General features: G+C 35.9%; 1 long non-coding RNA gene and 1 pseudogene across 1 annotated transcript; both read left to right on the forward strand.

Moving 5' to 3' along the window:
• Positions 1-11,528: 11,528 nt before the first annotated feature.
• On the forward strand, positions 11,529-12,040 carry LOC105471080 (large ribosomal subunit protein uL23 pseudogene; annotated as a pseudogene).
• A 602-nt stretch (positions 12,041-12,642) lies between these two features.
• LOC139363587 (uncharacterized) lies at positions 12,643-44,396 on the forward strand. The gene is made up of 3 exons (XR_011624252.1): positions 12,643-12,787; positions 34,109-34,206; positions 44,154-44,396. It is a non-coding gene; the product is annotated as an uncharacterized lncRNA (long non-coding RNA).
• The last annotated feature ends 27,693 nt before the right edge of the window (positions 44,397-72,089 follow it).

A 72,089-nucleotide genomic window follows, 5' to 3' on the forward strand; every position in this document is an offset into this window, starting at 1 on the left:
ATTCTCCACTAAGTTACTCTAGATTAACACACCATAAGCAGTCTCTGAGTGCCTGGCATATAGATGAGGATTTATAAAATAATAAATTGTAGTCATGGGACAAAACACTTATTTGGTCCATTTCCCTCATTAAACATAAGGAGAAATTAAAATCTAGAGATGTTAAAAGTCTTTCTCAGAGTTACAAAATCTATCGTAGAACTAACTGACTTTTCTCACACTCTTCTTTGTTCTCAACTCTCCTAAAAATAGTTACATATATTCAATGCATAAAAAGATTACTATCTACATACCACTGTATTCTAATCTAGGAACATATATTATCAAAGCTGGAAGACTAGGTAGGGAAGGAAAATGTTTCAAATCAGGAAATGAAGAGCACAGTGGTAAAATAAAAGTTGGTGAGTTACAATTAAAGAGCAGCAATTGCACCCATAAGTTGTAGAAAACAACATCACAAGAATAAGCCATATACAGTGGAGATGCATAATTGCTTGGATCAGCCACTCAAAATTGTAACCATTTGTTAAATTCAAACTGCTTTTATATCAGTCAAATTCATAGCAGAATAAAAAGATATTACATCAAAAGGGGTAACTGATGAGAGGTATCAAAGGGACTATTTATAAACATGGGTAGTGTCAAGGTAAACCAGTAAGAGATGGTGCAGAATATCAGCGCTTGCGACATGGGAATCCGTTACACTTTTAGGACTGAAGGGGCAGCTGCTGTAAAGGAATGCAGTAGGTAGGAGCTGTGGGAGTGAACGCCCACTACCTCACTCTCCTTTCACCCTCTAATCTCCTGCCCACGCCTAACTTGATCAAACCAGAAGCCAGACGGCAGGTATACCTATTGATGCATTTCACAATAACAACACCTCTATGACTGAACAAAGTGGAGAATGATGGATCCGGAGGGATAGATACCTGGAAAACCCTGAAGCACAGTGTTGGATCCTCTCAAGCTGTAGAAAACTCAGAGCCATTCCTTGAAACCCACCAAGTTCTGTGCACAATCCCTTATACTTCCTTTAAGGAAAGGCACTGAATAGAGGGAACAACTTGACTCCGTATTCAATGTACACTAATGCAGTGTTAGAAATCACCTTAAGCTAATGGGCTGTGGAAGGAATACAAGGATCTCATGCTGTGTTTCAAAATCTAACATTACCAGGCAATCATAGGAGATCAAATAGTGCTTCCTAAAGGAGTTGCTGCATGAAAGAATAATGTTCAGCATTCTAGTGTCCTAATAGACACTCTAGATTGTAGAACTTTTGAATAAAGTATGTGATTGAGGAGGGAGGGGAAGAGTCCACCCCCAAGATTATTGCTTGCTACTTCTCCAAAAGAATCATATTGATAGTGATCAGTAGTCTCTTAGAATTGCTTTCTCCTAAGGCTATTGGGAGTTCAAGACTGATAAGGGAAAGTCGGTGGAAACAGCTGACAGAACTACAACACCTAGCTCTCACATTAGCAAAAAGTTGTGTTTTGTTTGTTTGTTTGTTTGTTTTTGTTTTTCTGAAAGTTATCCAAAAGCCTAAGGCAGCTGATAATGCCTGGGATGAAAGATCCAATGCAAGGGGACATCTGACTCTGCTGGGACTAAGAAAGGCCCATAGGGCATTGCTCACATATCTACTTCCCACCCCTTGCCCATTCTTGAAGACCACAATAAAGAGAAATAGGGCTGTAATCCTTACTGTTTTAGTATCTCTGGCATGAGGACAAAAGTTATCCAAATGTCTCATGGGACAAAGAGGAACAGTACTAGCCTGTTGGAAATTTGGAATCCCAAATGAATACTGAAGTCAACCTTCAGATTACCAGTAGTGAGAGGTGCATGAAAGAGGTTTAGATGTCATTTTACTTTGTAGTTCTGACCTTAGTCAAAATAGATTTTGATATTCAAACTGAAGTATAATCCTTCACTGCTATTCTTACTTAAAACTTCAATAACTTCAGCAAATTGTGCAGACAGGTGCCTAAAGAAGCTGATATTTATAAATTAGTATTTTTCTTCACAGGACTATGGACCCCAATACATCTCTTCTAACTGGAATTAAGTTTCCTGATCGGGACTCCTGTGTCCTTTTCTAAGCCATATGTTCAGAGTACATGGAGTCAGTCCACTATGCCAGCTGTGTTCTTATTATGTGAAATGCACTATAGTTTGGAAAGCATACTTGATACAGGTTAGCAGAGGTATGCCAACAAACGTGTGTGTAAACAAGCGCGGTGAACTTAATAACTGGGAGAGCAGGTGTTGGATGGGATATTCTAACAAGTGAATTTTCAGAACAAAGACTATTTCTAATGGTAAATAGAGTTACCTTCAAGAAAATGTAGAAGGGAATGTTGTTTTTTACATAAGTTGAAAGTCAGCGGAAGTCATTGATGATCTTAGAGAGTTATATAAGCACAACATAATCTACCTAGCTGTGTTTCAGATGCAGCAAAAATGGAGGGAAAATACTCTCATATTAGTGTGAGATAAAAAACAATTTAAAAATTCTGTGAGTCAAATTTGAAAAGAAAATTTAAGTCAGTCTTATTACTGTGTAAAATTATTCATTTCATCTCCCTGGAAAAATATGCATCCCCCTCCCCATTGTCATCTGGTTGTGGTATGTGACTCACGGTGCCCCTCCTTGCCTTGTTAAACTCAGGGACAGACAAGTGATGTGTCAATGAAATGTCACTGCTGAGCAGAAGCTGTAAGAGCTAGCATGTGAGTCGCTACATCTCTTTCCTCTCTTTGGAACAAGTGGTAATGTTCTAGATAGAGGCAGATCTCAGCCAAAGTCCTGGAGTGAATATGCTGAACAGTAGCTTACCAGCAATGGATGCATACCACAAAGAAGAAATACATTTTGTTATTGTAAACCACTTAGATTTTTCAGGTTGTTACCTCCGCATAATCTAACCTATTCTGTCAAACGTAATGATGTCTTGGAAAATTCATGTTAAGAAAAATGATTTTAATCTTTTTCCCCCCACTACTGATGAAACTTTAAATAGCTTGTATTCTTTATTGTGCTTCTAAATGAGGGGATGCATCCAATCAAAAAGTCTAAAATAAATTATACAGTCACTCTAAAGGTACTTAAGACAATTCACCCAGATAAAATTACATTAAATTGGTTATGATTATTGTTGTGTATGCTCCTTACACTTTCAAGCAACTTCTTACAAAGTAGCTACAAAATATTTACCAAATAGCTAAGTACGAAAATAAGATGCTAGGTCAGGCTTGGTGGCTCACGCCTGTAATCCCAGCACATTGTGAGTCCGAGGCAGGTGGATCATCTGAGGTCAGGAGTTTGAGAGCAGCCTGGCCAACACGGTGAAACTCCGTCTCTACTAAAAATACAAAAATTAGCCAGGCGTGGTGGCGGGTGCCTGTAATTGCAGCTACTCAGGAGGCTGAGGCGGGAGAATCACTTGAACCCGGGAGTCAAAGGTTGCAGTGAGCTGAGATCACATCATTGCACTCCAGCTTGGGTGACAAGAGCGAAACTCCGTCTGAAAAAAAAAAAAAAGAAAAAAGAAAAGAAGAGAAATAAAAGCAAAAAGAAAGAAAATAAGATGTCAGTCATCTTTGGTGTCACTTATTACCAGAAGTCTAAGGATTATATATAAGTCTGTCAAATAAATGCAAAGAAGCCAGGAGATGTAAATTCAGCCTGAATTTTGGCCAGTGAATAGACTCCACTTTTTTTTAGGATAACTGAGCTATACAAAGTTGGATATTATTTACTATAGATGAATTCAAATACCCAAAGAAAATACAGATTTAAAAAAGCAAGTTTCTAATCAACACGAATCCATTTGGAATTCAACGTTTCACCACATTAATATGATTACATGTGTTTTTCAAGGCATTCTCTTAGACCTTTCAAAGATAAATAAAGCACTATGGACAGTATAAAGAATATGCCCATGGGAGTCAGATAGAAATGGACATAAACTCCCTCCTGAGGCTGGGCACGATGGCTCATGCCTGTAATCCCTGTACTTTGGGAGGCCAAGGCAGGTGGATCATCTGAGGTCAGGAGTTCGAGACCAGCCTAACCAATATGATGAAACCCCATCTCTACCAAAAATACAACAATTAGCTGGGTGTGGTGGTGGGTGCCTGTAATTCCAGCTACCAGGAAGGCTGAGGCAGGAGAATCACTTGAACCTGGGATGCGGAGGTTGCAGCGAGCAGAGATTGCGCTGTTGCACTCCAGCCTGGGCGACAAGAGGGAAATTCCATCTCAATAAATAAATAAATAAATAATTCCCTCTTGACCTCTTACAAGCTCCATGACCTTGAATAAATTCTGTTTCCTCATGAGTAAAATGGGAATAATAGCCACTGTACCTCTCCAATTTTTCATTGCTATAAAGAAATACCCGAGGCTGGGTAATTTATAAAGAAAAGAAGTTTAATTGGCTCATGGTTCTGCAGGCTGTACACAAAGCATAGTACCAGCATCTGTTTCTAGTGAGGCTTCAGGAAGCTTCCAATCATGGGAGGAGGAGGAGTGAATGAGGGAGGCGTGGATCCCAGACTTTTAAACAACCATATCTCACGTGAACTGAGAGAGAATTCGTTTAACACCAAGGGAATGGTGTTAAACCAATCATGAAGGGTTCACCTCCCATGATCCAATCATCTCTTTCCAGACCCCACTTCCAACATCGGGGATTACCTGTCAACATGGGATTTGAAGGGAACGAACATCCAAACCATATCAGCTATTCATAGGGTTGGTGTAAATATTAAATAAATTTATAAAATTCAGCTATAAAAGTGAATGCAATTATTACATGAGTTAACTTCATATTAATGTATCCAAAACTATATTTTTATTAATAATAATTATTGAATAAACTTACAGAATGTAACATTTGTTTGACACCCTCTCTGTGCCAGACTGTTGTAGGTACTTGGGATGCATAAGTAATCAAAATACACAACTCCCTACCCACATGCAGCATGCATTACAATAGGGAAAGACAGAACTACTAAGAAAAGTATATATTGTGTCAGGTGGTGAAATGCCATGAGAAAACTGAGCACAGATGAAAAAGAGTGGGGTGTGGTACGTTTTTGTTTTTTTTTTTTTGAGACAGAGTCTCCCACTGTCACCCAGACTGCAGTGGAGTGGTGTGATCTTGGCTCACTGCAAGCTCTGCCTCCTGGGATCCTGCCATTCTCCTGCCTCAGCCTCCCAAGTAGCTGGTGCTACAGGTGCCTACCACCACGCATGGCTAAGTTTTGTATTTTTAGTAGAGATGGGGTTTTCACCATATTGGCCAGGCTGGTCTCGAACTGCTGACCTTGTGATCTGCCTGCCTTGGCCTCCCAAAGTGCTGGGATTATAGATGTGAGCCATCGCGCCCAGCCAGGGTGTGGTACTTTTAAACAGGGTTATCATGTGGATCTTTTTGAGAAGATGAGCTTTAAGTAATGATTTGAAAAGATAATAGGTAAAAAATTGTAATAAAATATCTTCTAGAACAAAAGCTCAATACTGTACATTATTTATCATGAATCAAAAGCTAAATATTTATTCATAGGCAGAAGGAAGGACATATACTCATCCAGCCTCAAAACTTCTCTTTCACAGGGACACACTGCAAAAACACTGAGCAGCAGTCTGCAGGCTTACTTCATGGCAGCTTAGAGAGAGGAAATGATATGCTCAGTTAATCTTTAATATATAATTTCCTTACTGCTGGGACATAGCAGAATGTAGTAAATAGTCCCAGAGAAGTACACTCTGGAGCATAATGCCCTTTTAGTAGGATGCCTCGTGTCAGTTTATTTGAGGAAATATGTGAAGAAGAAGCAATTGTGCAACCTGTGTAGTGAGGAATCCTACATCTCCAAGCTTGTAAGAGTCTAAAAATCCCTTAAACAGCATATATATGAGAGAAAATTAAAAGTAAACATGGGCTCCGGACTTCACTGTATGTCACTAGGGAGCTTTCTTTCATATTTCGGTTGTCACATTAAACCACAGTGGGTACCAGGCTGAATCCTCAACTTACTATACACCAGGAACTGACCTAGGCCCAAGGGAGAAAAAACAAAATTCACTAAGCATATCCCAGGCTTCCCAAGCCTTCCATAGCCCACTTTAAACTTCACACCTCTCTTAGTATTGAAATAGCCAACCACTTTGTTCTACCCATTCCATCCCTCTCACCACTTGAAAAAATAAAATGGCTGAAGGATTTGGTGACCCCTGGGTGAGAGAGAAATTCACAGGCTGTATATTTGCATTCTTTCATCCTGAATATCTGGCTCAACATAACCACTGAAAAGTCAGCTAAGGTGGTACTTCAGAGGCTAAAAGGAACAGGCAGTGCAACACTCAAAATTGATTTGCCCCCTGGGGATCTAACTCTTCTGCAATGCTCATTAAAACTTAACTTAAAATTTTAAAGGGTTTAGAAAACCCTTTTAAAAACATTTTCCAGTGTGACCTCACTCCAACTGACTGTCCTGCTTGGTTAAGCTTACTGTGGAGGGAATGGAATTTTTCTGCTGGGTTGCAAATGACTGTATAGACAAAGGGAATAGTTAAAATGCTTTTACTTGTGATAAAATTGATTGAACAGGCATAGAGGTTCCAAATCTCCCTAATTAAGCTCTGAAATGGCTTCTGCATTCTTTTTTGAAACCAGGGGGAATTCCCTTGAAATGAACAAATATTTCATATGCTTAAGTATTCATTAAAATGAGCAATAGGGAATGAGCACAGTATCTGATGTCAAGAGAAAAACTGTAAAATGAAAAAGGATAGATAAATAAGAAATTAATAATCTAGGATTTTGGCAGCTGGACCAAATTGTCACCTGTTGTTCTGTTTTTCTAATTATTCTCCCTGTAATTTACTCAGCTGTGCCTATAATTCTCAAGCATGTATGAAGTTAACACAGGAGTTAAAGTTGTTAAGGTCAAGCTAACTGTTTATTTTACTTACAACTATTTGAGTAAAAGATAATACTCATTTTTGTAAGAAATTTCAAAGAATAAGAGATTTAGTGCTTTCTAAAATGAAAAAGTAAATACTCATGTAACAGATTTGTACATTAGGTGAGGTACAATTTAGTAGTTAACCGTATTTTATTCTTGATCCCAAAGTGTTGAATTCAGTATAGTAGTTCAATTCAAATTCTGGATTTTTATTTGCTAATATTAATCCATAGCTTTAAAAAGTGATACTTAAAGCAAATGAAAACAAAGCTTCATCTAAAAGAAAGTTTCACATACAATTTGCTCTAAATGGAAATTTACTGGTTCTTCATTTATCATAAAATTATTTTGAAATGTAAAATTCAAATATAGCCATTGAATATTGAAAAACTACACAAAAATATCTCCCCAAAATATCATTGATGTATCTGATTTAATTCAAAGAACTAAACAGCCATTTCTTCCTCATCAAACACACACACTCATACACACACATTTACGTACAATTATATACTATGTATGTGTGTGATCTTTAAAACAATAAACATGTGACATTCTAGCATTGAACAAGGTGCAATTTAATTTTTATTTTAAATGCCTAACAGCTATAGAATATCTCAACTTGAGCAGTAGTTGTTTAACCCAGATACCTATACTTTGTCTTAATTTTGAAAATGAATAGTGCTCAGACAAAAAAAAAAACAAACAAAAAAACTGTGTAGTGAGGCCCTACTTTTGATAAGATAGACATTAAAGTTTTCCTAATTTCTGTCATAGGACAAAAATTACTTTAGCAGACTAAAACTTATGCTGAAATGAGATGATATAATTTTCTGTCTCTGAAATAAGAAAGTTAAGTTAAACACACATTTATGCAAAAGAGAGATCATATTTAGTAAGTATTCTTAACACAATAAAAATGGAGGTATCCTATTTATATCTGATTTAGTTTTTTGGGATGAAAATTACCTAAAACTGCAAATTAGAGCAATAACTTTGTGGTGAACACTTCTTATTAACTATACACCATTTTCTAGAACTTCCTTTATATTTCAAAATTTTCTACTTTCTATTTCACCAAGTTTGTTCCCTGCGGTCTTGGTAATGCCTGACAGCTGTCATTAACTAAGCACTGATCATTTAAAACTCAGAAGATTAAAGGTAGAATAGTTTTTCTTTCAGGGAGGGGATACAGTTTTGAACAAGATGGCAGACAGAAACAACTTGTGGAAGCTGTGTTTCGCAAAAAACACACAGCTTTTGAAAATTTCTGTCAAAACACTTGTTGGAAGCAAAACTGTGTGTAGTTCCAGTTTTCTCAACCAGAGTAGAGAAAACTACAGAAGATAAAAACCTATGTGAAATAAAAGCGGATTGGCCAGCAGGAAGTGTTTAAGCTATAACAAAACTATATTCTTAGCAATTTTCTCTTATTTACATATTTTAAGGACACACAAAATGTCAACTATAGGAAGAAAAGACCACATTTCAATTCCTCATATAATTGAACAAAACATCAGTAAGCACTAGCTTCAAAAACATGTTAATTGTTTCTCTAGCTTTTGTGCCTTTACAGCTACATAGGAATAAGGAAAAATTCAATTCCAATGTATTTGAACTTCTTGACAGGTATAGACTATTTGAACATGAGCTGTATTTGTTTAGCCCAGATGTATGATACTGAAATGTACTACATTAGAAGGCAGATGAATGTGGAAACTTGCAGCACACGGAGATTTGACCATTAGGTAACCTTATAACAATACAAAAGTTCACCGTTTGTCCCACGAATGAGGCACTAATTTTATATGCAGGATTTGTGGGAAAGACTGTCTTTCTGGATCATGACTAAAGACAAGTAACACTTGCTGGGTCAGTGAGAAAATTGTTAGTACTATTGGTGCCAATTCAGAGAATATTAATGTATGGAAATTAAAGAAGTTGGTCTGTCTGAGTCATTTGAATACTGGGTTAGAATGTCAATGGATATAAAAAAATGACCTTCAAACTCAGGAGATAGCTTTAGAAAATGAGAGCAGGGCAGTGGGAGCAGTGAAATGATTATTTACAAGTATTTACTATCACAACAAGAAAACACAATAGACAATCATTCTAAGAAATCATCTTTAGATAGAAATAGAAAACTTTTATATCCAATTTTAGCTTTTCATTTGTTGCAAGAAAAAAGCAACTATTGTGTTTCTCATTACGGAGTTTGACAAAGCCCACAGTCAATTATATCTTTAAAAAGTTATTAAAATGCCTTTGACCATACATCTTATTGTTGTATATATTACCTATTGCGTTCTAAATTTTTAAAACTAAGATTAATGATTCTTTATTAGTAATTATACTTTTTTTGTTTATGAAATGACTCACAAGATGTAAGTATAATTCTTAAGAGAAAAAATATTAATGGCACAACACAATAATTGCATACAATTTATCAGAAAAATGTAAATACCACACAAGTAATGAACTCTCTGCCATGTGTTTTATGTGGTATTCATCCTCAGTGGAGAAAATACCTGCCTCCATGTTAATATGATAAAAGACATGCCAACAAAGGCCCCATATGAAAGGGTTGAAGTGCATCATGACAATATGCTAGGACAACGTAAGGCTGTGTTATAACTTGGTGCTAATATGTGTATGAAATCAAATGCATATAGACAATTCTATCTCTTGTGCCCTTAGTCAAACTTTAGCTTCGATTGTTCTAATAGTTCTATTTTGGAAGGAGTGACTGCAAGTCATAGAATGACTTGCCTCAATCTGCATTCATTTCAAACAAACTAAGCCACAGATATTAACAGAAAAATAATGATAATAAATTAAAATTTACTACTGCTTGTGCATTTTTATCCATGACTTACGAATGAAGGGATTCCAGCGTGGGCAGGGAATGGGAATAAAGCGATGGATAGTTTAATATTAGATTTAAACAAAAAGAAAATAAGTGTGCTCAGGCTTAATTTTCCATATGATTAAAAAATAAAGTTATAAAATACATGTATCTCTACTAACCTTTGTGAGTATTCTTTCTGTCCAATTCAGCACTATCATTATCAGGTACAATATCCTCCAAGTGCCAGGGCAGTCTGCTAACTTGGAGTTCTTCAATTAAGCTTCCTAATTGGACCTACAAGGTCATTGGAATTTAGAATACCAAAGGAATGGACCATTTGGGAATAAAATCTTGAAATAACGTTTTACCTAATTATTAATCATATTTCATTGTGAAAGTTACATTTGGGATACTATTACATCAATCTGCATGGTTTAGTAAAACACACTTTAGAGGTGCCTGAAAGGCTCTTTATCCTTTAAAGCATCAGTTCAGGGTTTTCCATTTCCCCAGAGATAACTGATGCCAATCCAATGTCACAGAGGAAACAATTTCTTTTTTACATCAGGTCATGGGTGAATCTAAATGTCATAAGCTGATTTCCCCATTGATCAATTAAGGTGCTGTACTTGACCCACTTTCAAATATATATACGCATAATGCTAACTTTCCAATATAATTTACATAACAAATATATTGTAATACTTTAAATTCTCTCTACCTTTAATATTTTACCTCAATGGCATTGTTGAACAGACGGCTTCAGAGCAAATATTTTGTAAAAGTATTTATCGGACTAATATACTTTAATTCTTGAGAAACTCCTGTCTGTATGCTTATGTATCAATGAATGATTGCTAAAGTATATTTTTATTTCACTATAATCTACCTTTTCTCCAAAATTAATAAAATACAAATGTTTAATATGTTCAAAATTATATTTTCTAAGTTTATTTAAAACCTTTTACATTTACAGCATTTCTTATTTTATTTTTGACATTCATAGAAAAGGCATTGCAAATCACTACTTAGCTCATAATTGAATAAGATCTATTTCATAAAAAGTGGCATTCTAAAGTCAACTGGAATTTTTGGAATTAATTATGCACACAGATACGGGCTATGTTGATAATATAATTTATAGTCTGACCCAGGATATTTTAGAGTGAAAACATGTGCTAATAATATGTACACAGTCATAAAAGTTGTAAACCAGGGGAGAAATATGGTCACATTGGGATGAACAAATGGTTGTGAGGCAAAATATTTGTTTGGTATGTGCACAAACATTTAGAGTAGAATCAGCTTTTCAAGAAAACATGAATTGAGAAAAATGAAAAAGTGACAGACTATTGCTTTTTCCAGCTTTCAGGGTTTATGACAGAAACACAAAATCAAGACTTTGTATAAATTATATTGGCTATGATACCATCTCTTCCCACTCAGTCAATTCATAATATATTCTCATTTTGAAACTATTTTAAAGTAGGAAGGAAATTTTTATTCAATTGTCTCATCCTTCCATTTTTATAACTTTATGGGTGACACTGACAGATAAATGAAATTGATCATCAACATTTTAAACAAGGTAGTCACTATTATGTGTAGATAATAGAAAATTATGTTCATGGGAATCACAATTGTCATAGCATAAATTAATTATTTAACCCATCCTTCTCTTGAGAAAATGATGGGTCACAGCTTTTTCACAAGATGGCGCCGAAAGCGAAGAAGGAAGCTCCTGCCCCTCCTAAAGCCGAAGCCAAAGCGAAGGCTTTAAAGGCCAAGAAGGCAGTGTTGAAAGGTGTCCACAGAAAAAAAAGATCCGCACGTTACCCACCTTCCGGCGGCCCAAGACACTGCGACTCCGGAGGCAGCCCAAATATCCTCGGAAGAGCGCCCCCAGGAGAAACAAGCTTGACCACTATGCTATCATCAAGTTTCCGCTGACTACTGAGTCTGCCATGAAGAAGATAGAAGACAACAACATACTTGTGTTCATTGTGGATGTTAAAGCCAACAAGCACCAGATTAAACAGGCTGTGAAGAAGCTCTATGACATTGATGTGGCCAAGGTCAACACCCTGATTCGGCCTGATGGAGAGAAAAAGGCGTATGTTCGACTGGCTCCTGATTAGGATGCTTTGGATGTTGCCAACAAAATTGGGATCATCTAAACTGAGTCCAGCTGCCTAATTCTAAATATATATATATATATATATATATATATATCTTTTCAACATAAAAAAAAAAAAGAAAGAAAGAAAATGATGGGTCACAATTAATAGAAAAGTAATTTTGTATTCAAAGCAAACAACAGTAATTCATAAAAATTCACATTGTCTCCTTAAGATAGACCACATAAAACAGTTCCCAAAACATTGTAAACAAAATGCATTGTTTTTAAACAGCATACTTTTAAAAATCCTTTACATAATCTGATACGATGACATTTCCTAGAAATTCATATATCTTTTGGCAAAAAGACTTTGGTCTGTATCTCATCATGAACATCTAAAAAACAAGTAGAATATTTAATTTAAACTATTACAGGCAATGAGGCAGCTTCAGTAATTTCCTGAAACAGAATTTCACTAACATTTTTTTGTCAAAAAAAAGAAAAGAGAAAACAGGGTTTGTGGTAATGCACAAAATCTAATGAAATAACTGATGTAAAGCAATTCGGTGCTATAGATTTGCAACTTACTCCACCATGGTTGGCTGCAGCAAAGCTGCCTCATGCAATGCAGCAGACATATTGTCAGGCACGTGCTTTAGTCTGAATCTGTTTTCTCTTTCCTGCAGGGTGTTGAGTGAAAATGAAAACTCATAATTTATATCAGAGAAAACAGAGATCAATAAGAGATCAAGAGTTGTACACCTCTCAATGTGTTCACTCTGTTGAGTGCTGATAACTTATAGTGGAGAAGTGAAACTGAAGTCAAATGCAGCTTTGAGGTACTCCGCTTAACTACACTCAAATGTGATAAATGAGTAGTTCTCATAAGCATAGTACACTGTAGATGTATGTGTGTGTGCGAGTGTATATATATACATATGTGTGTGTGTGTATATATATGTGTGTGTGTGTGTGTGTGTGTATATATATGGCTCTGGCCCCATAAATTCATAATGATTTCTTTTAGAGTATCCAAAGGCCAGAATATGATTTGTGACAGATTATATATTTAGGAACTCTTACATTGAATAGTTAATTTTAAGAACAGATATTTCTGTCATTTATGGAGGAAGTACATCTAATAACTACTAGGGTAAGGTTTTTCCAAAGCATATAGTTATGCTTGCTTAAAAGAAGCCAGACATGCATTACCAGCAAAAGTTAACACCCTTGTTATAGCTGATCCTATTCCCATTTGTGGCATTTCTAACCCTCATTATTATACCAAACTTTTTTTGAGTCAAGGATTGTTTTTCATAGGCAGTTTGTCTTCCAGTATGTATAGAAAAAAATTAAGAAAAATATGGTCTTTGCTACATGTTTCATGTTCTAAGCACCAATGAAATATGTGATGAAAGCAGAGTTAGTGCATGCCACTATAATGGAAACATAAGATTAGTTTGTGAAAGGTAAAGCATAGATGTAGTGCAGTGTTCCATGTTTCCTAAATATATTCTAGTCTGTCTACTGAAGTGGGTGCTTCAGGTACATCCTGACTATAATTTAATCACTTTTGGTAAATGAGTACCACTTATACTAAATCTGATCATACTCTGCTCTGAAAGATTTTTCCAATCTTTTTATTTGCTGTCAGATCCCTTTTGAAAATAAATTTTCCCACTAAAGACTAACTCTTAAAGTCACCATGATGCTGTACAAGGTTCTCTGTGAAAGAAATATACACTAATTCAAATAGGAGAATTGGCAGTTTATAACATAAAACCATTAGCATTTGAAACCTTTGGCTTCTATGTAGTAACTAATTTTATAAATTGTTATAAATCACTTTTTTCAAATGATTGCAGGAACTGCCATTAATTATTATTTTTGTTTTAGTTCAATTTTCTTTGCTTTTAATTTTGGAAAATTTCAAACATACAAAAAGCGATAAAAAATAGGACAAACCTACATATCCCTATTACATAATATCATTATTTTCAACACATGACCAATACATATTTTTGATACCCTTACCCACTTATCACATCCTTGATTTTATATATATATATATTTATTATTATTATTATTATTATTATTTTTAATACGGAGTGTCACTCTGTCGCCCAGGCAGGAGTGCAGTGGCGTGATCTCGGCTCACTGCAAGCTCTGCCTCCCGGGTTCACGCCATTCTCCTGCCTCAGCCTCCAGAATAGCTGGGACTACAGGCACCCGCCACCACATGGCACTAATTTTTTGTATTTTTAATAGAGACACGGTTTTACTGTGTTAGTCAGGATGGTCTCGATCTCCTGACTTCGTGATCCATCTGCCTCGGCCTCCCAAAGTGCTGGGATTACAGGCATGAGCCACTGCAGCTCGTCCTGATTATATTTCTGATCATATTATATTTCTAAGGAAATCCTGAACATATAATTTTATTCATATCTATCTAGATACATACATATATATATAAAATGTATGGGCAAATATGTGTATATAGAGTTTGTATATAAATGTATGGACTGAATATATATATATGGACTAAAAGGCTCAGATATATGGGTCTCTTTTTTTAAAAACATTACCAAAACATGATTACTTTTTAAAATTTTTACAATGATTTCTTAATACTAACAAGTCTCTAGCGCTCGTTTTTAAATTTTTTACTACATATTGACAAATTACAGTTATATATACTTATGGGATACAAGTAGTGTTATGATTTTTTAATATGTGGAAAAATTAAATTAAACTAACGTATACATAACCTCAAGTATTTAACATTTTTTGCGATGACATTAGACATGTACTCTCTTCGTGATATTATTTACAAAATGTATAGAACTTAAATTTATTCTCATAATGTCTTAATTTTAAGGTTTTTTTTTTTTTCTTGGATAGAGGTCCAGATAAGGTGCACGCGTTGTTATTGGTTAATATGTGCTTCTTAAGTCTCTTTTAATCTATAGGCTTCCTCTCTCTCTCTCTCTCTTTTCCTTGCAATTTATTTGTTGAAGAAACCAGATTCCTTATGTATCCAGTTTCCCATAGTATGGATTTTGCTGACAGCATCGCTGCGGTTCCTTAACACATTCCTCTGTCCTCTGTATTTCCTGTAAATTTGAAATTGGATCTAGAGGCTTGATCAAATTCATGTTTAATATTTTTGGCAAGAATACTCCATACATGCTGCTGTAAAGTGTTCTTTAATAATAAAAATATTCACATTTTCACTATAATAAAATTGTGGTTAAAAGCATGGTCTCTGGAGACCAAGAATAAGGAGTCTAATCCTGGTTTTGCCACACTCTAGAGGTGAAAACTTAGGCAAATGACTCAATCAGTGCTTTACTTTCTTCACCTGTAAAATGGGCCAATAAGTACATCTAATAAACAAGATTTCTGTGAAACTAAACTATTTCAGATAAAGCACTTTAAATAGTGTTTGGTACATAGTGAGTACTCAATTGATATTAGCTGTTATTACCAAATAGCTGAAATTAATTATCAGGAGGAATATGCAGAAAAGGTTTGCAACAATTTTAATCCATATAGCAGCTAAATTGGCAAGTCTAGTAAAGATTGCTTTTCAATACCTAATATAAAAGTTGAACTGTGAGTGGACAAAAAGTTTCCAATATATCAAAGAACTGGTAATGAAAGATGCAACCTTTTGCTGCTAGGTCAATGACTGAAAACCCCACAGGTTACTACTGATTGAAAGAAATTGCTGCTGAACAGTTCTGTAAAATGCCTTGTTTCTTTCCATATATACTATTCTTGGCTCAATCTCAGAGAATAACCACAAGCATGCTCACTTTACATTTTATTCTTTCTTAAAAACTCTGACAGCATCAAGTGAAGCAGAACAATTCTCTTAGCTAGGCAAAATAAATGGGTTCATCTCTCGCTTTCCAGAGCATTTGTTTACAAAGAAAGTTTTCACTCTTTTCGAGATAGGGCATAAATGATTCAGGCATTCAATCGTTAGTTTACAGAATTTCTGAGGGAACAAAATCACTTAATATGCATTGTTTTAAAATTACAATCTTGAGAATGTCTAATAACTAAGGATTTAGCAAACATTAAGTTATAAAATCCATACGACTGGAAAATGGTGAAGATTTGAAGTCAGATGAGCAATGGAAAATTTAGGCTGGGTATTTAAGGAAACTGCCTATTAGCAAGAACTGTTAGATAATGGAATGGTACTTTTCTTAAACTCCATAAATTTCAAAGGTAAATTGGAAAACATATTGGAAGAAAATGTTCCATCCCACCAGGGGAATAAATGAAATGGTCTTTTCATCTTCTTTTTCTAGAAGTTGGCCTGCAAATCAGATGTTTAAAATGTACCTACCCAAACTATGAACAGGGTAAGTCCAGTATGAAGCTTAGTCTGAGTTTCATTGGGAAAAGTTCCATTTCCCGATCCTGGGCCAAAAGCTGAATAATACCAATATGGAAATTTGGAGCAAAACCAATTGTTAAAGGCAGATTATGAGATTTTAACTGCCATTCCAAAACTACTTATACAACCCTTCTATGTTATTTCCACTTGCCAGATCAACACCCAAGAGTCATTTTGACATTTAAAAAAAAAAAAAAAAAAGTCCCAGTTACACATCCAACTGCTGATTTACAAAGCAAAAGGCAACCTGCGAGTTTGGCTTTAAAACCCAGTTTGCCTGAGGGATCTATGGATGAAAGAAATTTTAGCCTACTGTTTAAGGGCTAATATTCCCACATTTCCATATCCCATTTAGGGCGGGTAGACTTCAGCACTTCAGCTTAAGCGGTATCACTTTATATAAGGTGCTTGAGTGGAGTAGGCAGCAAGCTGGAATGGGATAATAAATGACAGAGAGGCAAAGAGGCTGCTGCTACAGGTAGCCCCCTATGCCAGTTGCCAAAGGAAAATGGCTGTGAAAAGTGAGCACATTTATTTCCATGAGCAAAGGATGAGAATTTAATAGTAAAACAGTAAATTGAGTATCTGTCCTTTTACCTCTTCCTAGAATTTCTTTGTTGTCCTTTGCATGGGGAAGGTTAACAGCTCAACCTAATTCTTCGCGCCAAGGAACTTTACAGGCTGTCATTTGGTTAAGGTCTAATGGGCCTTCAGGGATTTGATAACTGAATGCTGTGCTCACTGAAGCAGACTGCCCCATAGAGGGCCTGGAAAAGAATGTTTGAGTTGGAGAGAAGGTGCCGCTGCTCCGACTGCTTTTCCACCTGCAAAAACAGAACCTTTGGGGACAGTAGCACTGTAGTTAACGGGAGGCCAGATTCAATCACCCGGGATCCTAGGAATGAGAAAGGTGTTAAAGTAGCCAGCTCTTCTGTTTTGCCAAGGATTTTCCGGCCTTGCTGTTTTTGGCAAAATTTTGAAATATCCCACTTCTCTCACTCTGAGCTTTTCCCTTTCCATTTCTCAGAGATGGTTTTGTATATTGGGATGACTAGTCCAAACAGAAAGAAAGAATTTTAAGAGGATGTGAGATTCACACTTTTTGGTTCCCCACATGCCTCTGAACAGCATTTGGCTGCTGTAGAGAGTTGAGGGAGGGACCCAGAAGCAATAAAAGGATCAAGTTGCCAACCACCTCAACCTCAATATTGGAAAGGGAACTCCTAAAATCCCTAGCTGACTAAATCAGATGGAAAATTTCAAGACATTACCAACTGAAAATGCTGCAGTTTTCACTCAACAGACTTTGAAAGCCCAGTTCATATTTAACCAAGGAGAATTGGTACAAAGTTCCTGATAAGAAGAACTATTTCTTTTCCAAAATTTCCAGTAAAAACCTATCATCTTCACTAACCTGTTGTGATATCGTGACATAAATCCTTTGACCCCCCAAATCTAAAGTTTCAAAAATGTTAGTTGTGATTATAAAGCAAACACACAATTTAATTTCTTTTTTCTTGTTTCTTTTTAAAGGTTTTCATTGTAATAAAATATATATAGTATAAAATGAAATTTTAACAGTTTTAAGTATCCAGTGGCATTTGTTACATTTACTATGTTACACAGCCATTACTATTATTTCTAAAAGTTTTTTTTAATCATCCCAAAGCTAACCTCTGAAAAAAAAAATATTTTTTAAAAGAAGATATTTTGCTCATAGCTGCTGTAAGTCATGGTGCACACACCTGAAATTAATCATGATTAGTACTCATGTATGTATTTTTAGAAGGGAAATGAATTGGCTTAAAATAATTATTGGAAAAATATATGACAACTAATCACTAAACCTGCTCGGTCTATACAGTAGTTTTAATTTTATTTAATTAATCAGGCATTTTGTATAATACGAAATTTCAGTGACAAAGTAAGATTTATGACCTAGATAATCAACCTAATGCTTGAAAAAATAGCTGAAGCAATGTAAAATAAACAAAGGCTAAAAATGTAAAACCTGAACATAAATTCACAAGGACAGAAAAATCAAGGCATGATTAAAATGTATAATTCTAAATATTGTTTTTTAAAGAAACATTTCTAAATTAATAATTATATTATTAAACAAATTTAGGTGTGATTTTGAACCAGCCTTAGGTAAAGGCCCAGAATAAAAGTTTAGGGTTCATATATAATGCTGTCTCAGCCACCGATCAAAATCGCCCTGTCTTTCAACAAGCAAAAGTAAAATATGAATTATAGATTTACTAGTTTTAGGCACAGCTTCTCATTTCATTCAATTTTTGCTCATTGATTAGTAAATCCAGTCAATGCCAATGACAATTTGAGAAGTAAATCCCTCCATCAAATCTGAAATCTTGCACATTGAGTCTTTGAAGTTCACCCTTTCTTTTCATCACCATGCATTTCAATGCTGTGTGAGGTAAGTGCACCATTTATTTTAATCCTGTTGAAATGAATGGATGAACTTAAATAACAATGCAAGCCTTTTCCCATATAGTGCTGTAATTCACTTTGAAGTGATAGCACTTTTAGGATTAAGATATATACATTTTGGTTCTTTGACTAGTTGTCCTTTCTTTGTGTACTATATTAATAAGAATTTAAAGCAAGACTAAGACACAGCTGCCTTCTAATACAAGTCTTAGAGTCTTAAACAAAATTCCACTAGAGCAGACAACCAAGATGAATAACTATTTTGCAGGGAATAAAACTATCATTTAGTAACTACAGACTATGGTATTCTCTTTAATCACTTGAGTTAGAGTGACTATCGATAAAATCAGTCTTGAAAATATTTTCATTTATTATCACATTGCCCACATTCAAATAAAAGCAGTTTGAAGTACTGCTGCAGAATAAATGAATAAACATTACATTATTAACTTAATGCTTACTGCATCAGGCAATTAATTATGCCAACATTTCAGAGAATGTTCTGAGGGATTTTAAAAATAGGCATTGTCAAAAAGACACGCATAAAAGGAAATATGATAGTTATTTAGAACATATGGTAAGTATTAATGTGATATAGCATTCTAAAAAAGACTGTTCTAGAAAGAGTTATATACCATACTAATTATGGTATATAATTAATTATGCTATATATGGTATATAACTTTTTAGTTCTATATTCATACTAATTATGGTATATAACTCTTTATCTAAGTATTGCATGCTAATTATGCAATATTTAGATACCAACTTGTTGAGTTACTTTAGATAAAGCTTAACATCTAATAGTTTCCATTATAGCAACCGATCCAAAGAAAGTATCTACAGAAGGAAATCTCCTAAAGTACCACCATCTCAAGATAACCATTCTTAATATTTCAGATTATTTCTTCCCATATTTTTAATCTATACTGTTACTCATATTTCTCTGATTAAAAATAATATATGCCAGGAGATGAAAAGTTGGATAAGTTAATAGATACAAAGTAAAACAATAAATAAGTAAATAAAATTTAAAATGCATATATTTCAACCATCCAAAGATAGACTTTGTAAATAAGGTGGCATATGACTTTGAGTCTATTTTTTAATGTTTGTGTTTATATTCTTTCTCCAAATATTTTTTAACATTAATAGTTTTGCTTTTCTGTAAAAGACAACAAAATTCTTAATGCAGAAAAATTTGGTTGAGTGAGAGAACCAAAGATGTAATAAAATCATCTGTAGCCTCACCAACAGAAATGTACTGATCATGTTATCCATGTATTAACAGTATAACTTCAAATCCTACATGTTGTCATTATCCATAAATAGCTACAAACCTTTTTAATATGATTCAGAATATTTCAAAGCAATACATAAGGGTCCGCTTAAGGAAGAACAATTAGAACTATTCGTCAATGTTGTCAGGGATCATATTCCATGGTATAAATATATATATATAACACAGAATATATTCCATTGATTCCATGTCTTTGCTATCATGAATAGTGCTTCAATGAACATGCTTGTGCATGTGTCTTTGTAGTAGAATGATTTATATTCCTTTGGGTATATACTCAATAATGGGATTGCTGGGTCAAATGGTAGCTTTGTTTTAAGTTCTTTGAGATATCTCCAAACTGCTTTCTATAGTGACTGAACTAATTTACATTCCCACTAGCCATGTATAAGTGTTCCCTTTTACTTGTACCCTTACCAGCATCTGTTTTTTGTTTTGTTTTGTTTTTTAGCTTTTTACTAATAGCCATTCTGACTGGTATGAGATTGTATCTCATTGTGGTTTTGATTTGCATTTCTCTAATGCAAATTAAAGAAACTAAATACAGGGATGTTGAGAAACTTTTCATATGCCTGTTGGCCTCATGTATGTTTTCTTTTTTTTTTTTTTTTTTTTTTGAGACGGAGTCTCGCTCTGTCACCCAAGCTGGAGTGCAGTGGCCTGATCTCAGCTCACTGCAAGCTCCACCGCCCGAGTTTACGCCATTCTCCTGCCTCAGCCTCCCGAGTAGCTGGGACTACAGGCGCCCGCCACCTCGCCCGGCTAGTTTTTTGTATTTTTTAGTAGAGACGGGGTTTCACCGTGTTAGCCAGGATGGTCTTGATCTCCTGACCTCATGATCCGCCCATCTCGGCCTCCCAAAGTGCTGGGATTACAGGCTTGAGCCACCGCGCCCGGCCATGTATGTTTTCTTTGAGAAGTGTCTGTTCGTGTCCTTTGCCCATTTTTTAATGGAGTTGTTTGGTTTTTGCTTTGATTTGCATAAGTTCCATATAGATTCTGGATATTAGACCTCTGTTGGATACATAGTTTGTGAATATTTGCTTCCATTCTCTAGGTTGTCTGTTTACTCTGTTGATAGTTTGCTTTGCTCTGCAAAAGCTTTTTTAGTTTAATTAGGTCGGACTTGTCAATTTTTGCTCTTGTTGCAATTACTTTTGGAGACTTCATCATGAAATGTTTGCCAGGGCCGATGTCCTGAATGGTATTTCCTAGATTTTCTTCTAGGGTTTTTATACTTTTAGGTTTTACTTTTAAGTGTTCAGTCCATTGATATGGTTTGGTTCTGTGTCCCCACCCAAATATCATCTTTAATTGTACTCCTATAATTCCCATCTGTTGTGGGAGGGACCCAGTGGGAGATAATTTGAATCATGGAAGCAGTTTCCCCCATACTCTCCTGTGGTAGTGAATAAGTCTCACGAGATCTGATGGTTTTATCAGGAGTTTCAACTTTTGCATCTTCTTCATTTTCTCTTGTCACTGCCATGTAAGAAGTGCCTTTCACCTCCAGTCATGATTCTGAGGCCTCCCCAGCCACGTGGAAGTGTGAGTTCAATTAAACCCGTTTTTCCTCCCAGTCTCAGATATGTCTTTATCAGCAGCATGAAAACAGACTAATACTGTAAATTGGTACCAGTAGAGTGGGGCATTGCTGAAAAGATACCCCAAAATGTGGAAATGACTTTGGAACTGAGTAACAGGCAGAGGTTGGAACAGTTTGGAGGGCTCAGAAGAAGACAAAAAAATGTGGGAAAGTTTGGAATCTCCTAGAGATTTGTTGAATGGCTTTGACAAATATGCTGATAGTGATATGAACAATAAGGTCCAGCCTGAGAAGGTCTCAGATGGAGATGAAGAGCTTGTTGGGAACTGGAGCAAAGGTGACTCTTGCTATGTTTTAGCAAAGAGACTGGCAGCATTTTGCTCCTGCCCTCAAGATTTGTGTAACTTTGAACTTGAGAGAGACGATTTAGGGTATCTAGCAGAAGAAGTTTCTTTCTGTTTTGTTTGTTTGTTTGTTTGTTTTTTCTGAGACAAAGTCTTGCTCTGTCACCAGGCTGGAGTGCAGTGGCGCAATCTCGACTCACTGCAACCTCTGCCTCCTGGGTACAAGCAATTCCCCTGCCTCAGGCTCCCAAGTAACTGGGACTACAGGCACACGCCACCACACCTGGCTACCTGGCTAATTTTTTGTATTTGTAGAGATGGGGTTTCACCATGTTGGCCAGGATGGTCTCAATCTCCTGACCTCGTGATCCACTTACCTTGGCCTCCCAAAGTGCTGGGATTACAGGTGTGAGCCACCATGCCTGACCCAAGAAATTTCTAAGCAGCAAAGCATTGAAGAGGTGACTTGGGTGCTGTTCAAAGCATTTCATTTTAAAAGGGAAACATACCATAAATGTTTGGAAAATTTGCAGACTGATGATGCAGTAGAAAAAAAAAACCATTTTTGAGGAGAAATTAAAGCTGGCTGCAGAAATTTGCATAAGTAACAAGGAGCCAAAGGTCAATCCCCAAAACAATGGGAAAAATGTCTCCAGGGCATGTCAGAGGTCTTCATGGCAGCCCAAACCATCACAGACCCAGAAGCCTAGGAGGAAAAATGGCTTTGTGGGCTGGGACCATGGTCCCCATGCTGTGTGCAGTCTAGGGACTTGGTGCCTTGCATCCCAGCCATGTGGACCTGTAAGTCCCATTAAACCTCTTTTCTTTTTTTTTTTTTTTTTTTTTTTTGCCCAGTCTCGGGTGTATCTTTATCAGCAGCATTAAATGGACTCATACATCCATCTTAAGTATATTTTTGTATATGGTGAAATGAAGGGGTGCAGTTTCAATCGTCTGCTAATGACTAGCCAATTCTCCCAGTATCATTTATTGAATAGGGAGTTCTTTCTCCATTGCTTGTTATTGTCAGCTTTATTGAAGATCAGATGATTTTAGGTGTGTGGCTCTGTTTCTGTATTATCTAACCTTTTTCATTGGTCTATCTATGTGTCTGTTTTTGTACCAGTACCATGTTGTTTCAGTTCCTGTAGCCTCGTAGTATAGTTTGAAGTCCAGTAGTTTGATGCCTCCAGATTCCAGCTTTGTTTAGAGTTGTTTAGGCTATTTTGGCTCTTTTTAGGTTCCATATACATTTTAGAATAGTTGATTATAAGTCTGTAAAAAATGTTATTGTTAGTTTGATAGGAATAGGATTGAATACATAAATTGCTTTCAGTAGTAGGGCTATTTTAACAATATTGATTATTCCTATCCATGAGCATGGAATGTTTTTCCATTTGTTTGTCTTATCTCTGATTTCTTTCAGCAGTGATTTGTATTTCTCTGAAGAGACATTTCACCTTGCTGGTTAGCTGTATTCCTAGGCATTTTATTCTTTTTGCCTTTCATCCATCTCTTAGCAAGTCAGCCCCCTTATTATTCTCCTTTTTCACTTTGTCAGTTGTGCTCATGTCTTTTGTTGCTGTTGTGTTTTGCTCTCGCCTTCTGTGTGTGCATGCATATATATGTATTTAAACAATCCAGTATCTAGTCTTCCTAGAGGTATGAGTCAAAGGTTTCCCTAAACTATATGTCCCTTTTTACACCTCCAAGACCATATTCTCTGTAGGATAAATTGAGTCATGGACCTAAACAAGGGGAAACAAAACAGGGCCTCAGTTATTAGAATAGGCCAGATGATTGTCAGAAACAGAGGAAAGTACCAAATTCCTGAAACTTGACTACAAGATCAGAAAATGATCTGTAACATTGCTGACCTTTGCAGAGAGATGGAACTATTACTTTCAAACTTTGGCTTGTATAAGAAATATACTCTCATGATAATGGCATTAATCCATCAATGAGGAAAGAGGCCTCATGGCTTAATCATCTCATTAGGCCACACCTCCCAACACTGTTGTATTGAGGACTGAGTTGGCAACACACAGTTTTGGGGGGAAGCAATCAAAGCATAGCGTGCACCAAATAGAGGGCTCATTGAGCACTATAAAGGTATAAACAAAAAACAATGCTTCAGAAATACAATGGTTTAGCAGAGGAGGGAAACTAAATGGAGTCTGAAGGATAGGTGTGAGGAGTGGGTGATAATTCCCAAACCTAGGCCTTGAATACTGCCTTACATTTAAACAGGGAAGCAGACAGCTTTCAAAACAGGAACAAAACCAAGTATGAGAGAATCAGGTAAGTCCAAGGAAAAATAAGAATTTCAGGTGATTTATCTTCTGATCTGTGGACATTTGGAGTGAGGAAAAGCAGTGTAGTCACAGACTGCATCAGGAATTCAGAGGGTCTGGAGTGTTATGTTAAGGAGTGTGCACTGAATTTAGATGACAAATAGAACAACATAGAATAAAAATGTAGTTTGTTTTGTTTTGTTTATTGGTTTGTTGCAAAGAAAATAAAGCCCATCAAGTTTAAATGATGTACTAAGTTCAAGTAGCAAATTAGTAGCAGAAAAGTTAAAAATTTGCTAGTGAGTTTTATTATTATGATAACTGTATTAATCTGTTTTCACTTCACTAATAAAAACATACCCAAGATTGGGTAATTCATAAAGAAATAGAGGTTTAATGGACTCACAGTTCCACATGACTGAGGAGGCCTCACAATCATGGCAGAAGATGAAGGAGGAATAAAGGCATGTCTTACATGGTGGCAGGCAAGAGAGAAGTGCTGAGCAAAAGGTAGAAAAGCTCCTTATAAAACCATCAGGTCTCACAGGAACTCACTCACTATCATGACAATAGCAGCATGGGAGTAACTGTCCCCATGATTCAATTATGTCCCACTGGGTGCCTCCCAGGACACATGGGGATTATAGGAACTACAACTTAAGATGAGAGTTGGGTGGGGACACAGCCAGGCCATATTAATCCACCCCGGCCCCTCCCAAATCTCATGTCCTCACATTTCAAAACATAATTATGCTTTTCCAAAAGTCCCCCAAAGTCTTAACTCATTCCAGCGTTAACTCAAAAATTGAAGTGCAAGGTCTCATCTGAGACAAGGCAAGTCCCTTCCATGTATGAGCCTGTAAAATCAAAAGCAAGTTAGTTACTTTTCATATACAATGGAGGTACAGGAATTAGGTAAATACACCCATTCTAAATGGGAGAAACGGGCCAAAACAAAGGGGCTACAGGCCCCATGCTAGTCCAAAATCCAGTAGAACAGTCATTAAACCTTAAAGTTCCAAAATGATCTCCTTTGACTCCATATCTCAAATCCAGGTCATGCTGATGCAAGAGGTGGGCTTCCCACAGCCTTGGTCAGCTACGCCCCAGTGGCTTTGTTGGGTAACGTTCCCCTCCTGGCTGCTTTCATGGGCTGGCATTGAGTGTCTGAGGCTTTTCTAGGTGCATGGTGCAAGCTGTTGTTTGATCTACCATAATGGGGTCTGGAGGACAGTAGTCCTCTTCTCACAGCTCCACTGGACAATGCCCTAGTGGGGACTCTGTGTGGGGGCTCCAACTCCACATTTCCCTTCCACGCTGCCCTAGAAGAGGTTCTCCATAAGGATGCCACCCCTGCAGCAAACTTCTGCCTGAACATCCAGATGTTTCCATACATCCTCTGAAATATAGACATAAGTTACCAAGCCTCAATTCTTGGCTTCTGTGCACCTACAGGCTCAACACCACGTGGAAGCTGCCAAGGGTTGGGGCTTGCACCCTCTGAAGCCATGGCCTGAGCTATACATTGGCCCCTTTCAGTCATGACTGGAGTGGCTGGGATGCAGGGAGCCAAGTCCCTAGGCTAAACACAGTAGGGGGACCCTGGACCTAGCATAAGAAACCATTTTTTCCTCTTAGGCTTCCGGGCTTTGATGGGAGGGGCTGCCATGAAGCTCTCTGACATGCCCTGTAGACATTTCCCCATTGTCTTGGTGATTAACATTCAGCTCCTTGTTACTTCTGCAAATTTCTGCTGCAGGCTTGAATTTATCCCCAGAAAATGGGTTTTTCTTTTCTGTCACATCATCAGGCTGCAAATTTTCCCAATTTTATGTCCTGATTCTTCTTAAATGCCTTGCTACTTAGAAATTTCTTCTGCCAGATACCCTAAATCATCTCTCTCAAGTTCAAAGTTCCACAGATCTCTAGGGTAGGGACAAAATGCCGCCAGTCCCTTTGCATAGCAAGAGTGAACTTTGCTCCAGTTCCCAACAAGTTCCTCATCTCCATCTGAGACTACCTCAGCCTGGACTTTATTGTCTATATCACTATCAGCATTATGGTCAAACTCATTCACCAAGTCTCTAGAAAGTTCCAAACTTTCCCACATCTTCCTGTCTTCTGAGTCCCCAAAGTCTCTAGAAAGTTCCAGAATTCCCACATTTTCCTATCTTCTTCTGAGCCCTCCAAGCTGCTCCAACTTCTGCCTGTTACCCAGTTCCAAAGTCGTTTTCGCATTTCTGGGTATCTTTATAGCAGCACCCAATTCCACTAGTACCAATTTACTGTATTACTCTGTTCTCATGCTGCTAATACCTGAGACTGAGTAATTTATAAAGAAGTAGATGTTTAATGGGACCACAGTTCCATATGGCTGGGGAGCCCTCACAATCATGGAGGAAGGCAAAGGAAGAGCAAAGGCACCTCTTACATGGCAGCAGTCAAGAGACAAGTGCTGAGCAAAAGAGGGAAAGCCCCTTATAAAACCACCAGATCTCATGAGAGCTTACTTGCTATCATGAGAACAGCAGCATGGGGATATCTATCCCCATGATTCAATTACAGCCCACCAGGTCCCTCTTAGGACACAAGGGGATTATAGGAACCACAATTCAAGATGAGAGTTGGGTGGGGACACAGTCAAACCATGTTAATATCTTAGATCGAAAATGAGAAATGTTTCTATGTTTGGAAGAACAGGTGAAGATGGGAATGCAGATTCAATAAGAGAAAAATTAAAAAGTTTCTTCCCATGGAGAAAAGTTCTATAAATTTATAATTCATGTAAACTTAAGAAATTTGCTAATAATGAATTAAATGTGTTAAAAAGAAGAATTTTACTGAGAGTACTTAAGATGGCAAATCTTAGAGTTAGCCTTTTTGAGTTTGAATCTTGGCTCCATCAATTATTGTGTGATTTTTAAGCATGCTGCTCAGTTTTATATGTCTGTTTCATTATCAGTTAAATTGAGGTAATAAAATCTACTCATGTTGCTGTGGTGAGGATTCACAGGAGATAAGTTGTGCAAGTACTTAGTAGTACCTCGCTTGATTAATGTTGGCTTTAATGTTGACTACATTTCTTGTTATTTTGCCTCTGGTTCTATTGTCACTTAGAATCCTGAGACTATCACCTTTCTTCTCCCTAGGTTCAGCCTTGCTCTTCTCAATTCGGTCTCTAAACTACAGCCAGTGAACTTTCTAAAGCTCAGATTTGACCATGTCACATTTGCCACAACCTCAAGACAAAGTCCATATTTCTTATGTGACCTGGTCTCTGATGATCTTTCCTGATCATTTTCTATCATTCTCTGCCTAACATTTTAAGGTACAGTCGTCCTGAACTCCAGGCCATTTGATTTCTGGCCTCTAGAGTTCTACAGATGTAGTTCTTCGGTAATTTCTCTACCTGGCTAGTCCCTTCCCATCTTTTACCTCTTAGTTTAATCATTGTTTTCACTGACTTGCCTGATGTTTTAAGAGGGACCTAGCTGCCCTTCCTAGGGGACCCCACGGCACTCCTTTCTTATCTCCATCATAACCCTTAGCACACAAGATTGAAATTTCCTGCTTATAGATCTGGATCCTCTACTATATATTCCTTGGGGACAAGGACTATGTTTCATCCACTTCTAGCCTCTGCAGCCAGCACAGCAGCTAACAAAGCCTCTTTCTGGAAAGGGAATGACTATTGGCTAGAGAGGAACATGAGAATAATCTTGGCATGGTAGAAATCTATATCTTGATCTGAATTATGGTTACACAAAAGTATAAATGTGTAAAACTTTATTGAGCTGAACTCTTAAAATTGTTTCACATTCTTCACTTAGCTGAAAATATTTGAGTTCTCAACTTTCAAAATGAAAAAAAAAACGTGCCAAAAAGCAAAAATTTCTGTGCTACTACAAGTCAGGACAGTGGTTACCATTGTGGTGAACTTGTGACTTGAAGGGAGCAAAAGTGGGTATCTAGAAACTTGGCATTTTTTTTTTCCCTTAAGTCCTAGTTACCTGAGTATTTTCAGTTTGCAAAAATCCATTGAGTTGTATACTTATGATATATGCACATTTATATAGGTGTATTACATTTGAAAACTTAAAAGAGTGAAGTGAGTGAATTACATACATAGATATAGATATTATCTATATCTACATCTGTGGCATTGACCTCTTATTTAGGATTAGAAAAATAAATTTATTTCTTCAAACTGTGCACCTAGTCCCACTTTAGAATCAGCTAAAATATAATTGAAAAACCTACTTTCTTTCTCTGGTATAGGATCCATTTGTGTAGATGAATGTTCGTAAGTACAGACTTCTATTATGTATACATGGTAATCATACATGTATTAGTAACTTTTGCACAACAGTGATTTGCAAATCTTTTCTACAACATAACTCTTTCAGATGTTATTTTTAACACATGACTTTTAAGAACAATTATCTAGAATCACTTTTGGTGTAAAGCATTTTCTCAATTATCTTCTTTCATAGATATTCTTAGAATCACAAAATCTTTACACATTTTTCTTGCCTCAGATGAACTATTGTTTAAAACAAGACTTAAAAAGAAAAGTAATTTAGATGCTTCTACTAAAGATGTTCTTAAAACATCCCTAATGCTTTTTTAAAAACCAGTTTCACAGACTTTGCCCAATTTCCCTATGGAGCATTTACGCATGATTTGAGTTTTATTTGGTACACCTATTATAACAGCAGGAATTCTTAATATAGGTATACATTTAATAGCCACATTGTGAATAGCATGAATAAAGGAATAACATGACCTCAAATCAAAATATTGGCTCAATACCCTGAGCACCCAAAGGCGAGGAAGGAGCCTTTGACTCCAGGTTCCATAAATGGTACTCAGCAAAATTTCAGTTGACTTATTGCAGTCAAGTCTAAGTTGAAAAGCAAACTCATGGGATAAAAAGATATCAGACCACAGAGCAAAAACAAGGAGCTAGGTCTCAATACAAGCACTCTACTACACATCATGTGAATGAATAGCCAAAACTATAGTGTTATTAAAATAAAATAATATCACAAATTTTGTATATTATTACAGACTTCAAATGACAATATGGCAATTTATCTAACTTTAAAATGTTATTTTAAAAAATTCCCTCAATTAGATATGATTCATTTTCCAAATATATATTTTAACAACTTACAGAGTACTAAGTTTGGAGAAAGATTTTGAGATAGCTTTCCTGTTTCCCAGAAGGTAAGATTTAGAAATACATCAGTCATTGATGTCAGTTTATGATGGTTCAAATTGCCAAAGGTATTTGGTAAACTTTTATAACTGTCAGAGCTGTAAAGGTTGCTCAGCAGCTCCAATACAAATCAGTTACAACAGTGTTACACAAATGTGAGAGTACGTAGGTGTGTTTATTCATGACAGTTGAATCTTCTGATATATCAGCATTCAGTTACATAGGATGTTAACCATGGCAACCACAATAACAACACCAGTATAAGATGCCAAGTAAGATAAACATTTATTCACTTTCAGTATTAGATATTCAAATTTAACAGCTCAGAGCTGTTTTGTAGCTTTCTGATACTCCACCATCCTCAGTCCTGCCTCATTGCACAAGATGGTTGCTTGTGCCCAAGTCATCCTATCCACATCCCAGGAAAAAAGCAAAGGGAATAAGAAAGGGAATCTCATTCCCTTTGAGCGTATTTCCTGAAAGTTACATATAATACTTAGTTTTCATTGATCAAAATATTTTCATTTGTCCATAGTCATTGGTAGGAGGAATCCAGGCTTTGAGGGGGGCAGCAAGTTAGTCAGCTAAATTTGGGGGTTCTTACTATTTGGAAGAGGAGAAAAATTGAATTTAAAGTGAAGAGAATCTTTATTTTTAACTTTAGAAACTATTAAAACAGGTACCTTAGGCTCCTAAAAACTAAAATTCTAGATAATTTAATAATATAATTATTATAAAAACAATCAGACTATTATTTACTATAATGCAAACAAAGTTAAAAGTGTTCATTAAATTTTCACTTTTAAACTATTTTGCTGACATTCATAAATATAAGTGAAGAAATATTTCTATATATCAAAGAACATCCAAAACTTATAATAACTGTATAATTATATTTTATTAGTAGTAGGAAGAGAGGAGAGGGCTTTTCTTTTTTTTTTCTTTTATAAGTAAAAAGTTAACTTAGAAATAATTTCATCCCATTCCTAAGTCAGAATTAATACTCACAGTTGGGAGTTATACTGTCATATTTGAGAGTCACTGATTTGAACATACTATTTCTGGAAATGATTTCTTTTTAGTAATTACTAACAGTTTATGAAAAGATCTGCAATTTTATTTTTTCAAGTGTTCAAGTAATCTTAACTCATCAAAATGCTAAAATCTTTTATTTCAAAGGCATCTAAGACTTACTCATGTAAATGGCCTGCCTGTTCTCTGACAGCTGGAACCTCTTAGTACAGATCTGCAGCCTCATCCCCGCCCCCAGCACTGGCACTGATCTACTTTCTAAGCAGGAATTCTTAGCTCATTGTCCAACTTTAACCTCCACCCTGACCTGGCAGCCAGGTTTTCCTAGCTGAGCATCTGTACTTGACCTAGTCCCAGGCTTTTCTCATACTAGGCTTTTCAGGAATCCTTCCACAGAATACTGCCAAGTCCCCATCAAGACTGAGAATTAATCTTCTGTTAATAGGAACCCACTACCTTACCAACTAGCCCTTTATGCTGTTTGTTTGAACATCCATTCATTTACTTAGTAAATCAACATTGAAAGGTGACTACAAGGTCAGACATGATGCCAGGCCCTGGTAATAAAGATCAAAGACACAGTCACCTGCCATCTTGTGGGACAGGTAGCCATAATTGTTAAAATTATACTCCTTTAAAGACTTAGATTCAGTTCCCTAAGAATTCCCATTCATTGTTCTTAAGTCTGAACTCTAGCCACATGTGATAAATTTCATTTAGACTTTCACAGATACATCGTTCAAGAATATTTTGAATATTTTGAATAGGATATTCAAGCTTGTAAAACCCTGTTACTTTAACCTTAAAAGAAGTTGTTTTCAGTTTATTCACTGTCTTTTGGGATAAGTCCCATTTTTAAAATATCCTTCTTCACATGCAGAATTGAGAAATTAATATAGTACAAGAAAACTTTCTAGCATTTTTACCCCTAGTTAACAAAGCTGAATTATTTCATCTAGAGTAGCATGTCACAATTTTTGGTCCCTCTTCCGGAAAAAAAAAAAAAAAAAAATGCTGCAAATAAATTTAAGGACCTTTACAGATTGCTTTTAAGCTAGTGATGATGTTAAGTTCTGAAAGTTCTAGTTGCCTGAACTTTGGTGCCTTCCTTTAAGGTATCATCTGTGAAACAGTCTGCTATAGTAGGCGTTGAAATTGGATTCACATACTGTTCTCCACTTGCTACAAGAACTTGAGAAAATTAATATTCTAAACCTCAGTTATTATAAAATCGTGAAAACAAGGGCCTTTGCCCCTTAGAGTTTGTGAAGGTTATAGCCAATGTATTTAAAACACATTGGCTGTCACAGTATAAGAATTTGACATATATGAAAGACCAAAGTTAGTTGTCTTTTTAGTGATGAATGATTGATATATAGCTTAGGAATTATTCATCAAAATTAGAATTTATGTTGGATTAAAGTTATCCAATATAGTCCAGTTGTTTAATTCATTAGCCACCCAGTATGTGTTATGTTTTGTGTTAGGTGCTAGTGATTCAAATATGAATTATGTATCCTAACGTCAAGGAGCCCAAAGTCTAGTGAAGAACCTGACATATGTAGAAACGGTTACCCCATGATCACACAAGTAATGCAATGGGGCAGTACTCCTGCCAGCCCATCACATCCCATTGCATTGCCAAATACTGTGCTCCTCCCAGTGTTTCTCACAGCATTTAATGAGCATTCAACAAATATCGATTCATGAATGGATACAGGTTTCATACTCAGATATTTTAGGCAAATAGTAATGTTGGCATTGTTCAAATATGATATTCTTAGTTTTGAGCTTTGTGAATTAACTTCTTTTTATGTTGGAGATTTACATGCATTTGGTATTTCTTATTTCTTGAAATTTAAATAATGGAGAAAAGGCACCTGGAGCACCTTCCAGAATAAATCTTTAGAAAGTTGATTAAATGATGTTAAGTAAATATGTATTTATATAATATTATAACAACTTTTTAAAGAAGTCGGATTGGAAAAAATCGTTTGAAGGAATGCACCAAAATAGTTTGAAAAATAATTATCCTGGATAGTGAGATCATGAGAGATTTTGTTAATGTCCTTATACTTTAAAAATTTTCAAATACTTTTTATTAAATGTGCACATTAAAAGAGAGTTATGATAAACTCTAGCAGCAGAAAAGAAACTGGTGACCGATAAGGTCCCAGGAATATGGATGATAGAAGATTAAGAAGCAACATGAGGAACCTGGGTGTGAGAGGGCCACAAGCTACAGAATAAGATTATCAGTAGAAGGTATTACAATGGTAATAAAGCATAGTTTTTCTACTTCAATAGTATCTAGTTCTCTTTACATTTGGGGGCAGGTCATATCTCATTTTGTTATTGAGAAGGTCCATTGGCCAATGGGATGATTAAAACATACTGACTATAACCTATCTGCCCAGAATTTAGGTAAAAATATGGAAATGAATCTTGTTGCAACTTTAAAAAAATGAGTGGATTGTCCTCAAGCATAGTAATCTAAGTAATGTATCACAAAAAAAATTAATTAATCTCTGAACCATAAACATATAGCTTTGATTTACCAACAAAACAATGCATTTCTCTAAACCCAAGATCTTTGTTTTTAAATACTGTAAGAGTCAGGATGAGACCAGGCTTGGTGGCTAACACCTGCCATTTCAGCACTTTGGGAGGCTGTGGTGGGAGGATCTCTTGAAGCCAGGAATTTAAGACCAGCCTAGATAACATAGTGAGACCTTGTCTATACAGAAAAAAATAAAAATAAAAATTAGCCAGGCATGGTGGTGCGTACCTGTAGTCCCATCTACTCCAGTGGCTGAGATGGGAGGATCACTTGAGCCAGGAGTTGGAAGCTACAGTGATCTGCGATCATTCCACTGCACTCCAACCTGAGTGACAGAGCAAGATCCTGTCTCAAAACAACAACAACAACAACAACAGAAACATAAAAAATATAAATACAATCAGAGTTAGGATAAATACTTGTAGAATTAATGAACTAATTAATCTTTTTATTGTTGCTGTTTCTTTAAATCCTTTTATCTGAAATAATTCAAAGGTGACAGGTATATAAATTGGCAGAACTATATAACTTTAATTAAAAGTATTATTTGATTTCCCCTGATGAAGGCAGAATGTCGCCCTCTAAATTCCCACAATATCAAATTAATATCTTAATTATCTAACTTCCGCATTCTCTTTTGTAGTATAGGTGTTTACTTACACATTTTATTATAATTTCCCTACTGCTAGTTCTGTGAGTTCGTGAGCTGTGTCTTATTCATCTGTATATTCCCTAAGAGCAGAATTAAATTACTTTTTAGAAGTTGTTTTATAAAAATACAGTAGTAAAAGCATTCTCTCAAAGTTCTGAGGATATTTTGTGGACTCAATCAACATTTATTACAGTAATATAAAATAGTTTTCATTTTATGAAACTAGGATTGTGGAAATCTGCATTCCAAAGCTCCTCTTCACATGAGTGGTCTGTGATCAACAAATATCAACCTTTTATCTATTCTCAATACTTTCTTACGAATACAATGCTTTCTTTCTTCTGTTCAGTTGAATTCTGTCATCATCCCTCTGCACATTCAAGACAGGTGGAGCTAGGGAAAGGCTTCATGGAAAGAGTTTCACCTTTCTAAACATTCACCACACTGGTAAGTTCTAGAGCAAAGACTTTCTTGGATGTTGTTGAGTTGTAGTTTTCTTTTTAATAATGACATAGTTAATCCATTAAAATAATAATGTTACACCAAATCTGATTTCATATTTCTTTTCCTAAAGTAGAAAACTCTCAAGTTGCTTAGTGAAGTGCTAACTGCTTTATATTGACAGACTACCACTGTTCGGCAATCTATATTTGCAGCCTGCCAAATGAAAGCCATAGTTGGCTCTTCTTTGTTGTTCACGGTATTTTAAATTACAAATGATGTTGATTTTAATCATCTTTGCTCTATTCACTCACAAAGCTGGATGCTGTACAAGTCAGCTCTCAGATTTTATATGAAATACTTTTTATTGGGCTTAGCACTTGCACAGCACTTTACACCTTCAAAATACTTTGTAAACACTAACCAGTCAATTCTTACAAAAAAAAAAAAAGAAAAAGGAAAAAGAAAATAAATCCTGATGGTATGTGTAAATCAGGTCTAGGGAAAAGAGTTTCTCTATAGCTTAAATTTGAAGGCAAGGTATTTATTTGACTATTTATGTTTAAACCAATAGAGTATACTTCAGGAAATATGATCAGTTCTTCACTTTCCATTATAACAAAGCACATAATTTCAATGTTATCAATCATATAAAATATAGAAGTATTAATATTATTAATGACCAGTAGAACGTATGCCATATGACAAAGCTCCTACCTATTGAATGCTGCTTTGGACACTACACCAAGAAAATGTTTTGTGACAGTTAATAAAACTCAACTTGTCTCATAGGATTGACATGTATGAGTCACTGCTTCTTTCTGTCCTGTAAGTAGCAACAACTTCACTGGTATAGATACAGGTAAGACTAGCTTGGTCCAAACCTAAATGAGTCCCCAAGTTCACATTAAATATATAAAAATATATAGCACAGCAGGGTCAAACTAATATATTGTTTAAAGAGGGCACTATAAATTTTGTGTCTGCTTTTCTAAGTAAAATATATCTTCTGGCTTCATTGGTTCTGCTCTTCTTCCATTCACTCTCATAAAGATTCCCTCATTTTAACCTATGCTTTTAAAAGGAAAAGTTTGTATATTCCTCTTGGAAAATAACATGCTTACTCTGATCACAAAAGAAAATCCATGATAAGCCTAAAATGTTATTAATGCTATATATTGTACTGAGTATTGATTAGGGATTTTTCAATCATGTCATAATGAAAAGGAAAAAAAATTGTAGTTTTGCCATTTAAAAATTTGGAAATTGAAAACAGAAAGACAAAGGTCTTACCAAGAAGAAACTTCAAAGCTGAGGATAAGAAGGGAAACCGTCTCAATTTGATAGCCGATTGTGCTGTGACCATAACTCAGAAAGCTGTCGGTGATTTTAAGGAAAGCCTGCACTATATTTTCAACAATTAAACAACTAGAATGCAATAAAATATACTCTTAAAAATTTAAACTAATTAAATTTAGCAGAGTTTGAGCAAATGATGATTCACAGATCAGGAAGCACTCAGAACCAGAAGAGGTTCATAGAGCTCGACCCAGCAATGTGGGCAGGCAATATTTATATAGACAGAAAAAGAAAGTGACATACAGAAGTATATTGGTTATGGCTAGGTGTTTCCCTTATATGAACCTGGTCTGAATAGTTGGCGGCCTCTGATTAGCTGAAGCGTGGCTGCTGTGATTGGCTGTAACTCAGCTATTTGTTATAAGAATATGCTTTCAATTTAGGTTGCAGTTTGTTTACATCCTTAAGTTAGGTTGCAGTTTGCTTATATAGTAAGTTAGGTTATAGTTTGTTATCCACAGAGGCAGCTTTAGGCCAAATTTAATTTTATTTCACGATAGTCATAATTAAAAGCTATATGCCTAAAGGTTTAGATTTTAATTGGGAAACACTGCAAGTTTACTGACGTATTGAAAATAACGTTTTTACATTCCTTAAAAAATCTTTATCAAGGGAGGACAAGTTAGAGACTGAAACTTGAGATAAATTACTGAAATTGCGAAATAAAAGCTATGGATAAACCAAAGTGATCTCATAATCCTCAGACTCCTTTCTTCTGTGTAAGCATCACAATATTTACTTATGATAAATTAATGGTAATATCATGCACATCCATCAGAGTTTGTGACATATTTAGGACAATCTCTTTTTCTTTTTCTTTTTTTTTTTTTGTTTTTTTTGTTTTTTTAAGACGGAGTCTCGCTCTGTCACCCAGGTTGGAATGCAGTAGCGCAATCTCGGCTCCCTGCAAGCTTGGCTCGCTGCAAGCTCCGCCTTCTGGGTTCACGCCCTTCTCCCGCCTCAGCCTCCCGAGTAGCTGGGACTCAGGCGCCCGCCACCATGCTCCGCTAATTTTGTTTATTTATCTTTAGTAAAGACAGGGTTTCACCGTGTTAGCCAGGATGGTCTCAAACTCCTGGCCTCATGATCCTCCAGCCTCGGCCTCCCAAAGTGCTGGGATTACAGGCGTGAGCCACCATACCCAGCGGACATATTTAGGAAAATCTTAAAAAATGAAGAAAAACAATAACAACAACAACAACAAAAACCCACTTAACCATATACTATGCAGTAGGATTTTTACATTGGATTTTATATCTTGTTAATATCATCAATATTATTACCTTATCATGTTCGGGTATTACTGCAAAAACATCTGATTTTTAAGGTAGGGTATTTGTTTTTGCACACATATAGAAGACTAAAGTTCCAAATAGAAAAAAGAAGCTGTAATAAATTTTAATATTAAAGTTTAGGAGAACAATATTAACATTCTGGAAACTAATCTGTTTCTATGAATTCATTATAGGACATCTAAAAGTAAATTTTAAAAATCCCTTTAGACAATATTTTACGTACACATTTTAATTCCTAAATCACTCTTTTAAACTTTCCCTCAAGCCTGTAATCCCAGCACTTTGGGAGGCCGAGACGGGCGGATCACGAGGTCAGGAGATCGAGACCATCCTGGCTAACACGGTGAAACCCCGTCTCTATTAAGAAATACAAAAAACTACCCGGGCGAGGTGGCGGGCGCCTGTAGTCCCAGCTACTCGGGAGGCTGAGGCCGGAGAATGGCGTAAACCCGGGAGGCGGAGCTTGCAGTGAGCTGAGATCAGGCCACTGCACTCCAGCCTGGGTGACAGAGCGAAACTCTGTCTCAAAAAAAAAAAAAAAAAAAAAAAAAAAAAAAACTTTCCCTCCAGAAATGTACTCAATAAAGAGATTAAATAGATCGGATAACGAATTTGGAATTAAGCTGAAAACAAGCGATCACTTAGGATGTGATTTCTGCAGCCCCAAGAAGGACCTCTGACTACAAATAAATAAATAAAAATACCCTTTCCCTGGTCTCAAATGCCTCAGTTTCTACAACTTCGGATTTCTAGGTTGACTATTTTGTTAAGTACTAAATATTCTCAGGAAGACCAATACTTTAAGCTGTGAAATTCTGGAGCCACCAAACAACGTTATTTACTTGACAGATTCTGCCTAGTAATTGTCTAAGATACAGATGAAAATTGATCACTAATGAAGACCGTTAACTCAAAACCTGGCCATGTCTCATATAACAAGGTATGGCACAGTTTCTATTCTATAGCTTCCACATATACCTTGATGGGAGATTGTCATTGACATAATAAAATGTGAAACAGCAGGAAAATATTAAAAGCCAAAGAGGTAGCCTATTTTAACAACCCACTGTCAGGAAAATTTTCCGCACATCAGACCTAAATTTCTCCATCAACAGCTAAGTACATTCAAGGGCATTCTCAGTTGTTCTTTTGGCTGATTTCCTCTTTTTCTTATGGTTAGGACTTTATATTTTCAAAGAGCTTTTCAACCACATTTACTAGTGTTTCTTCACAAATATGCCTGCAGTTTAATACTCTTTTTCCACTATTTTACAAATCCTGATGTTGGAGCACAGAGATATTAAGAAGTATGTTCAAGGTTACACAGCAAGTTAAAAGCCCAGCAGGGGATAGGCTACGCAGCACCTGAGTTTCCAGACTGCTGTTTAGCCAACTGGGCCACTCTCACAGGATGCTTACGACACAATGAATTAAGAAAGAGAGAAAATAAGCTTGAACTAGAAAATGAAATTATGAAAACAGAAAATGTATTATTATTAAAATCATGATTTCTTTTTCAACAGATATAAATAAACTATGATGCAATGCTTATCATGCAGCCTCTGGGTAGACTTGCAGACTGATTAATCTAACCTTGTCTGTCTTCATACTGCTTTTACCCATTTTTATCAGGGCATAAAATAAGTTAGGAAGTAGATCCTATATCTGATGGCCAAAATGAGACATGTTCTATTGCCTCATGTTTGGGTCTCATAAATGTGACATTTTTTCAGGGGTATGTCTGAGCTCTTCTGCTCAACCTCCTCCCAGCTCTGTATTTCCCCATCAGTCCTCATGATGGGTATCAAGAAAAGGGAAAATAAGAAAGACTTGGCATTTGAGTTTTGAAGGTTACAGCTCCATATTTGATAATCAAGAGCTCTCGAACTGCACCTGGATACTAATTCTGAATGGAAGCTTACGATTGTAAGGTAGAAATATGACGAAGTAGTGAAACAGCAGAGACATCAATAACTCCCACATAAAGATGTTTCTATACTTAAATCTAAACGGAGAGGCCTCATAATTCCTAAGATTCCTCAGTCAAGAGGCATTCTTGAATGCCCTTAATGTGTCAAGATCTGAGGTAGGTGGTAGGGTACAGCCACAAAAAAAGTTCTATTCAAGAGCAATAACCTAATTCTGTTTGAAGTGTCAGAAGAGTCTTCACAGAAGAGACGATATTTGAAGCTGAGACTTGAAGGACACATAAGAGTTAGCCAGATTGAAGAGGATAGGGAGAAGAGTTTTCAGGCTTTGGGAATCAGTACATGCAAAGGAACAAAGGCTAAAAAGGGCATAGGACACTGAAGTTATCACAAAAGGCCAATAAAGCTACAGGAAGAGACAAAAAGATGGCAAGTGAACTTTGAGGGGTAAGCAGGGAACAGGACATGACAGGTCCTATAGGTAATGATGAGTATTTTTTTTTCACTGTATTCTTAAGCCACGGAAAGGCCTAATACATTTTAAGAGGGAAATAATATGATTATATTTAAAAATTTTTAAAAATCCCTCAGGTTTCTGCATGTATTATCTGTTTTTCGTGTTCTTTTCATGTCCATTTGCAGGTGTTTAGCTCTTACTCTACACAAATCTTTTTTGTGTGAGGAATATGTGGCTGTTGGGAGAGTCAAGTAATTGAATGATGTGAATTTCCTGGAGTTTCCATAAGTTCCTGTAAATTTAGCCTCCAACTGAAATAAACCAACTGGTACTCTTGTGAAATTCAAAATTATGCTATCATCAGCTAAGCTGAATGAAAAGAAATTAGACACGAAAGTCATAGGCAGCCCTTTTTAAAATTGTATCTTTTATAGAAACATCATTATATGGAACAATTAAAAGAAGCAAATTTATTTGAATGTGCATTTTTAAGACAGTTCCACAAAAGCATAACTAGCAGTAGCAGAAGTACAAAAAATTCTGTGTCAGTTAAAAGACTATCCTCAGAATATGAGATTAAACTCCACATACAAGACATGAAATAAAATTCAGAAGTATGAACTATAGCATAGCATACAATTGATATCCAAACCATTAAAATATCTAAGACTAATAAAATACTGCTTTAAACAACTTATCAAAATTATCCATTCTTTTGTAGCATGCCTTTATAGTTACATCATAGTCATCAAATACAAGTAACATTAAACATTTAATTACAAGTAACTCGTAACTCTTTCGGCCCAGTGCATATGCCCAGCTTTTTATTTAAATTTGTATTTAGTTTCATGTAACCTTTTAACCTTTTGAATTAATAGTAAATATATCAAGGCATTAATAACTTTTTTATTTTTTTTTTTGAGATGGAGTCTTGCTGTATCACCCAGGCTGGAGTACAGTGGCCTGATCTTGGCTCACTGCAACCTCCATCTCCGGGTTCAAGTGATTCTCTTGTCTCAGCCTCCTAAGTAGCTGGGACTACAGGCGTGTGTCACCACACCTGGCTAATTTTTGTATTTTTAGTAGAGACGGGGTTTCACCATATTGGCCAGATTGGTCTCGGCCTCCCAAAGTGCTGGGATTACAGGTGGGATAAAGGGCCACTATGCCCGGCCCTTAATAACATTTTATGTAGATTGTATTTAACATTTACCAGGAGTAAATAAAATGTTCCTGCTTTGGAAGGTATTTTTTTAAGCATAAAATGATGAATTAGCAATTCCCTATAATAAAGTTATTCATGCTTATTACTTAAAATTTTTTCATAGCAATAGAAATTCAAGCAAAACAATCACAATAATCTATTTTAAAAGTCATTTAATGACAATATAAGGATCAGAATTGACTTTTGATGCCTAGCTCCTTGTATTGATATCCTAAATTACTCTGATCAAGAACAACCATTAATCAAAAAAGTCTGAAGAACATTAAGATCTAGATATTTTCAGACTACTAGAATATTCTGAAATTCTGAAAAAGAAAGAACGAAGATTCTAATTTCAGAGGCTTTTAAAATGCCTGATTTCAGTAGGTCTCAATTATAAAGATTCTATTTTAACAGCATGGGCAAAATAAAATATGTTTTGCTAGCACCTACTGCTGCAGATGTGCAACTGAAGTAAAAGAATATATTTTGAAAAATGTAAAATGGCATGTAAATAAAAAGTATTATAAATCACATTTCATAAACTCAGTTGATCAAGAAATATAATTATAGGTTTCTATGAAATGATTTTATTTGGAGTCCAGATTCCTCCCTGCGGTAGAACTTAATCTTAGGCAATTCACCACCATCTCCCCATTCTCCCATTTCTTATCTCTGGGATGTGTTCACAGATCAAAAGCATGAAGTGCAAAGTATAAAGGTGTACTTTGCCGGGATTGGTAGGGATGCCCTGAGCATCGACTGAGGTGCGTGGTCACATTGTGCCTTCAATCTTAGTTCATGCACATTATTCTAAATCATCTGTCTTTCCAAACCATCAAGTCAAGCCCAGCTTTTCCTAATATATTAGTATCCTTCTGCAGTCCACAGGACTATTCTCTGACAAGCACCACTAAAGTCTGTAGAACCAAGTTTCTATCTATTCCTCTGCCACTCGTGTGCATTTTCCACTCCTCCCAGGCTATCACGGGTGCCCATAAACTCCGCCAAGTTTTCCTAAGACCTTCTCTACTCAGGGCTTGTTTCCTGATGCCATGTTGCTACCTCCTTGAGCATACCCTGAAATGAGGAAAAAATAAAGTCCTGGGACCACTTGTACATGCACCCTACTTAGAATTTCTGTCTCCATTCCTCCAGCTCAGGCTGGGAGATGTAGTGTGAGGCCCTTCTTCTCAGACACCCACCACTGTCTAAACTCTACTATATTTGTCTTGATGCCCCCTTACCACGTTGTTATAGAATCTTCTTTAGCCTCAGGGAAAGAAAACCTTGTTCTTATATTAGGTAAGAACTTTAATCTGCCAAATCTATATTATCAAAAAATCCTCTACTTATTAACCTGATTCAACTCAGCAATTCAGGCATAATTGCAATCATTTTAGGCTTCTTTACCCAGGATTGCATTAGATTTCAAGAAGCTGTGCCAGGGCAGATAGGACAACCATCTAAACAGAGCTTTAGCTACATTTAACTCCAGTAGGTCCACAAACATCAGTCCATGTAGGTACAATTAAACCAGCCCTTTTCCAACTGCAGGGCTTCTTCAGAAACTCCTGTCCATTCATTTACTTATATGACTTGGCCAGAGACACAGGGGCTCATTCTGTTATTTGGGGCCCATACTGAAGCATGAAACTTCCACACTCCATCTGTTTATCCCTGACCAAATATGTCTTACAGCCTTCTCTGGGTCCTGACATTGTCTGTGCCTTATTCGGAAAGGGAAGTCTTCTATGTCCCCAAATTGCCCCAAAATATTATTGCTTTACCCAGGCCCATTCCTGGCAAGCAATGTCTCCCAAGACCCTTTCCTTAGGAATCCATCCTTCTACATATTTATTATTTTGTGGCACAACTATTCTTCTTGTTGGAGTATAGGAGGTAAAAAGGAGCCATAACTCTTAGCTATCAATTTGAATTGGCTACTTGAATGTGAAAATTCAGAATTAATGTGCTTTGTTTTCTCTGCTTTCTGTGGTCTTATCCCTTTTCTGAAACAAGGAAGGTGAATGCTGAGCTCCTGAATGAAGAAAGTTTCCGTAGAAGAAGGAAGCTGTTAAAAATATGTTACAGATAACAATTCAAAATATAATGCTATTGCATCATTATTCTCCTCATTACTCTATGTGGGTTTTAGTTACTACACTCAGAATAAATACAGAATAAATACAAAATAATTATTTTTTATATTTTATTGATTAGTCCTTTTATTTTCTTTATGATTTTTACCTTTAGAATTTTTCATGGGATCAGTTACCTGGTTTACAGAAAACAGTATTAAATAGGTTGAGGAAAACTAGGCTACATTAAGTAAACTGTCTTCCTTTTAGTTCTTTAATATTAAGGAATAAAAATGCATGGCACACACAATAAAGACCACACTAAGTAGATGATAAATATGAAGATTTGTATAAATTGTAAAGTTTTATATAAATATTATATTATTATAATCTGAGCTCCTAGGAAATATATATCCTCAATGATCTAAACGGTATTATTATTGTCAGTAGAAAAGGGAGAGGAAACATTTACCAGTTTGGATAAAATGAAAAAATATATATATATATGTGTGTGTGTGTATATATATATATATATATATATATATACATATATATATATATATATATATATATATGTATATATATATATATATACACATATGTATATATATATATATATATACATATATATATATATATATATATATATATATATATATATATATATATACACACACACACACATACATAAAACTGCATCTTTTTGTTCCACGTCACCAACCACAAACACATCAAAAGTATTCGGAATCCCTACCTGTGCAATAGAATATATAAGAAAGTGTAATGTTCCCAATAATTCAGCATGTAACAAAAGCTATATGTTATTTATCTTTAGCTACTGTTGTTCTTTCAACTTGGCCATAAAATATACAGACCCAGCCATTGGTATATTGTGATTTCTTTGTATTGACATTGTCATGTTGTACGCAAAATATTGTCATACTGAATGTTATTCCAATGGTATGTTTTTAACATTTGAAAAAGTACAGGACAATGACAGGAGAGCTGGAGTCAAAAAATCCCTGAGCAAACAAGGATGTTCACCTACATCTCCAACACTGAATTGAAATTGCGCACTTGACTAATCATTTGCTATTCCAGTCTTGAGTCTTCCTAATTATAATGATAAAGATAAAGTAAAAAGCACCTGAAGCAGACGCAGCAGGACTTTAATTCCAAGGCTGCCCTGTTTTGTTTTTTTTTTAATATCTTTATAAGTTCAATGTGCACTTAGCTTTCCATAAGAATCACTTATCTACTAGATAATTTCCAATCCTCAAGAAATGCACAGAGATTGGGATGGCCTTAGCATAAATTCTCCTCTTTCACAGGAGACGTAACTAGAAAAAACCCATGGGACAATTGTGGTTTTTGAATAAAAGTAGTCAAATTACACTGATATATAAAGAAATGGCAATTTATGTTTGATGAGGTATACATCTTATAGAATGGATTGAAAAAGATCAATATTAATGTGATCTAGACTACATAAAACTCTAAATTTATTGTGTAATTATATACTTAAATATCATACCAACACTTTGTTTTGTTCATTTTTAAGGTTACCATATTTTTATAGAAAAAAAAAAACAAAAAAAACTCAAAGTTCCTTTTTTTTTTTTTTTCCAGAATGTAAGACATCAGACCCTAAAGAACCAAAGTTGTTATTTCTGTGGAAGACCAACCAACCTATTCTTACAGCTGAAACAAGGGATCTGGCCTGCAAATAGTGTGTTAAGGCATTCTCCAAGTTTCAAAACAAGAGTACACCATTTTGAAGGCCTATAAATAGAAAGAATTTTTCAAATATAAATTCAGTAATGACCTCTGTCTTTGGAAAAGATAATTGCAATGTGTTACTGCGAACCAATTTAAACCCGTATTTCTCATTGCATTTAATATTTAATTTTATTTTTTATCATTATATATCAATAGTTCTTTCTGGAGCAAAGCAATCCTATTTGCCTTTTTTTTTAACCTTATAGTGCACACACACATGTATGTGTAGGGTTATTTAAACCAGGAAATATTTACATCAAAATGTTCAAAGAGTTATCCTGGAATAGAAATGCTGAAAGTATATTTTCAAGAAGTTTTAAAATTCTAGGCTGGCCTCAATGTATTCAGTAGCATGTCAGAAACAGAAAAAAAAATTAATCTCTCCATTTGCTTATTCTTATTAACATATATAGAAAAAAAGTTGCTCTAAACCTAATGCCTATGCAATATGTTTGTTTCCTGATGCTGATGGTAAATCATAACTGGGCACTTGGTTACATTTTTTAATGTTCTACATTTCTAGCACTGCTACTGTGTTCACAATGAGCTTTATATCTGACGGTAATTTTATTTTCAGGTTCAGTCATATGATGCCTTTCTATAGAAATAGGTTCTATCACAGGAACAAATTATTCAAATCTAGTTTAACGGACTCAGCAATTCTCCTCAGTTTTATCTTGGGCATTCTGTATTCCTTTCCCTAAGCCTAGTGGCTATGTAACAATTCAATTACCAAAGTCCTTCATCCAGAAAGTGCCGTTGATTTCCGGGAATTCTTATTCTGTTTGATTTCTTCTTTTCTTTTTTCTCCTAGTTTAACACATGCCAGTTGGTGTTGCCTGAGTTAAAAATCTTGAAATAAGCCTGGCACTGTGTCAGTACATAGGTTAAAAAATGAAACAAAAACATTTAATAAAATATACACTAGAAATGGAAAATAAGATTAGCAGTGGCATGTCTTGTCATAAGGGCATTTTCTGTCTATGCACACAAAATAAAACAAGCTCAGTGCAGCTGAAGAAGAGAGGAAAGAGAGAGATGGTATAAACTGAAAGATGAAAAGGCAGAGAGTGAGTGTACAGAAGCACGTTGAGAGCATGCAGAGTCAGCTGGCAAGAAAAGGCAACTCGAAGAGCCTCAGAAGGTAAAACCTCAGTTGGCAGATAAAGTGGGTAAGAAGCAATTTTTGAAATAAAATAGCAATAGCATAAGCAACTTGAAGGAAGATGAAAAGAGCAAGGTGATAAAAGTATGCAAGAGTCTTTGGAGATTATTAGTAATTTTAGGGAATTACAATGATGAAAAGTTATAAGGGAAAAAGACTTTACATATTCTTTAATAAAAGAAAATTACCTGTCAAAATCTGTCTGCATAGACACTAGTATTAGATTCTTGTTCTTCAAGAAAAAGGCATGTCTGCTGGTCAGATTTAGGTTCATCTGTCCTCTATTTCTCTAAATAATGTTTTTTCTGATAAAATATGCAAATACACACATACACATATATATTTTGTATGTATATTATATGTGTGTGTGTGTGTGTGTGTGTGTGTACATACCTATACATAAAATAAACACTCTGGAACTAAAATTTCAAAGAAAGTCAAATAAAATAGACAATAGTGGAACTCCACAAAATTTACCAGTAACCTGAAAAAGTGTAACAAATTTCAAGTTAATTCTCATAAATCTTCTACATACATTAGTTATATCTACAAATAATTCATTAAAAATCAGCAATTATCTGATTAAATTATTCCATACAATAGGTACATTTAGATAAATCAGATAGATATATATTTGGAGAGGAGACCTGAAAAACTTCCCTTTGTCAACACTGATTAAACGTGTCAAATAATGAGTTCCTACTTAAAATGTGGCAAGTGCCCACAGACCCTCTTAATGATTCCCTTTAGGTATCTGCACATCAAGTAACAGAAATACATACAGGTAACATTTTTGGAACATGTTTATCCTATTTTGTACTTTTGTATTCCGTAAAGAATCTTAATAATAGACTTCTTTAGAAAGAGCACTGCTGATTTCAATACATAGTCATAGAAGGTTAATAAAAATAGCTAAAAATTATTCGGTCCTTACTATGAAGCAGATGCCTTTACTGACTCTGTCTCAAAAAAAAAAAAAAAAAAAAAGAAAAAAGAAAAAACATAGGACTGGGAAGTTACCTCACTCTTCTGCCTCCTTTATATCTAGATTTCAGCTAGATTATATAAAGTATTTCTACATACCAACTGGGCATGGTGGCTCACGCCTATAATCCCAAAACTTTGGAAGGCCGAGGTGGTTGGATCACGACGTCAGGAGTTCAAGATGAGCCTGACCAACATGGTGAAATCCCGTCTCTACTAAAATATAAAAATTAGCTGGATGTGGTGGCATGAGCCTGTAGTCCCAGCCACTCAAGAGGCTGAGGCAGGAGAATTGCTTGAACCCAGGAGGCGGAGGTTGCATTGAGCCAAGATCATGCCACTGCACTCCAGCCTGGGGGAACAGAGCAAGTCTCTGTCTCAAAAAAAAAAAAATAAATAAATAAAAAAGTATTTCTACATACCAACATGAAAAAAAAATCTTATAGAAAAATCATCAAAATAGAGATAGGTACTTCTAAGAGAAAATAAATATTTGAAAAGCTAATCAGCACAACCAGTAACCAAGAAAATAAAAAATAAAATAAGATGTAATTATTAGTATTAGTTATATCTGGCTTGGCACGGTGGAGACAAATGGCCATCTATACATTGTTGATAGGAGAAAGTACTATGGCGGGATGTATCAGACTCAAAGGTGAGCATGATGGCAAACAAATAGTCCTGTCTCTAGAAATAGACCTGTTAGAAATATTCAACTTGTGGGCCAGGCACAGTGGCTCATGCCTGTAATCCCAGCACTTTGGGAGGGAGAGGGAGGCAGATCACCTGAGGTCAGGAGTTTGAGACCAGCCTGGCCAACATACAGTGAAACTCCATCTCTACTGAAAAATGCAAATATTAGCCGGGTGTGGTGGTGCCTGTAGTCCCAACTACTCAGGAGGCTGAGGCAAGAGAATCACTTGAACCTAGGAGGCAGAGGTTTCAGTGAGCCGAGATCACGGCACTCTACTCCAGCCTGGGTGACAAAGTGAGACTCCATCTCTAAACAAACAAACAAACAAACAAAAACTCATTTGTGCACTCAGAGATATGAAAAAGAAATTCATTAATAGCAAAAATATAGACAAAATTCTCAACAATGAAGAAATTATAAATACAATTGACATGGACAGGAGACAGAAATACTGGGTAGAAGAGGGGGGTTCCGCAGCATAGGCTGCTCCAACCTCAAGTCTGGAAACTACAGCCCTAAGTGAGAACAGGCATTTCTGTTTTAGCGCTCAAAAAGTTGCCTTTTGGTCTGCCATGCCCCCTGTCCTATACCCATATAAACCCCAAACCCCAAGCTCCAGGAGAAGGCAAGCAGAAGAATGGCAGAACAGCGTGGCAGAGAAGGAGAAAAAAGGAGCATCTGTAAGCCGAGAGGAGTTCAGCTGGGGACAAATGGAGAGGAGATCGGCCTCTTGGCAGTCAAACTCCAGGGGAAGATGATCTTCCCACCCATTCCCTTTCCAGCTTCCCATCCACCCTGCTGAGAGACACTTCTACCACTCAATAAAACCTCTGCATTCATCCTTCAAGCCTGTGTGTGACCTGATTCTTCCTGGACGCCAGACAAGGACCTGGGTACGGAGAGGACACTGAGCTGGTTAACACAAGCTGTCTGTGGATGGCAAAGCTGAGAGAATGCGTTGTAACACATGCCCACTTGGCCTTCAGGAGTCACAGACACCCACCCCTAGACACTGCCGTGGGGTTGGAGCCCAGACCATTCATCCTGGCTCCTGCACTTCCCTGTCTTCATGCTTCCCCTCCCATAAAGGGTTTGAGCTCGCAACGGCTGAACAGAGAGCCACACACCTGTTGCATGTCCTGGAATGAAGGCCAGGGAACTCTCCCGTCTCAAAATTATATCATATCTCTACTATGGAAAACTATGAATTAATTAAAAAGAACAAAATAAATTGTGGGAAAAGAACTCCGAGATATATTTTAAGTGAAAAAAGAAAATTAAATACCGGTAAATAGATAAGAAAATTGCAGTTATGTTGGCAGAAGGAAATAGAATTTGCTATTGAGAGCCTAAAAGTGGGCTTTCATATTTTAATTCTATATACATCTGGGTTTTGGAATAGCTTATAAAGTATTCCTATGTTACAGATATAATTAAAAAGCAATACAAAAGTGAAATTCTTTCTGAATCTCCTATTTTTCTTGAGAAGTTATGAGGCTCAAATACACATATAAAATTGTTTTAGTTGTGTTTTAAAATACCTCAAAGAAATTTAAAAATATTTTTAAAAAGTAAAACTCACCATTTTAGAAAGAGCAGCATATTTAGAATCATAGAACTTTGCACTTACTCTTTATACAACCTGTTACAAACATCTTTGAAATCTGAACCTCACTCTTCCGTTTTCAAAATGCTATCTGTCCTGCTGATTTCTCATTTCCATAATCATACCATTCCAGACTCAATTTCTGGAGCTACTGCCAAGTTCAAAGGGGTTCTATAAAATTCATTCTGCAAACAGCATAGCATTTTATACATTGATAGGTATAGATGTAGATATAGTTAAGCTGAGACTATTGGGGAAAAATATAAATAAGCCTGTTTCTGTATATTTTAATGTAATTCACTATGTATCATATTAGAATCCACAAACAAAACACAAAATGCAGCTACTTATACTTAATCTCTTACATTTTGAAATTAATAATGTAATCTGTTTTATAAACTAAAAACTAGCTATTATAATTGTTTCAGAAAACAGTATTGAAGTTTTTCTGCATTTCATTCAACAAAAAGCCAAAAGAAGAAGAAAATGTGTATGTTTTTACTCATAAAAGATTAAGGATCAGTTAGCAGCTTGCAATAAGTACTGTATCACTGTCCAGGGGCAAGGCAATTATAATAAGTAGAAACTATACTTGTGTATTGCTGTAGGGGGAAAATACTTATTAGATTTATTCATAAAATTGAGTACATTTTTAACTTACAACTGCTTTATTTAAACCTCATGATATGGTTTAGCTGTGTCCCCACCCAAATCTCATCTTGAATTGTAGCTCCCATAATTCCCATGTGTCATGGGAGGGATTCAGTGGGAGGTAATTGAGTCATGGGAGTGAGTCTTTCCCATGCTGCTCTCATGATAGTGAATAAGTCTCATGAGATCTTATGGTTTTATAAATGGGAGGTCCCCTGCACACACTCTCTTGCCTGCCGCCATGTAAGGTGTCCCTTTGCTCTTCCTTTATCTTCTGCCATGATTGTGAGGTCTCCCCAACCATGTGGAACTGTGAGTCCATTAAACCTCAATCCTTTATAAATTTTCCAGTCTTGGGTATGTATGTATTAGCAGCATGAGAACAGACTAACACACCTCATATGCTAAATAAGAAAGACAGATGAGATTAGATAGACAGATAGATGCACACATATAATCAAGGAAATATAAAGATGCAAGTTCATAAATGACATTATACTCAAGAAAAAGTAAATAATTTTCATTTGTTTAACATTTACTCAGAACTTTTCACAGAAAATAACCTGACTAATAAGCAATTGCAATGGCTTAAAGGTAATGTGCAAGAATAGTTCTGGTGGTGGAATACGAACATTTACTTACGAAAGTGACAATTAGCTCACAAAAGAAAAAAAAGAGAAAGAAAAGAGAAAGAGAGTAAAAAAATAACTTAGATTGAAGGTTATAGCAGCTGTGCAAATAAAGAAAATGGTACAATCAACAGTTCACATCCTTCTGATGGATCATTGAAAAAGTTCTATGTAAATAGTTTTAATGTTCAAACTCCTGTAGAAAATAATGCAGTGAAAAAATGCAAGTAAGAAAATGCCTACAAAGTATGAAGAATCTTGCAATCACTTTTCTTCCAGCAGATATGGACCACCAATCAGCTGATTTATATATTTAAAAAATAACTCAGAATTAATGACTTTTAAAGAATGACAAATAACCACAATCTTTGATGGAAAACAGTAGAAGCTGTAAGTGTGATATGCCCTATTGGATCATGGGTACCATGCAAATGACAACACAATGGCCTAGAATTGTAGCCTGAATGCTAAATCAAGTCTCCAAACAGAGAAATTTTTCTCACCTTTAAGATTTTTTAATAAAATAAAGTAACAAAAGTTAATGGCCTGCCAGATGTTCACCACAGGGAGTTTGTTTCACGGAAATTGAAGAAGGAACTTAATTTTGAATTTATGGGAACATTTCCCCTCCATTTTCCCTTGTTTGTCCCAGGTTGCTTTTCAGCCTTGTTGACCAAAGCCAGAAGTGCCACACTGGGACTCTTTCAGTGCTATTCATCTCTGCATTAGAACAAGATGTGTTTACATTTTTCTTTATTTTTTTTTTCCTTGCCAGGGTACAGCTAGAAGTAGCAATAAAATTATCCTAAAACCAACGATTGTTCTGATAATTTTTTATCAGCTCAACAGAAAATGTATCAAATGAATCAATGAAAATATCTTGAAGCACAATCAGATATTCAATCTGTAGTATCCTGTGAAGATATTTTGTTTTTCAGCTTCCATATTTAGAGTGTCTGTGTGTGTGTGTGTGTGTGCATGCGCACATGTGTGTGTTGTTTATTTAATTAAACATTTTGAAAATCACGCAAAATTAAAACATTGCATTTGGGTGTTATTCAAGTTTATATAAGGACATAATAGTAGAAGAATCCACATTTTTCAAAGCCGTTTTAGCTTAAAGTGTTAGAGACCTATGTGTGTATGCCTTGGGCAGGAGCTGAAAGAGTTGAGAATGAAAGAATAAAAACAATCAGCTAATCCTCAAATTGTAGAACCATACTTAACAATTATTTAAGGAAATGTTTAACATCCATTTACATGTGGAAATCTGCACAAAGGGTAGACTACCCACTCTCTTTCTTAGTGGCTCCTAAACTTTCAAGTATGAATAAAAATCACCTAAAAGTTAGTTAAAATTGTAGACTTCCAGACCCCGCCAAGAGAACTTGAATATTGGGAAGAATCTCAGGAGACTTTCCTCCAGATGGTGCATGACCCACAACTTGCAAAACACTGTTTTCTATTCTTATGACAAAAAAAGCACACAAATCTGTTCAGATAATTGTACCTAACAAACAATTGTGGACGTCTCTCTTTTCTTTGGTATCAACAAAAATGAGGCCAATAATTTTTGTAAAACATGTATATGATAAGTGTTTTATAGTCAACTGAAAGAAAAAATAGAAACCTAATAAATATTTATTGAATATACAATTGAAAGAATAAACATGCAAACAGATTTACCCACATGTAATCCCCTGGATACTCAAATTTTGTAGCCAGAAATAAAAAATCCCTCCTTCAAACTGATTAACTTTCTGCACAATTTACAATTTAAAAACAATTCTTGTGTTACCTTAAACCAAAATAAGCAAAATAATATATTAGTAGGCAGTACATAGTGCTTATGTTTTTTCATTGGAAAATGTTATCCTAATGCACTCTCTCTTGTTCATTGGTGTTGCGAGTAGCAAAATGCTCAGTATCCCTGACTGAGGGAAGACATATGAACTGAATGAAGAATATATCATTTACCTAACCAATCTTTCACTTTAAGGGCAGTATTTCTCAAAGTTTAGCCATGAGTATAATCTCTTCATAATTTTGGCTGCCATATCCTTGTAAGAGGTGTTAATATATCATGAAAAAGAACACAGGAATTTGCTGTAGTCACTACCTATTATAGTGCATGTATATATTATATACAATAAATATATTATAATATTAGCATATGGTACCTATGAAAGAAGGACTGTTCCAAATCTTTCCATGTATAGGAAATTCTTAAAATGTTCAAAACACCTTACCCTTGAAGAGCCAAGGACTCATTATCTTCTCCAATGACCTTTGGCAAAGAGTAAAGGGAGGTGGTGATGCTACTATGGGGAGTGTGTATATATATATAAAATAATAGATATATCTATAGATTAATTTCAGTTATCTCACTAAATCTCCAGTGTGTTTAATTAGCTATATTTTTCCACCTCATATTTAAAATTTTAAAAATCTCAGCTATTAAAGTTTAAAGGTGTTTGTTCATCTACCACCTAAAATAACGTTATGTCCCAGCAGCAATTCATTCACTATATTTTGAGAAACTATGCTTCCAGACTCCAAGTCCTAGAAATTAGCAGTCCTTCAAATAATCTCATACTCACCTATGAATGAAGGACTCTTCCAAATCTTTCCATGTATAGGAAATTCTTAAAGTGTTCTAAACACATTATACTTAAAGAGCCAAGCATTCACTATCTCTTCTCTAATGACCTTTTGAAAAGAGAATAGAGAAGTGGTGACACGAAATGTCTTCATCTACATATTTCACAATGTATGCTCTGTTCAAGGGAAGTCACCAGTCAAATGACAGCAGAGGACTTGGGGTCACTCTCTCTGTTATTTACAGAAAAAAGTAAAATCTACACAATTCAATTTGCCAAGATAACTCAGGCTAAAATGAGGTGAACATTATCCCCAGATTACTGAAATAATCATCTCTATCTATATATTTTTCTAAGAATAATTGACCTTAGTGTGATGGCTCAAGATTTTTTTAATTTGATTAAGTCTACTTTGTACTGTATCAGTTTTATTGTGTTTAGTTTTACCTAAGTTATTTATTCTTCCCAGCTGGTTTGAGGACTTAAACAAAAACAGTTTATTGGGCAAAGTGTTAAAAGTATATAAGAAGGCTATGTATGTTTCTATTAATATATCACAGAATAAAAAACTCAGGGATAAACATGAATAGATTGCCCTCAAACTTTGAAACTATTTCAGGTATTTATTGTATTGTAAATAAGGTCTGCATCTATAGGCATTTGAGGAGGAAATTTCTAATGAGGCAGTATTTTTGTTTCTATACATTTGTATCTAATCTCAAAATAATAAATTAGTTCCATCCAGGAATGTGAAAATATGTGAATAATATCAGCACTTTGCCCATGAAATAATATAGTGAATTGAAGCCTGTGATCCCAGCACTTTGGGAGGCCGAGACGGGACACAAGGTCAGGAGATCGAGACCATCCTGGCTAACACAGTGAAACCCCGTCTCTACGAAAATACAAAAAACTAGCCGGGCAAGGTGGCGGGCGCCTGTAGTCCCAGCTACTTGGGAGGATGAGGAAGGAGAATGGCGTAAACCCGGGAGGCGGAGCTTGCAGTGAGCCGAGATTGCGCCACTGCACTCCAGCCTGGGCGACAGAGCGACTCCGTCTCAAAAAAAAAAAAAAAAAGAAAGAAAGAAAGAAAAAGAAAAATGAATGCTTAAATCATGATCTATTTGAAATGCTTACACTTTTTTAACTCACTTAAAATGAGAATTTAATCTCATAAGTGATCCACCCTTGCCATTGGTGTTCCCAAATATACCAAACGTTTAGCTCTGTCCAGAGTATACCATGAATTAGAGTCATTTCTGTAATTTAGCTTTACATTTTCATTAAAAAGTATTTATTACCTAAATATGACTGAAATTCAACACAATAACTTTATCACATTATTAGAGTATTTCCATGTCCTACTGCTATTTAAAATATTTAACTTTAGAGTCAGCTAGGATTTTACACAAATCACTTAGTGTATACTGAGAGATCCATATTCTTTTTCAGAGCAAGTATTCAGGAAGCCCACAGTTTCCTTGGAGGAACAAAAGTAACCAAATAATTAAACCACAATGATAATGCAGAAATGTACATGGTAATAAAGGAAGGTACATAATGTTTCTACAGCAGTGAAGAGGAAAATAGCTATTCAACTCCTGAGGTTTCCCAGGAAGGTGTTTTAAAATCAGTAAGATCAAATAAGTACCTTCTGTTGTGACTACTATAATAAAATGCAAAAGAAGCTATGAATTAACACAGGAGACTATACATGCACCACTAATTACATGACAAGCCCTTGCTAAGTATTTTACACATAATAATATTTTATTGCATCTTTGTAGCAATGCTGTGAAGTAAATATTATTATTCTCCCATTTTACAGACAATGAAGCCAAGGTTTAAAGAAATTAAATATATTGCCACAGCTTTGCAGCTAGTTAATAATGCAATCAGATCTCAAACTACATTTGTCTGATTCCAACAACTGAAATCTTGACTACTAACCTGTGCATCAGTTTGTGAACAAGTCCTTTGAAATTATAGGTAGAGTCTAAAGCTGCCTGCTTCAGGCATGGCATCCCTTTGAAATTTTGATCACTTCAATTCCTGTGAACCCTACCTTTACCCAACAACAATAGCACCAACAATAAATGTTTATATTAATACTTAAGCTTTGGAACCTCTTCAAAAATTGTTGGAGCAATACTTTTATACTTTACATGAAGATAGTGACATTCATTCTCTGGCTTTATTATGCCTCTATGAGACCTCTACAGTTTGAGAATCTCAGCTAAATGATATATGAGAATTACCAAAAAAAAAAAAAAAAAAAAAAAAAAACCACAAGAAAATAAAATAAATTTTTTAACAAGAAGAGAAAAAAACACAGAGGAAAATGAAATGAAGATGGAAAACATTTGAGGTCATAAATGAAGTTAATACTGTAATGCCTTATCAACTTGTGACTCTGACAATCATGTTTTTATTTTTCTATGAAATGGTTATGTATAGCTGCATAAAATGTTCTAACTGCATGCATATATTTTTACACAGAATAGTTTCAATCTCCTTAAGCAAAAGACTCTACTGAAATTTCACTTCTCTACTCCCGTGGATCACTTGAAAGAATCTAGGGGATTCTGCAGGTATAAGGCATCAAGTTAAATCCCATGATCTCAACATGCAGATGGAAGAGTAGAAATACATGTCCTTCAGGACCTCGGTAATTTGTGAACATGCCAAGCAAGTACACAAGCATTTGTCTGAGACTTACTAAAAATGCAATGGATAATGCAAGTGTAAGATACATTAAATTTCAAGACAGTAAAATGTAGTTTGAAAATTTTACAAAAAAATACACTCCACATAATACAAAACTTCTAGGAGAATCTGCCTCAGCAGAATATACCACTTCTATAATATCACCTGAACAAACAAAAGTGATTCCAGAGAAAAGTTCCACGTGTGTGTTTGTATATGGATGTGTCTAACTAGTGCTTTTGTTTTGATGAGATGGATAAATTTAAAGTAGGTATTTAACTCAGATTGATCTATTTTATTTTAGAAGTGGACTTTTGCTAGAAATTTTATTACTGGGGTTTAATTTTTAGTATTTTAAATGGAATGTTTTTGCAGTCTCTCATTTTTGTCAACTATAGTTTTACCACACACAATACTTTTCTGAACTGTATTACCTGTGGTTGGCAATGGATTACTGTGCAAAAAACAGATGCCAGGATTACACAGTATGCTTAGTAGATGCGTAACATGGATTTGGACCCAAGATTTTGAAAATGCAATCGATTACGTGATTCACAGCATCTGGAAGACAATAATCAACCACTGACAGTCAGGACATTCTTTCTCTTCCATACTGGATTTCTCATCCAGGCTCAAAGCATCTGGAGTCATCTCTGACATCTCTCTACTTCAGGTCCCATATTTAATAATCAAGTCCCGTAGTTCCACTGTCATGGATCTCTCAAATCAATTTCTTCCTTTCTATTCTCATTGCCACCACCATATTTCAGACTTGCATTACTACAATCTGCTCTGTCACAATACAGGCTTCACGCTAATCAATCCTGAAAATGCCATCAGGTTAATCTTCATAAAATGCAATTCTGGACATGTCACTCACCTGCTCAAAATTTTTCAACAGCTCCCCCATGCTAGAGAACAAAGTCTATGCTTCTTAGCTTAGAATTCAATGTCCCCTGTGTTGTTATTATCAGTGGATGTTTAGTTTCTTCTTTGGAGCTAGTTTCGTTTTTTTTCCTTTGTGTGTAGAGAGTAACTGACAGAGATTTACACATAGAAGTATGTATTTATTTCCGTAGATTCTACCATGATTCACACTCATCTCCCTTTCTCAATTCCATCTTACATTGAATTATCATAGGAGTGTGCTTGTATATTTATAATTTGCTTTGTACTATGGTATTTATTACTTCAGTATTTTTTTCTATTATGTTTTTCAGAATTAAGGATCAGAGACAGTCTCTCAAAAGTAGCCATCCCTGCTTTACATTGTTGTCATAAAAGAGACTCTACTACTTATCTGTGGAGTATAAAGTCCTTGAGATCATAGATTAAACCTCATCATAGCCCTCCTAAACCTTTACTTCTTTTTCCAGTTTTTCATTGACCTGGTATGAGCACAACTGTGTTCACTGACTGCTGAATATCCAGGCACAGAAAAATCAGGTAAAAGAAAAAAAAAAAAATTGCCAGTGATATTTTCAAAGGTCCTATTTGCCTGAACAAATTCTTTTACTTGAGTGCGAGTTAGATTATACTGCTGCATTCACAATCCCCCTACTCGGGTTGTTTGTCAGTGCTGCATCTCTGTGCACACAGAATGATTACAGATGAATCTCCACATGGGTAATTTAGATGGGAGATCACTTATCAGACCACTTGTGTTCAATTCAGAACTAAATACACTATTGGGGCCCCATAAATGTTAAATAGCTCTAAGAATAATAATAACTAACCTCTTCTTAGTACATGTGCTCCTGAGTACACACACTTGAATTTTTTCCAATTACAATTCAAGAACATTGCAGGTCCCTTTATTCAGGACCATTATTCAGGCTCTTCTGGAAATGTTTTATTCAGGTTGCACATCTCTTCTGCACAATCTTTGATTTAGAATTCAGCTCTCTAATAATGAGTGGAAATTGGGATCTGAAAGAGAAAAACACTATTTTCTTAAATGATGAACGCTACAGGCGCACATTGTTTTAATCTGAAAAAATAAATAAATAAAAGCCTGAAGCATTTTCCTAGACTGCTAAAATGCTGGAACTTTGAAAATAAAGACAAAGGGCAAATTAAAATAAAATTCAACTTTTTTTTTTTTAAATGAGTGATCACATCTGTAACATTACAGGATAATAACATGACTAACATCAAAAAATGAGCTGAGAACATTTTAGCAATAGTCTCCAGGCAAATGCACAACCTGAGTAGAAATGCGTTGTTGGTATAAGTAAAAGTAGAAAATACCTGTTTTGGGGGTGGTGGTTGTGATTATCATTGTTTCTGGTGATAATATAGATAAGGCCTGATCTCTATAGGACAGCTTTGCTCAACCCTTTCCCTGGGCTGTACTTTACTCTCTTATACATACCTGAGGGCAGTCAGGGCAGTCCCATTAGCATTGTAATGAGATCTGAGCAAGAAAGCCTTCAAAATAAATCAGCCTTGTTTCTCCCCAGCTCAGAAAGTTGTGGCAACTCATTGTGAGACTTCCCTGTTTTTAACTGTGGAGCAGGCCGTTTTGTTTTGACTCCTTCATCAACCCAAGTCTAACACATATCTACTTGGCCATTCTTGGAAAAATGAAAATAAAATCAGCCAGTCATGGAGCATCTGGGTATTGTAAGTTCAGAGTGCTTTGAGAGTCCAGCTGAAGCAACGGGGAACTCACAGCTGAATGACTGCTCTTTAATGGAGAAGTGCACAGGACACGATGGGGGCAGAAGCCATGTCCGATAAGCATCTCAGTGGGGAAATCGGCCAGCCAGACAATGACTTGCCCAGAAAATAGGGACATATTTAGTACCACCTTGTGTTTAAATGACCACTATGACAAGAGCTGTTAAGCATTAAGCAGGTGTGTGCTATCCGTGATTGCATTTGGATCTCCCAACTTAGTAGTGTCAGTAGAACTAATGACTGAGACAGATAAAGTGGCATACTTCCTGCATGGATTAAGATTCTGTAAGCAAGCCAAAATAAAGTTCTGCACACCTGCCACATTTGAGAAAACAGAGTCATAATTCCTAAGATGCTTATCTAAACTTGCTGCTCTTAAATTCTCAAATGGATCAGCTCAGAAAGATTTGAGATATTTGTAGGTTAGAGAAAAATCACAAAAACTTCTGTAAGCATTTATCTGTTCTGAATCTCTTACTCATGCTCGCTTCAAAATTACTTTTGCTGTGACTCCTGCATGTGATCTGATAAGATCACTGACATAAATTAATTACTGTGAAATGGAACAAAACAATGACTTAGAATGAATAAAACATTGGTTTAAAAAAAAAAAGAAAACTCCTAATTCCAATGCTCTATACTTGAGTTAGTTACATTTTAAAAATAAATGCCTAAGCTCTATTTGGCAGGTGAAATAAAAGCTTAAGTTGAGAGCGATTTTGACATTTCCCCTTAGATTTTTAAGCTGCATTGTAAACATTATATTTTCTTTGTTTTTGTAGATTCTATATAAGAAAGACTGTAATTGCGCCATTTCTGAAAAAAATCTTGTCAGCTCAGTAATTCAAAAAATCTTCTGCTCTATTCAAAGTGTTTGCTATTCATTATATGATATAAAATTATAAATAAGGCATTGGTCTATATCATCAAAAAACTTATTTTACGAGTGGAAATTACACGTTCAGAAAAACATATTTTATATATATATTTTTATATATATGGAATTAAATGTCATCTGAGAAACAAAATAAATAATGGAATGGAAAACATTTAAATTAAAAATTATTTTTCAAAAATTAAGACACATCCGGGACAAATGAAGAAATTTGAACAGAGACAAAAGGAAAGGCCTTCTCAGAAAAAAAGGATACTTTAAATAATATTAAAATAGATACCACAAAATGGCCGGGCGCGGTGGCTCAAGCCTGTAATCCCAGCACTTTGGGAGGCCGAGACGGGCGGATCACGAGGTCAGGAGATCGAGACCATCCTGGCTAACACGGTGAAAGCCCGTCTCTACTAAAAAATACAAAAAACTAGCCGGCGAGGTGGCGGGCGCCTGTAGTCCCAGCTACTTGGGAGGCTGAGGCAGGAGAATGGCGTAAACCCGGGAGGCGGAGCTTGCAGTGAGCTGAGATCCGGCCACTGCACTCCAGCCCGGGCGACAGAGTGAGACTCCGTCTCAAAAAAAAAAAAAAAAAAAGAATTGCCAAGTGATAAATAATACTATTAGGAATAGAATGAGAAAATGAAGGCATAGATAGGTAATTGGTTAGCCATTGTCTTCTTTTTCCGTAGTATCCAAATAATGAGGTCTTTTTTTTCTCCTTAAGTTTTTAGTATAAAGATTTTCAAATTTGTATTAAAACAGGTAGCTGATTTTGGAAGAATTCAAATGACTGTTCTTAAATTACTAAATCTAGTCCAGAAGCCATATTGCACAGAGAAATGTATCACAGTCATCTGGGTACTTTTCCAGCTGGACACACACACACACACACACACACACACACACCCCTCATCTACCTCAGACTCATAGAGACCTTACTATGCCTCCTACTTTCTATTAAAACGCTACAAAATGGCTGGGCACAGTGGCTCACACCTGTAATCGCAGCACTTTGGGAGGCCAAGGCAGGTGGATCACAAGGTCAAGAGATCAAAACCATTTTGGCGAACACGGTGAAACCCCGTCTCTACTAAAAATACAAAAATTAGCTGGGCATGGTGGTATGCACCTGTAGTCCCAGCTACTTGGGTGGCTGAGGCAGAAGAATCTCTTGAAGCTGGGAAGCAGAAATTGCAGTGAGCCAAGACTGCACCATTGCACTCCAGCCTGGTGACAGGGCAAGACTCCATCTCAGAAAAAAACAAAATGAAACAAAAAACACTACAAATAAACCATTGCTTCTGATGGAAGTGGATCAAATGTTGGGAGTGTGTTATGAATCACTTCTGTATTAACTAAGAAATTGAGAAACAATTCTATATTAACTAAGAATTTAATCACTGAATTACTCAATAAACAAGTCTTGAGTAACTACCACCTGCTTAGCACCTAGCCTCTAGAACACAACAGTGTAAGATTTAGACGTGGTATTAAATAAAGCTGCAAGTTCAGCATGGAAAGACTTATGACAGGAAAAAAAAATAGATCATTATAGGACTATTCAGAAAGAATATTAATCTGGTTTTGGCAAGTGAGGGAAGGATGTCCAGTGGTATTGGTATCCATGTTGAAACCCGAACATTGAAATAAATGAGTGAGGCAAAAACAGAAGAAATTTCCTAACAGAGGCAACAGCCTATATAAACACTCTGAAGTGAGAGATTGAACTGTGTTTGAAGAAACAAAAGAAAAAAAATGTAGAATGACCAGAGTGTAGAATTCAAGTAGAAGAAAGGGAGAGAAAACCAAGAGAGTTACTGAGATAAAACCTGAGGCTAGGAAAGTAAACAGGAGTCAGATAATGAAAACCCTACTAAGCCCTGTAAAGGCATTTGGATTCCACTAGAGAGCATGGAAGATAAGATGAACATTTTAATCAGGAAAGTTACCTCAATTCCTTCTTTAGAAAAAAAAAAAAAAAACCCTCTGACTAAATGAGAAGAGCATATGAGAGAGAGAGAACAAGTCTAGAGTCATGGAATTAAGTTAATAAATAAAACTGTTTTATGTTGACTTCTGATCAAAAGTTCAAGTAAATATTAAACAACTAGAACTCTTGCTAGCCATTGATTACTATATGAATTATCTAGTTAAAACACAGTGTCTTGTTATACTTAATAATTGCACTATTTATAATCTAAATTGTTTACTCTCTAAGGTTTAACACTCAGAGAATTGATTAAATTGGGTAACTTCTCTCTTGGATAGAAGCAATAACCTTCAATGGAATGCTAACTACCTCTGAGAATTATGTTTAACTCAGACCTTCATTGCCATAGGCAGAACTAATTGATTTTAGGCCGGGTAAACTGGTTCTTAATACATATGGCCACGGGAAAATGTTATTTTAATAAGATGCTTCTATAGGCCACATGCTACTTAAAACAGAAGGTTTTCTCTTTGTCTTCATAAGCAAAAATTGAAAGACCCTTGTTTGTCCTTAAGTTCATAGTAAACAACCATAAAGTAACTTAATACTGAGTCCGCAGTCTGCAAAGTATGTCTTTGCCAATTCAGCTATTTACTTTCTTTTTTTAAAGAAAACTGTAAATTTACTAGAAAAATAAATCTACGTTTAACATTCTTGAATACCACTAATTAGGATACCTAAACCTACTCTTATTGATCCTTCAGCAGTTGTTCTTTCATTTCGTTATCCATTGTTTTGCTCTAACTCTACCCTACAACTAAAATTAAAGTATATAAATAATTGGAAACTGTGAAGGGGGTAATAAAGCAAGAGATTAAGGCAAATAAATAGAGGGTCTTTAAGTAATGTGAAATGATTGATTCACATGAGCAGCCAAATCCTGATGTTGATTTACAAATTTCATCTAAAGGAGTATAACCACTAGAGATTACTCAAGACTATCAACTGAATAATGGAGAAAAAATGTTTCATGTGTTTTTCTATACATGTTTCTATACCATCCATTAAAATTTTTAATTTTGGTCTATGTTTTGCATCTCATATTAATATCATATATCAAATTTATTTATAAATACACAAAGGTTTATATGTTCAAGCCTAAACCACCAATATAGCAATGTGAATATTATCTATTCAAATTTGCCAACTATTTTTATTACTGTATAGCCCCTGGTTTACAAAAGCCCACTTTACTCTTTTAGACATATTTATAAGATCAAACATTTATTTAAAAAAAAATAGTTGCTTTAGGCCGGGCGTGGCGGCTCATGCCTGTAATCCCAGCACTTTGAGAGGCTGAGGCGGGTGGATCACGAGTTCAGGAGATGGAGACCATCCTGGCTAACACGGTGAAACGCTGTCTCTACTGAAAAAAATACAAAAAGTTAGGCTGGGCGCGGTGGCTCAAGCCTGTAATCCCAGCACTTTGGGAGGCCGAGACGGGCGGATCGCGAGGTCAGGAGATCGAGTCGAGACCATCCTGGCTAACACGGTGAAACCCCGTCTCTACTAAAATACAAAAAAAAAAAAAATTAGCCGGGCGAGGTGGCGGGCGCCTGTACTTCCAGCTACTCGGGAGGCTGAGGCAGGAGAATGGCATGAACCCGGGGGGCGGGGCTTGCAGTGAGCTGAGATCCGGCCACTGCACTCCAGCCTGGGCGACAGAGCCAGACTCCGTCTCAAAAAAAAAAAAAAAAATACAAAAAGTTAGTGGGCATGGAGGCGGGCGTGGTGGCAGGCGCCTGTAGCCTAGAGAAGCATAACCATCTTGTAATTTTTGCATTATCAAAGCACCATTTGTACTTTTGTACTTGGATTGCTTTTTTCCATCTGTCTACACACACAGACACACATTTCAAATATATTCCTTTTTTGCTATTTTATTTTACATTTATTTAAATATTGTCAAGAAAATAATGTTAATGTTACATTTATAGAGCACATATAATAATGTTAATATTACATTTATAGATTACAAAATAGAGCATTTTGTGCACTAGCTCTATGTCCCCAATGGACAGTAACATAAATACATAATTAATACAATTTTAAAAAATCTGTGTGCCATATAAAATAAGCTGATTACCACCAATGGTTTGAGAAAAATTAAGTTTGCAAAAATTATTTTTAAAGGGCCGTAATACCAGTCACAACTCGAAAAGTTTAAAGCAACTTTTTTTTTTTTTTTTTTTTGAGACGGTGTCTCGCTCTGTCACCCAGACTAGAGTGCAGTGCCATGATCTCAGCTCACTGCAACCTCCGCCTCCCTGGTTCAAGTAATTCTCTTGCCTCAGCCTCCCGAATAGCTGGGACTACAGGCATGCGCCACCACACCCGGCTAATTTTGTATTTTTAGTATATACGGGGTTTCTCCATGTTGGTCAGGCTGGTCTTGAACTCCTGATCTCAGGTGATCCACCCACCTTGGCCTCCCAAAGTACTGGGATTACAGGCATGAGCCGCCATGCTCGGCCAACTTTTATGAGAGTTGCTGGCAAAAGGACCACATCAGCACTTGAGATTTTATACTTCTACCAAAGAAGAAATCGCTTCCTGCTTGAGTTACATATCTCTGTGTTCTATGCTTAGGGTTGAGGTTTGGAAACACTCTTCCAGCCAGAAAGTCTTGCTGGGATATTTATAGCTATTATTTAAATGTGGAAATTGTTAAGATATTTCAAACCATCTTTTCTGAATCCCAATTAATAATGAAATTTAATTGAACATATCATGAGTATGTATCCTTACTGCTTGTAATGGTTAATTTTATGTGTCAGCTTGACTGGCCCACAGGGTGCTTTGGTATTTGATCAAACATTATTTTAGGTGTGTCTGTAAGGGTCTTTTTAGATGAAGACTAACATGTTAATTATGTTAATTGATAGACTGAGTAAAGCAGATTGCTTCCATAACGTGAGTGGGCCTCATCTAATCAATTGAAGGCCCGAATAGAACAGAAGACTGACATTCCCCCCAAGTAAGAGAGAATTATTTCCGCCCATTGGCCTTTGAACTGGGGCCTCAATGTTTTCCTGCCTTCATACTTCAACTTAATCATCAGCTCTTCCTGCGTCTTAAGCCTGCTGATTGACCCTGCAGATCATGGGACTAGCCAACCTCCATAATTGTGTGAGTGCCAATTCCTTAAAATAAATCTTTTTCTATATGTATATATCCTATTGATTCTAGTTCTCTGGTATGTAAGTCAGGGTCCTCTTGAGGGACAGAAGCAATGGGATAGATGTATATATGAAGGCGAGTTTATTAAGGAGTATCGACCCACACGACTACAAGGTGAAGTCTCACAATAGGCCGTCTGCAAGCTAAGGAGCAAGGAAGCCAATCTGAGTCCCAAAACCTCAAAAGCAGGGAAGCCAACAGTGTAGCTTTCAGTCTGTGGCTGAAGGCCTGAGAGCCCCTGGAAAAAAATCACTGGTGTAAGTCCAAGAGTCCAAAAACTGAAGAATTTGGAGTCTGATGTTGGAGGGCAGGAAGCATGCAGCACAGGAGAAAGATGATGGCCAGAAGACTCAGCAAGTCTGCTTTATCCTAGCCACGCAGGCAGCTGATGAGATGGTGCCCACCCACATTGCAGGTGGGTCTGCCTCTCTCAGTCCACTCACTCAAATGTTAAACTCCTTTGGCAACACCCTCACAGACACACCCAGGAACAATACTTTGCATCGTTCAATGCAATCGAGTTCAATATTAACCATCACAACGGGAGCACCTTGAATAATATACCCTTATAAAGGAGGAATGCAGACAACACTTGTATTCTAACATGAGGACTAGATCAGTTTAGGCTTCATATGTTAACCAGTGAGAAAAACAACATAAAAGGAGCAATTATCTCTCAGCACAACATGATAACTTTGATAACACCTGCACATTTGTATAAAATGCTCAATTTAAAAAGTAAATAATTATTGAGCCAGCCAAAGATTGTCAGTCTCATTAATAATTGTATTTTTAATTTTCTCTTCACTTAATGATTTACTTTCATGTGCTTCTGATCCTGAAAGTGTACTTTAATAGAGCCATAGAGTGGCGTTAAAGAGATGGCACATTTACCATTGTGCAGTAACATAAAATCAATGGCAGCTAGTCATACAAGCTTTTTCAATTTCCATCATACCTGGTACGCAGACCTTGGTTCAGTGGATAATCCAATTGTAAACAGGGACTCACTGTTAACAACTTTAGGAAATAGGATTAGCAATTTCTAATTTCAAAGCAAACCTATTTCATTTTTGTCCTCTAAATAAAAACAATGTGTTCAGAGATGTAGCTTTTCAGCTTTCAGAGCTCCCCAGAAACAAAAATGTTGGAAACACATTATTTATTGTACTGATGCCACTAATAGAAACCATCCAGTATATGTTTCTAATAGCCTTTTAATAGTTTGGTACTAAAAAAAATAACAAATTGAAGTTTAATTGGATGAAACTTAAAATTTGAATTGAAAAGTAAAATTTAACCAAACATCCAAAAACTAGAAGTCTTGGTAGTGTCCCCTACTAGAGGTGATCTGGAGAAAAATTAAAGGCTTGTATATTATTAGAAAGCTTTGTTTCCAAAACAAAGGTTTTATTTCCAAACAAAGGTAAGATTTTAGGAATCTGGTTTGTCTCTACACACAGTTAAGCTGAATCAATGATTTTCTAATTTTTGTGAATTATTTATTTTACCATTGTAAACCTATTTCCCTCTATTTTACATGAATTCCTTTACTGGAACATTGCCTCAATTGAAATTTCTACCTTTACACTAAATTACAGATTCTTCCCAGCTCCCCGTTACAAAGAACAGAGGATGGTGGCCTTTATCTGCTTTTAGAATGGGAAGAGGTTACCATATTGGGCCACAGAGCCTCTGTCAATAATACTGATCTCTGATTTTTAAAATCTCCATGCTTGAATCTAGTCCCTAGAAATTTCTTTAATTGGTCTGAGCTGGAAACTGCTAATCTGTACTTTTTAAGCTCTACAGATATTTATCGTGTACAGCTATAGTTGGGAAGCACTGACCCAGATTAACCTAGGAAGTATTACTCCAAAGCAAAGCCTGATGCTACATACCTGAGATTTAGGACCATAATATTTATTGTCCAGGTCTTTAGCAAGAAAACTATACTGAATCTAAAGAGCAAATCAGATCAATCAAGAGACAGAATAAAATTAGTAGACAGGAAAGTCAATATTGCAGACTGGAGGAGTTTTATGGAACAGATTTTATGACTTGTGATAATTAGCACAAAGTAGATTCCGTAAGTAAGCTGAATGAGCGATTCCAGGCTGAAAAAACTAAGTGTAAATATCTTCCTAGCTTCTTCAAAAAGAAGTTCTGTGGGAAACTTGATTACCTGTTAAGACAAAAAAATTATACTATCCTAACAATGTTGTTACATGTTTTATTGAACTTGTTAATCATTAACAAATGTATTCAAATCATTTTTCATACAGATTCATACTATCTAACATGAGAGTAAAAACGGTTTGTGTCATGTAAAACTTTTTGGTAGAGAGTAGTTAAAAATCAGACACAGCTCCATATCCATGGACAAATGAATGCTATTTGCCTTTAAAATCTCAGTCAACTTATACATTTATAAAGTATTTTTATAAATCTATACTCTCACTGGATTTTGCTAGCCACTAGAATTAATTCATTTATTAATCTTTTATTCTGTATTAGCTATATCCAGTAAGCACTATGCAAAGCACTAGGCACTCAGAAAAAGATACAGCTCTTGTCCTCATAGATCTTACATTCTCATAAACTAGATAGAAACTTACCCAAAAATTGAAATATGCGTATGTATGACATAATTAGTTGTATGTTAAAAGATAGGAAAAATGTGTTAAAAGGACACAAGATAATTCAACAATTGCTTCTTGTGGTCGGGGATAGACTGTTGAGAAGCATTAAATATTTTTGAGAGATTATATTTATAGTAATTTTTGAAGTAATCCTGTTACTAGGTATATAGCCAAAAGATTATAAATTCACTCTACTATAAAGACACATGCACACATATGTTTATTGCAGCACTGTTCAAAATAGCAAACACTTGGAACCAACCCAAATGCCCATCAATGATAGAGTGGATAAAGAAAATGTGGCACATATACACCATGGAATACTATGCAGCCATAAGAAAGGATGAGTTCATATCCTTTGCAGGGACATGGATGAAGCTGGAAAGCATCATCCTCAGCAAACTAACACAGGAACAGAAAACCAAACACTGCTCGTTCTCACTCATAACTGGGAGTTGAACAATGAGAACACATGGACACAGGAAGGGGAACATCACAAACTGGAGCCTATTGGGGGATGGAGGACTAGGGGAGAGATAGCATTAGAAGAAATACCTAATGTAGATGACGGGCTGATGGGTGCAGCAAACCACCATGGCTCACGTATACCTATGTAACAAACCTGTACATTCTGCACATATATCCAGAACTTAAAGTATAATAAAAACAGAAAAAAAAAAAAAAAGAAAGAGGACATTATGTTTAAAGCCAAAGATAATTCAAATAATATGTATTAGGAGTGGTGTCCAATCTTTCGACTTCCCTGGGCTACACTGGAAGAAGAATTGTCTTGGGCCACACATAAAATACACTAACACTAGCTAATAAGTCAAAAAAAAAAAAAGAGAGAGAGAGAAAGAGAAAGAAAAAAACTCACAAAAAAATTATGTTTTAAGAAAGTTTATGAATTTGTCTTGGTTCACATTCAAAGACATCCTGGACCACATGCGGTGTGTGAACCATAGGTTGGACAAGGTGTGGTCCAAACAGAAGCTGCAAGCTGGGAATGACATGAGAAAGATTTAATAAGACCCATGTTTGGCTTTTTCATATTCAAGATAGTTTACGGTCTGTTCGAAGGTAATAAAAAACATCTTAATTACACAAATCAAATTGTTAAAATATTAAATATAGAGAAGAATTAAAGGAAGTTAAATGGGAGACAGAAACATCAGTTAAAACACAATTAACATAATACAGTGGACAATTATGAGAAACAGAGATAAGACAGAGTTTGTGAAAATGTAGATAACAGAATCATTGATGAGATGTTTAGAAATTGACAGTATTCAGTAAACAGTAGGAATGAAGAGGGCTGGAATAATCTAGGATGATTTCCAGTATCTGGCTTATAAAACCAAGGGAAGCAGAAGTGTCTTTTGGTAAAAGGATAAATTGAAACGATTGATTTAGGACATAGAAATTATAAGCACAGTTTTATACCAGCTGAATTTCAGGTACAACTGCAAAGTTAACGGGAGTTTCCTTAGATTTCTTAGAGATATATTATGATATATCTCTAAGATATATCTAAGAGAGAAAATTTGTGTTTGGGATATGAATTGTGGAGTCATCAATTTATATTTGATTCTATAGCCACAGGCCTTGTTAGAAACATTTCTACTTCTAATGCAGAGGAAACCATAGAAGTAGTTGATAGTAATATTCAGGTGACAGAAAATCTGGCAGAGTTCACAACTTTCTTATCCCATTATTCTGAGAAGATAATAGGGCTTATGATGAAACTATGAAAAACAGAGAAACAAAGGGTGTGGTAGAGGATATAGGCCTAAAACGGGAGCTAAAAAAGATAGCTCGGGCCGGGCACAGTGACTGCTCACGCCTGTAATCCTAGCACTTTGGGAGGCCAAGGTGGGTGGATCACCTGAGGTTGGGAGTTCAAGACCAGTCTGACCAACATGGTGAAGCACCCTCTCTACGAAAAATACAAAAAAGTAGCCAGGTTTGTGGCACATGCCTGTAATCCCAGCTACCTGGGAGGCTGAGGCAGGAGAATCACTTGAACCTGAGAGGCAGAGGTTGCAGTGAACTGACATAGTGCCATTGTATTCAAGCCTGGGCAATAAGAGCAAAACTTCATCACAAAACAAACAAACAAACCAAAAAGATAGCTCAAAAAGTAGAAGAAAAATACACCCAAGAGATGAAAGCATTTTAATGTAAAAAATGAAATGGTCAACTCTACTAGCGAATGTTCCTCGGAAATTATTTATTTAAAAACCACAAAGTACCCATTAAATTATGCAATGAGACACTTCTGGTAATTGTTGCAAAAGTAGTTCCATAGATTTCAAGGGGCAGGATCCTAATTACAGTGACCTGCATGCCGGTTGTATTGAGTAAGAAGTGAAGGATATTCTTTCATTAAAATTTATTATCAATGAATTAAATTATATAATGTGACACCTGGAAGAATGTATCAAATTAAAGTGAGTTCTGGGTTTATTCATTGTTTTAGGTTGGAAAAACAGAAATTTGAAGAACAGAGTCTATGTAGAAAGAAATGTTGACGTTAAAACAGTGAGCCATGATACTGGATGGGTTGAAGTCCCTGAGGAACCAGGGATGATGAGCTCCATTTCAAAGTAGGCAGGATTTTAAAAGTTATTATTAACAGAAAGAATCACTGCTTTCTTTGAAAAGGTAGGGAAAAAAGCTAGAGTGGACACAGGTATTTTGCAGGAAGATTAAAACTAGGAGCGTCCTCCTAGTCTAGCCTGTTTTCTCTATGAATTCCAAGGCATAGTCAAGTTCTAGGACTCAAGGGGTAAGGATAGGCAAGAGAATTTGAGAAGAATTCCAGGAACCTAACATAATAGTATATGGAAGAGACACTGTGAGTAAAAGCTTAAAAGATCTACAGGAAGATCTAAATACCTAATATAATAGTACATGGAGGAGACACTGTGAGTAAAAGCTTAAAATATCTACAAGAAGACTTAAGTACCCAGCTGAAACTAGGAACTATACATCTGCTCTCTCCAGTCCTCCTATATGTATGTGATATCCTTTAACAATGCTCAGAAGCCTGGATGTAGTCAACAGAGACAACAAACAACCTAGGTTGACTTTTGAGCCTCAAAGTTCAGGGACAGAAGACATAGAGACAAAGCTGTTGAAGATATTGACGAAAGAGGGTCTAAAATGAGTTTTCATGACTTTAAGATAAGATGCAGGAGAAAAGAAAGCCTGGATAGGAAAACAGAAAACTGAAGAATTAAGGAACTAAAAGTCATCATGAATTCAAAGCATAGATATAGTGAGGGGAAAAAGTTGAAGGTTGAAAAGATTATATTCAGGTAGTAGAGTGTTACAGTTAATGATTGCATAATACAGCAATTATTTTATTTTGTACACTCATCTTTCTCTACTATGGCTAGCACTCAATAAATCTTTGTCAAAATAAACTTATTCTGAGATATAGATTTTTAAAAATACATTTATAGAATCGAGAGATAAATCATATAGTGACTTAAGTTGTAAAATCCTTTCCTCCTATAGGCAAAGCATAAAGGCTTTATACCCAAAGTAGTAAGCCACTCAAAAGCAATAGCCATCACTAAGCCTTCAATTTCAAGATAAAACTCAGAGGATGTGATTCAAATACCGTGTTTTTGGGCAGCAAGATCTAATTTTACTTTTAGATGTGACATCCTATTCATGGGATATTTTAACTAAAGATTTCACTCCATGAAGAGACTCCCTATCAGAGCCTAAAACTAATGCAGGGAAACACAGCAAAGTATACATGATCTTTATTTTATCTTTATTTATAGATATTGTTACAAGTGATTGTCAACATATGCATCCATAAGATTAGTTTCTTTAGCAGAGTAAAGTGATATTCTGGAAAGTAATAATCTACTTCTCTGTGGAATAAATTTTAAAAACCCATCACTTGTAATGATATCGACTGTTTTCATTTTAGACAAAATAAAGGTCTTTAGAGATCACTTAATCCAAGCATTTTATTACACTACATAAAAAGCCAGTCCTGAAAAAGATTAAATGACTTGTTCCTAAGATTATAGACATGGAAAATAAGCAACTACACCATCATAACCAGGACCAATACACTGTAATCAGGATCTCTCTTCCACTACAGTGAAAATCACTGAAAGAGTAACACAGGGACAGGCACGGTGGCTCACGCCTGTAATCCTAACACTTTGGGAGGCCGAGGCGTGTGGATCACAGGGTCAAGAGATCGAGACCATCCTGGCCAACATGGTGAAACCTCGTCTCTACTAAAAATATAAAAATTAGCCAAGCGTGGTGGCGGGGGCCTGTAGTCCCACCTACTCAGGAGGCTGAGGCAGTAGAATTATTTGAACCCAGGAAGGTGAGCCAAGATCATGCCACTGCACTCCAGCCTGGTGACAAGTGAGACTCCACCTCAAAAAAAAAAAAAAAGAAAGAGTAACACAGGCATACCTCATTTTATTGCACTTTGCTTTATTGTGCCTCACAGCTATTGCTTTTATTTTTGCTTTTTTTTTTTTTTTTGAGACAGAGTCTCACTCTGTTGCCCAGTCTGAGTCTGACTCTGTCGCCCAGTCTGAAGTACAGTGGCGCAATCTAGGCTCACTGCAAGCTCTGCCTCCCAGGTTCACACCATTCTCCTGCCTCAATCTCCCGAGTAGCTGGGACTACAGGCACCCATCACCATGCCCGGCTAATTTTTTGTATTTTAGTAGAGACGGGGTTTCACCATGTTAGCCAGGATGGTCTCAATCTCCTGACCTCATGATCTGCCCTCTTCAGCCTCCCAAAGTGCTGGAATTACAGGCGTGAGCCACCATGCCCGGCCTTTTTTTTAAGAAGAAAAAAAAAAAAAAAAACAAATTGAAGGTTTGTAGCAACTCTATCAAAAAAGAAGTTTGTTAGCAAAATTTTTTTCAATATCATGTAATCACTTAATTTCTTTCCGTCTCCTTTTGACAATTATCATAATTTTACAATTGTCTCATTATTATTTTATCTGTTATGGTGATATGTTTTCAGTAATTTTTCATGTTTCTATTGCAATTGGTTTGGGGTGTCATGAACTTGGCCCATACAAAACAGCAAACTTAATTGATTGATATTTTGTGTGTTCTGACTGCTTCACTAATTCGCCATCCCCAGTCTTTCTCCCTTTCCATGGGCCTCTCTATTCCTAGGGATACAAAAATATTGAAATTAGGCACATTAATAACCCTACAATGGCCTGTAAGTGTTCAAGTGAAAGGAAGAGTCACATATCTCTCACTTTAAATCAAAAGCTAGAAATGATTAATCTTCCTGAAGAAGGCATATCAAAAGCTGAAATAAGCCAAAAGCTAGACTTTTTGCACCAGCTAGCCAA

The sequence above is a fragment of the Macaca nemestrina genome, chromosome 6 (assembly GCF_043159975.1).
Source record: "Macaca nemestrina isolate mMacNem1 chromosome 6, mMacNem.hap1, whole genome shotgun sequence".
Classification (NCBI taxonomy): Eukaryota; Metazoa; Chordata; class Mammalia; order Primates; family Cercopithecidae; genus Macaca; species Macaca nemestrina.